The 72,089-nt window shown below is 36.8% G+C and overlaps 2 protein-coding genes and 1 long non-coding RNA gene across 3 annotated transcripts in view; 2 read left to right on the top strand and 1 right to left on the bottom strand.

The window, feature by feature from the left end:
- The first annotated feature begins 13,688 nt into the window (after positions 1 to 13,688).
- On the top strand, positions 13,689 to 44,054 carry tmtopsb (teleost multiple tissue opsin b). Its single transcript, XM_052595462.1, has 4 exons — positions 13,689 to 14,249; positions 17,127 to 17,455; positions 29,949 to 30,182; positions 42,499 to 44,054. The coding sequence occupies exons 1-4, from the start codon at positions 13,886 to 13,888 to the stop codon at positions 42,772 to 42,774; spliced, it is 1,203 nt and encodes a 400-aa protein (XP_052451422.1). The 5' UTR covers positions 13,689 to 13,885; the 3' UTR covers positions 42,775 to 44,054.
- On the bottom strand, positions 38,500 to 41,431 carry LOC128012886 (uncharacterized). Its single transcript, XR_008183203.1, has 5 exons — positions 41,199 to 41,431; positions 41,005 to 41,077; positions 40,070 to 40,139; positions 39,065 to 39,239; positions 38,500 to 38,968 (listed from the first exon to the last, which is right to left on the bottom strand). It is a non-coding gene; the product is annotated as an uncharacterized LOC128012886 (long non-coding RNA).
- A 26,161-nt stretch (positions 44,055 to 70,215) lies between the features above and the next one.
- The window catches only part of adipoqa (adiponectin, C1Q and collagen domain containing, a), a 2,743-nt gene continuing 869 nt past the window's right edge, over positions 70,216 to 72,089 (top strand). Inside the window, exons 1-3 of the mRNA XM_052595562.1 lie at positions 70,216 to 70,618; positions 70,701 to 70,935; positions 72,021 to 72,089. The exon at positions 72,021 to 72,089 is cut by the window's right edge and continues 869 nt beyond it. Of these exons, the coding sequence (XP_052451522.1) occupies positions 70,493 to 70,618; positions 70,701 to 70,935; positions 72,021 to 72,089 (430 nt within the window). The 5' untranslated portion in view covers positions 70,216 to 70,492. The remainder of the gene's footprint in view (positions 70,619 to 70,700; positions 70,936 to 72,020) is intronic.

Genomic DNA, 72,089 nt, shown 5'->3' with positions numbered 1-72,089 from the left:
TTATTACCAAGAGATCTGAAAGTGCTGTCTGCAGTGGTTGTTTGTCCATACAGGCAAGGGAAGAGGACATATTCCCAGCTTTATTGTCTTGTCTTTACTGGAGCTTTAAAAGCTGTGTCAGAGACCTAAAATTTCTGTGACTCACTGTCAGACTTGAGTATATTGGTCCCATCAAACCTGATCCCATGGCAATTCATACAAATTTTATGAGGTGGCTAATTCTTACGAATTACTACGATTTTTGCCAAATAGTATGTATTTTACGAGTTGCACAATTCGTATGAATTTTGTACGAATGACCTATACCTAAACCGGCACCTAAACCTAACCAACACAGGGGTTTAGACAAATCATATAAATTTGTATGAGTGAGGTCATACAAATTCATATGAATTAGCCACCTCGTAAAATACGTATGATTTGGTCGTGAGATAGCGTTAGTCCCATCACACTCTTCCCTGAGCACCAGAAAGGTTCATTTAAAGGTGTTAAACCCAACGGCTACAACTAGGGCTTAGCGATAACGCTAATTATTGCAACATAATTTCCCTCTATATAAAAAAAAATAACAAGAGTTGGATAAATGTGTGTTATAATGTTTTCGCACCAAAAGCTGAATGAGACTGCGCTAACGGCACCACAAAAACCATTTATCCACTAGGCTTGAAGTTTCAAAAGCTCATCAGAACAGTTGCGTTTACTTGCTGATAAATCTAAATGGTTAAAATGGTTTCTAAACATACAAAAATTGGGGGGATTTTAGGGGATTTAAAATGTGATTAGCTTAGTATAATTTTTTTTCTTTCTTGCTGCTCTTTCTAACATTGTTCATTTGTATCCATCTATCTATCTATCTATCTACTGTATCGATCACTATGTTCTTTGTACCTTGACAGGCTAAATAGCTAATTTTATTGAATCCCTCCTGAAGGTGAAACGTTATTCTTACTTAACAGAATTACTTTTTTAATAACACTCTTGCCATTGGTTAGCCAAACAGATAGCCCCACCCCAAAATAACTCCACTGGTTGAGCCTGTTGCTATCTTAGGCTGGTCAGAATGTTCAAACAAACAGGACAAAGTTTGGTAACACTTTAGAATAAGGTTCCATTAGTTAATGTTAGTTAACTACTTTCGTTAACATGAACTAAGCAAGAACAATCCTTCTACAGCATTTATAAGTCTTAGTTCATGTTAATTTCAACATTTACTAATGCATTATTTAAATCAAAAGTTGTGCTTGTTATCATTAGTTAATGCACTGTGAATAACCATGAACTAACAATGAATAACTGTATTTTCATTAACTAACATTAACGAAGATGAATAAATACAGTAATGTATTATTCATTGTTTGTTCATGTTAATTAATACATTAACTAACATTAACTAATGGAACCTTATTCTAAAGTGTTACCCAAAGTTTTGATAGTGCCAGTGTAGAGACTGGCAACACTTTTCGGTGAAGTCGAACAATTTACTTCTCTGGAATATAGGAAAGTATTTTATCTGGAAACTGAAATAGGGGAATGTATTTTTATCTTTTTTAATCAAAAACATTCAGATCACCAAAATGTAAAAGTTGTGGAATCCTAATATGTTGTGTACTAATAAACGGCATGAGTCATGCAGTCTAGCCATTTTATGGATTTATGATGTAACATTTCTTGTGAAGCAAGAAAAAAGCTATTTTTTTCTGTTTGTATTGTGAAAGGCCTGAGGGGTAGACAGAGAGCATTGAGTGACATTTTCTTTGCACTTTAATGTCTGACGGTCAGACTTCAGATATTAACATTTGGGGGGAGGGACACAAATGTGAGGGTGCAGGTGGCTCGTCTTAAGATAAGACCATGGCTGTAGTTCAAACAGCTTTACACCTATCAATTCCCAAACTGTCATTTTCATAGCAACAGATAACTGTGGGTCACCAAACACACGCCCCTCTTTCTTACTGCTTCTCTGCTCCCCTCCCACCTTGATGAAAAGCCGACAGCAAATTAATTTACACCTTGATGACAAACAGATACAAATGCACCCATCAAAGTTTCTGATTATCTCTAAAATGTGTGACGTAATGCATGTTTATCATTCAGTCTGCCTCTCTCACTTAGTCATCGTCTTCTCCTGTTTCACCTCTCATTAAGCAGAAGCCTTTGGCCAGAGCGTTGACTTTTGGTTGAACGTGTTTGTTTTCTTCATTCTGTGCTATGTGATGTGAAATTTTAAGTACTTTTTTTCACCTCTGCTCATTCACGTCCACTGGGCTTTTTCAAAATTTATGTCATAATAATTAGGTTCTGTTTCTCGAGGTGTGATTCTGTGCATCACCAGTGTGAAAATGGCTTTATGTTGTCCTGATGCTGTATTTTCAGTATTCTTTTTATTAAGGTTAATAAAACATCGCCATATAAGATACATTTTTCTTAGACATCTTTGTGTTTTACCTGTTAGACTAGCCAGAAAAACAAATTTATGAACATGCAAAATAATGTCTTAACGTTCTGTTGAAATTCTATAAATTTAGGTGATGAAAATGTCATTAGCTTGATATAAAATTTCTTGTTTGCTTGCTTGATTTTTCTTTCTGTCTTTCTAGCATTTCTGTCCATTTTGTCTGTCTGTCTATGCACTTTTTTTTTTTTCTTGCTTGCTTGCTTCTCTTGCTGTCTTTCTAACACTGTTCATTTTATTTCTGTCTGTCTGTGTATATTCATCTATTCTTTTGTCATTTCCATGTTTCTTGTGTTCTGTCCATCTGTCTTAAAATTTTCTTTGAATTTTAGTTCATTAATTTTTCTTCATACCATCCAAATATGAATTGTTATTCTGTGTCCATTTGAGTTTAATTTTAGTTCTAAATGACAAAATTCAGTTTTGAATTACCAAAATTTGAGGTTTCTGGTCATGCGGTGTTTAATAAGCACAATGAATATCTTAATGAAAATATAAAAATGCAGAAAGGTTTCTATAAGTGATAATGGACAAAAAAAATATGATCAGCTCCATCTAAAACAATAGAAGTCAACAGAAAGTCTCCTCTTGTTGTCTCTCTATGGGTATTCTTAGCATCCCGGTGTTTAATGAAGACCGATGCCTGTAATGGGCTGTGGAAATGGACACAGATGCATCACTAAACAAAGTTGCACATCAGCGACTGAGATGGTCATTAAAAAAGCACAGAGGGACTTCTTTAAACATGAATAATGGCTGCTGAGCACCCCCATCTCTTTCTGACCTCCAGTTTCTGTATTACCTTTGAAGACAGACTGAAAACAGTACATCCACCTTATTCTTTGTCTCCCTACTTAGTCATTATTAGTCATTACAGTTCTTGATAGGTGACTAAGCAAGTGTACAGGGAATTTGCGGTAAGGGTGGGTTTTTTTGCGGGGAGACTCCAGGCTCAGGGTGAATTAATGATTCATGGTACAGTGACTTACATTGACCCCGCCTAGGCTAAATGCTATGTTGTTGATTTTACCGTATTACCATACGCCCTGCTCCAGTTTCACGCTGCTCAGCTGCACATGAGAGCAACTTAATGCCCCATCAACTAGAAATGATGATCGGCACATTCTACCTATGGATTTTCTGTCACTTAAATTTGAGCTGTAAAATAATGTGCAATGTATCTGAATATCAGATTCTTAAAGGGGTAGCACACTCAGAAATCAAATTTGTTTGTATAAACCAAAATAATGAAGATATTTTGAAAAGGAAGCTTGACAGTCTATGATCGCTATATATTTTTACTGAATTCTTTTTTTTTTTTGGTGAACTATCCCTTTAAGTTCAATTCGTCAGACTGGGAACGATTTTCACCACATTATCAGTCGCAAGAGAGGAATTTGAAGTATATCAAACTTATGTGTTTTGTGACTCATACTTTTGTGAGTCTGTGTCACCTCACCTTGCCCGCCTCTTTCCCGACCCTACTCATAATGGTGATTTATGTATGCACTTTCTCTTTTCTCCTGCAGTAATTGACAATGTGATGAATGGCTTTGGAAAAGAAGGCAAGGTGCTCTAGCAGAACGGTAGTTTGTTCTTCTTGACTAGGAAGCAGACTCCGATGTCCTTTAAAAAGTGAGTGTTGCATTAATTTGCAGATAGCTGTGTGGAATGAACAATCATTAGCTGACAGCGAAGCTGATTTCTCTTTAGTTAGTTCAAAATTTGAAAGGCAGGAATCTAGTTAAATTTATCTGTTGGAATACAGCACACTTAAACTGATGACTTAAATCATGAAACCTAATTAAAAGGAAAAAGCCTGTTGAGATACTTTTAGTCTTTATTACTGAAAAACTGACGTGCAACATTTTAACACTTTTCTTTAAATGAACTAACTTTTCAGAATTATTCCTAGGAGGTTCAGGCCCAAAGAAAATTAGTAAGAAGTTTAATAATGTATAACCTTTTTCCCCAAAGGAGACTTTAATGCTTTTAAATGTAGCTTCTCTGTGTCTATTGAACCTTATATGTGAAGGATAGCTCAGCGCTATCACTTTTGATCATTATTGAATTTCCTTCAAGGCTGGGACTGTCATTATTGGAAAATCTTTCCAGTATATTGTTTAATTTTGTCTGCAGAGATGGGAACAAAAATATATCAGTCACTTTGAATAAAAATGTCTGCTAAATGTCAATGACAAGTATGTGTACGTGAGCAGAGATTCCATGCCTGATGTATTTGAGATAGTCTCAGGGCACATATCCTTCCACGTTCACACACACACACACTCCCATACACCATCTGTCTTGCCAGATATGTAGCAGTATCACTAGACATAACATATTCAGTGTCATATTAATGTCGTCATACATCAGAATGGCAGAATGGGCCACTATGCAATACCTTGATATCAAATAAACCTAATTCATGCAGATATCTCAATGGCTTTCAAGGTGCAATAAATGGACCTTTTAAACATTTGTTGGTATGCTAACTTTAATGCTTTTTAAACTTAAAATATGAAAAAAAAAATGTAATCCAGTTTAACCATATTTACAGAAATAATGGTTATGCCAGCTTTAGCTCAAGCTCAATAAACAGCATTTTTGGCATAATGTTGATCACAGAAAAATAATTTTGAATCTTTGAATTTAACTGAATCTGGAATTTCCTTTAAATTGCCATTGCCTTTCTTTTTGAGCACACATTTTTGTTGTAGACATGCTGAACACACTGTAGAGAACAGAGAAGTGTTTATCCATTGTATGGCAGAATGTCTGCCGACTGCTCTGTTGTTCAAGTTAAAGTTTTCATGGCAGCACATGTTAATGTCAAGGACTAGTTCTGTCTTTCATCATGTCTTTTCAATGGCTTGTGAATTGTCAGAAATGATTGTCTGAACATCTAAAGAGAGTTTGTTGTATGAGCCGCACCTGGTATAGAGAAGCTTTTTTTTCCCCTCAAACCTGAATTCAGGTGAGAACAACTCAAAGTAATAACAATGTAATCGAAAGGTTTAGTTCACCCCAAAATCAAAATTCTGTCATTTACTCACCCTCGTGTCATTTCAGAACCATAAGACCTTCGTTCTTCTTCAGGTAAACAAATTAAGATATTTTTTATTAAATCTGAGATTTCTGACCGTGAATAGACAGCAATGCAACTGACAGGTTCAAAGCATAGAAAAGTAGTACGGACCTTGTTAAAATAGTCCGTGTGACATCAGTAGTTCAACTGTACTTTTATGAAGCTACGAGAATTCTTTTTGTTGTCAAAGAAAACTGAAATAAAGACTTTATTCAATGATTTATTGTCTTCCAGGTCAGTCCGCCACCATTCACCAGAGTACCATGATTTATGCATTAATATATCTTAATATATATTTTCTCATTGCCTTATATATAGTGCTATATATTCAGCACTGCATACTTTTCTAATATGTGATTTTAGCTGTTTATTTCTTTTAATTTTGATGATTTATAACTGACAACTAAGGAAAATCCCAAATTCAGTATCTCAGAAAATGTGAATATTGCGAAAAGGTTCAATATTGAAGACATCTGGTGCCACACTCCAATCAGCTAATTAACTCAGAACACCTACATAGGCATTTAAATGGTCTCCCAGTCTAGTTCTGTAGGCTACACAATCATGGGGAAGGCTGCTGATTTGACAGTTGTCCAAAAGATGACCATTGACACCTTGCACAAGGAGGGCAAGACACAAAAGATCACTGCAAAAGAGGCTCGCTGTTCACTGAGCTCTGGGTCCGAGCACATTGATAGAGAGGTGAAGGGAAGGAAAAGATGAGGTAGAAAATAAGTTTACAAGCAATAGGGATGACCGCACCCTGGAGAGGATAGTGAAACAAAACCCATTCAAAAATGTGGGGGAGATTCACAAAGAGTGGACTGCAGCTGGAGTCAGTGCTTCAAGAACCACTACGCACAGATGTATTCAAGACATGCTTTTCAGTTGTCGCATTCCTTGTGTCAAGCCACTCTTAAACAACAGACAGCGTCAGAAGCATCTCGCTTCAAAAAGGACTGGACTGCTGCTGAGTGGTCCACAGTTATGTTCTCTGATGAAATTAAATTTTGCATTTCCTTTGGAAATCAGGGTCCCAAAGTCTTTGAGTAAAGGTCCAGAGTAAAGTCAGTGATGGTTTGGGGTGCCATGTCATCTGCTGGTGTTAGTCCACTGTGTTTTCTGAGGTCCAAAGTCAATGCAACCATATACCAGGAAGTTTTAGAGCACTTCATGCTTCCTGTTGCTGGAGATGCAGATTTCATTTTCCAACAGGACTTGGCACCTGCACACAGTGCCAAAGTTAAAAGTACCTTGTTTAAGGACCATAGTTTCCTTGTTCTTAATTGGACTGACCGACTCCATACCATGCCGCATTGCTGCAGTTATTCAGGCAAATGGAGCCCCAACTAAGTATTGAGTGCTGAAAACATGCTCATAGTTTTCATGTTCATACTTTTTCAGTTGGCCAAGATTTCGAAAAATCCTTTCTTTCATTGGTCTTAACTAATATTCTATTTTTCTCCTTAGTTGTGAGTTATAATCATCAAAATTAAAATAAATAAACATTTGAAATATATCAGTCTGTGTATAATGAATGAATATAATATAAAAGTTCACTTTTTGAAATGAAATTTGTCAAATAAATCAACTTTTTGATGATTATTCTAATTATAGACCAGCACCTGTATATTACCATGCATACATTACATGTACATTTCTGGACAAATGCCTGCTACACTTTATGAAGAGAAATGAATGTGAATGAATCCGCTGTGGTGCGGTTCTGTGATTGGTTCCCAGTGGCTTTGGAGAAGAGTGGCACCGCCAGCATAGCTAACATAGCTCAGAAGAACATGATTAATGGTGGAAATGGCATCCTTTTGACCTCTCAAGCTCCTCTTTACTGTTATTCCCCTAATCATATCTCCACCCGTTCCCAAGGGGAACCAGGGAGAGTGGGAGCAGACGACTCCCTACGCTGTGCTGTAGGTTTGGGCCTGAAAGTGATTTCCTGTGTCTGGATGGAAGAGATAAGTATGTTGTTATCTATACCATGGCATTAGATCTGGGGCCTATGGAAAGTGAAGTTTGTCCTCTGAAGATCAGTCAACTGAATTTGCTGTCACTATGGAAAGGTGTTTTTTTATTATTGCTGTCAAACAATTAATCACCTCCAAAATAAACTTTTTTTTTTTACATAATATGTGTGTGTTGTGTAGATTTATTATTCAACACATGCATGTACAGTATATATTTTGGAAAAAAAAAAGTTTATATATGAAATATATTAATTCATAATAAAATTATATGAATATATAGACTTAAATATATACTGTATGTGTGTATTCATACATAACAAATTATCATAGAACACACATTATGCAAACAAAAACATAATTTGAATGTGAATAATTGTTTGACAGCACTTTTTTTATATTATTTGTTTTCATGACCTCACATTTCTGATTTATTCTGATTTCAGAAGTGAATTATATTGTGAACTCTGGCAGTATTGATTAAGACTTCGAATAGGAGTGGCAACCATATTTAGCTTCAATGTGTACTAGGACCTTATCTGAGGTGCCTAGGTTCTTGGCCTCCTGAATATCACGTATTGAACCTCTTTTTTTTTTTTTTCTCTATGTCTATATGTTTCCAGTTTTGAGTGTTTTAAAATACTTTATTTTCTTTTTTTCTTAATTAAATTTGCTTATTTTCTGTAACCCTTTACCTTTCCATTTCTTTAATCGATGGAAGTTTGTTTATGTGTGATGGTGAATACAAAGCTGGCATGATGCTTACATGTTGTCCGTGGATGTTTTTGGTGTAATGAGAGTTTGAAGAAGCTAATCAAGACTATATAAGACAAATTTCTCCTCCCCTCACTCATGTCCACCCATATGATCTAATCAGACCTCATTATTATGACCTTGGCCAGCACACCCCACTCTGAGGAAACTCAATATACAGCAGGCTCCCAGCTGATAGCACACTGGATGGATTTCATATCATGTTAGACAGAACACTCCCGGCGTGATGAGAAATTGAGATGTTTTGGTGAAAATCATGCAGTGTAAGGAGGGAACATGTCCCTCTGTTCTTATTTGACATAAACGGTTAGTTTCGCTTCTCTTATTCAGCATTTCTCTTGGGCTCTGTCTCAAATAGCAAAGAGGTCCGTGGAAAATTTCAGAACTGAGAGGAAAAATCTCACTGCAGAACCATGACAAGCAATATGACATTTGTTGACTTTTAGTTTGTTGACATTTGAAGTGCTGTTGTTACTCATTTTCATATATTCACCATTACTTTAGTCTTCATTGTCACATGATCCTTCAGAAATCATTCTCATATGCTGGTGCTAAATGTCTTATTATTAATGTTGGAAATAGTTGTGCTTTGTATTTTGTGGAAACCATGATATATTTTATGATGAATAGTTTACAAGAACAGCACTTTTTGTAACGTTGTAAAATTCTTTGATCATGGCATTCATGAATGCTCAAAGAATATAATCAATAATTGTATTAAAATGTATTAGTTGTGAACTGATGGGCATGTGAGTGGTATCTCTATGATGTGGTTTGGGGGAGGGGTTTGGTGATGTGAATGTGACGTAATATTCAGCTTGGTGACCCATACTCAGAATTCGTGCTCTGCATTTAACCCATCCAAAGTGCACACACACAGAGCAGTGAACACACACACACACACACACTGTGAACATACACCCAGAGCAGTGGGCAGCCATTTATGCTGCGGCGCCTAGGGAGCAGTTGGGGGTTCGATGCGTTGCTCAAGGGCACCTAAGTCATGGTATTGTCAGCCCGAGATTCGAACCCACAACCCTAGGGTTAGGAGTCACACACTCTAACCATTTTGATTTCATGCTGAAAATCCCAAAATTATGTCTTTGTTTGTCCTCATCAGATTTTCAATTGTGAACAGAGATTTGGTCGGAGCATGACAGTTATAGCTTGTGGAGTAAAGCTTCAATGTTAATTGAACTGTTGAACTGTCAACTGATTAATTGACTGTTCATTGAAGTTGTTCAAGTGTTCTCTGACTTCACTAAACTTTATTGCTTTGGGCTTTTGTGCAATCATGGATACGCCTTTGGTGTTATCATCGTCAACACTGATGGTTTTGGTGAATTATCTAGTTGAAACCCTAACCTAACTAAATCCAATCTACTCCTGTTGGATTTCTTATGGGTAATCTCTTCGGATGGTTTCTGTCTTCTCTTTTTCTCCTTTCTCATGGCCGTGCTGTAAGGTATCCTGCTTTCCAGAATAATGCAGCTTTTTTTCTGCCCTGTTATTCGGAGCCTGTGCATGCAAAGGGACATTTTAGTGTATTTTGTAACCCTGTCACGATTCACTGTGGGACTATTTGAAGAGACCATCTTGAGGCATAAGGCAACGTTGATGGAAATCTGTTGCGACAGTCACTATTCACACATACGGTACACTTTAAAAAGAGAGCTGTGGCTTGTTGGTTTGTTGCAAAGACCCATGGGATGATTGGCATACTGAAACATAGTTTAGAAAGATGGGGTTTAGGCTTGTCATTGACTTAGGCTTTGGAAGCAACATTCTTGATCTTCTCAAGGTTGTGGACAAGCTGTACCAGCCAGGATCCACTTTGAAAGCAATGGAAAACATTTAAATTGTTGTATGAAACCTAGATATTCAATTGTAGGTTATAGATTACATTTAGATTACATTTAACTGTCACATGATCCTTCTGAAAGTATTCTACTATGCTGATTTGGGGGTCAAGAAATATTTCTTAGCTGTGTGTTAAACAAGAGTTTTGTGGAAATCATGATGCTTGTTTAAGATTTGATGAATAGGATGTTTGAAGTGAATCATGTTTGTTGTTGTTTTTCAAGTAAATTAAGTATGTAATATTGGGGAAATAACCAATGGTAGAAATATGTTGTGCACTTCTAGCAGTGCTGAGACCTTATGGAGAAATTTCAGTTTTTTTAGTTCAGTCCCCATCTGTAGGTGTTTGGATAGTGTTTTATTGTTGTCTCAAACTTGTATCACTCTCATTTTCAGGCTCTCAATTTCTGCAAGAAAACCTAGAACACCTACAGTGTGATGGTGTATACAATCTGATGGAATCTGTGAAGCTCGTGTGGATGTGATTTGTGTTTGAATTAATGTATGTTCATGCGTGTGGTTAATGTGTAAGAGAAGAAGCTAAACAACACAAACCAAATCCCACTCTATACTGAGGCCTCTTCACCTCACTCATGTCCACCCATATGAAATAATCAGACTTTATAATTATCACCTTGAGCAGCGCACCGCACACCGAGCAAATTCAATAATCTGCAGCCACCCAGCTGAAAGCACACTGGAGGGATGGATTTCTTTTGTAATGGTGTTGCTGTCCCAACATTATGAAAAAAAATGTTTTGTCTAGGAGGTTTCTTTGCAGAGATGATGGTTATGAACAAAAGATTAAAAATATGCATATAATCAATGAGTACTTCACCTGGTTTTCATGCCTACTGTGTCATTGGTTCAGTCAAACTCACTTTCTGCTTATGATCAGTTGTATGTTAGATCAGACTTGGATATTTAGTGGTAATGCTGAAATGTTTTTTGAAAATGAATTTTAATACCTTTTCACAACCTTTCAAAAAATTGTATGCTAAGTTTTTTGGGTTTTTTTTTTTTAAATGTTTTTGCATCTCTTATGTTTTCTGTTTTGATATGTTTTAAAATGTAATTCATTTTTTAGCACCATCACTCCAGTCTTCAGTGGCACATGATTCTTCAGAAATCATTGTACTATCCTGACTTGGTGATCGAGTAACATTTACCAATGTTGAAAACAGATGTGTTGCTTTTTTTTGTGGAAATCATAATCATTGTGGAAGATCTTTTGAATGACCCATAATTACTTTAAACAAACTGTACAAGATGATTCCAGGTTGGGATAAAAGTTAAACCAATGCTAATTTTAGACAGTTGGAAGTAGTTAATATGAGGAGTCATAGTCTTAATGAAAATCTAAATTTTGCTGATCAGCACTATGAAATGCTGCGCACCACAAGAAATCTGTCCCTTAGGAAACTATAAAAAGAAAAGCAGGGAAAAGGCGACACCCCCTCTGTGCAGCTTCATGGGCTGTTTTGAGCCCTGAACATTTCTCTTAAAGTGGTCATATATTATGATTTTTCAATTTTTCCTTTTCTCTTTGGAGTGTTACAAGCTTAGAAGTTGCAAAGACTGAAGTCTCAAATTGAAAGAGAGATTCTTTATAAAAGTAAAAAAAAGTCTTATTCTAACATGCCCCCACATCTATTTCACGATGTGGGAAGTTTACCATAACATCAACCAAATGTTCACACAAAGAAAGAAGGCATAACTTTTATTCTCGCTGTTGCTGCCACTGCCATGTTGTGGAGGGGCTGTTTCTTTGTGAAAGTGAAACTGCTTTGTTTGGCCTACCAAAAGAGGACACGACTAGAAATCAGTGGATAAGGTGTATTTAAAACACCGTTCCAGAACAGTTCAACCCAAATGTACAGATGTGTGCAGCGCATTTTATGGAGGATGAGGACTGTTGAACCAGCAGCCTACAATGCTTCTGTGCTCAAAGGCTGTTTCTATAAAGTGGGGCAGTTACGACTTTGCAAGGACAGTCTGACGCTTCTGACTCGGTCTGGAAGTACGTTTTTTTTATATTTAAAGAATTTGATACGCAACACGTAAAAAGACCGTATAAGTCATTATAATCCGTAATTATGTCCCGATTGGATGCAACAAATGCCTTGTTTGTAATATTTTATTGGTTTTGTCTCATCCTGCTGGGAGATGGCACCACAGGCGTAAAATTTCCGTCACACGCTTGAGGAATTCGGCCAATCACAATGCACTGGATAACTGTTCAATCAGCGTATACCTCGCTTTTTTAGAACAATGAGCTTTGTAAAAATTTATGTGTTTCAGAAAGGCGGGGCATAGAGGAGCAACAATAATGTGCATTATATGGAAAATAATGCAGTTTTTTTCTTCTTTTTTACCTTAAACTGCATAAACACATTGCATTACACAAAATAATGTTCTTTTTAGTAATGTAATATGACCCCTTTAATCAAACATTTTTTTTTATCTTCCACCAGTGGAGCTAGAGATCTGGAATTTTACATTGGCAAGGAACCTGACTTTGCTCAAATCCTTTTTTAGGATTCAGTTCAGAGCTTCAAAGGGGTTGATGATGCATTAGACATCAGTAATTAAAGCAGGATCCAGAGAGCATACCCCTTTTGTGAAGCACAGTCCATAAGTTCTTCAACTTTTCTTGAAAACATCCCTGATAAATTTGGCCCTCATAACTACAAGACACAATGAAATCCCACATCAATAGAATTGATTGTGGAGCAATCACAACCCTTGTGGAAAATTGTGGATAAATAGTGGAGAAAATTGCTTTCCTGACCCCTCACCTGTCAAAAAGAATTCATGTGAAGAGGTAAATATGCTTCCAAAGGAAATGATTGATCAAAGCAGACGAAGAATCAGAAATCACTCATCAGTGTGTTTTCATGAACTCTTTATATGTTAAATGAGGACAAAACTTTGTTTTATTTTTTGGAAAGTAAGACCACAAAATACATTTTCTTTAACCCTCATTGGCCAAATCTCTCTCTTTTGATTTTTGGTCTCAAATGTTCAGCAAAGACAAAACAGATTATTTGAAGTCAAATATATTGCCTGTGTGTAATTAAATATACATTTTATTTTTGAGATGACTGATGAAGCTCTCCTGCTAATTAGAAGTAATTTTTTCTTTTTTTTTTTATTCCATTCCATGGTATAAAAAATCTTTCAGGTAACCAGAATAATACACATGTGGCTGTTTTTATTCAAACTATAAATATTAGTATGACTTCACTGAGCACTTTTAAGGTTATACATCAAGTACAAATACCTACTTATTTCCACATTTGTACTTTTTACTGTGTAGATTCCAGCCTAGACCTACTAATAGAATTAACCCTTAATTGGCATATCTACATTTTGATGAATTAGCAAGGAATCATTGTAAGGGTGTAAAACGAACTAGGAAAGAGTGCTGTTGGAATATTAAGATCGGTGGCTTGAGACGTAGACGTCAGCTAGGCGGGGGGTAATAAAAACTCCCATTCATCCCGAGGAGGGGCATAATTGGCTTGACCACATCTTGAAACTATCTAGAGAAAGCTATATGAGGCAATCATGTGCTTCTGCGTTTAGCGTTTGGTGAACTCTAGTCCCACTGAAATAATGGGTTAGAAAACTCTACAGACTTGATGGATTACACTGACTTTACAAAGCACAGACTCTCGTTTCAAAACAAAACTGATTAAATACTTCACATAAGCCATAATTAATGGTGTAATGATTGAGTCCAACGTGAGTCTGAGTTGCGCGTGGTGCGCTGGAGGAGGTGACGGGACCAGAGCGCACTTGGATGAGAGTCACTCAGAACACAGTCTGAGTCCGACTGGACACTTGGTCGTCGCGGTGTGCCTTGGATTCATCGGAACTTTTGGGTTTCTCAACAACACGCTCGTTCTCATCCTGTTCTGTCGCTACAAGGTGCTTCGCTCGCCCATGAACTGTCTTCTGCTGAGCATCTCAGTGAGTGATCTGCTGGTGTGCGTCCTCGGCACTCCGTTCAGCTTCGCCGCCAGTACGCAGGGACGGTGGCTCATCGGTCGCGCGGGATGCGTGTGGTACGGCTTCATCAATACATTCCTGGGTGAGTCCGTATGTTACAAGCGATGTTGATGAACAATTACTGTAGTCTTCGGATGCACCTGTACAGGTTGGTACTTTTGAATCGCACCTCGCAGGCTTAGCTACATTGTACAACATTATTTTTAAATCGTTAAAGTGCTACGATGCCATCTGTGTGTAGGGTATAGACAGATGATGAATATGTATTAGAAATGTAGCCTACTTGCAGCACGTTCCCTTTGGGTGTTTTAGGAACCTCTACGTCCGTTATTATTACGCGGTCTATAAATGTTTTGCCTTTTTTAAAGTAAAAAGCTACCAGTAACTTAAAACCGCGTGAAGACGAAAGAGAGAGCTAGATATCAAACTTGACACTAGTGTCTCTTTATATTTCCTCATACCAACTTGACATTAACTTAATTGAATTCAGAACCGAAATAACGTTAGTAGGCTAAAGTTAGTAATCTTTTTTTCTTGGGTAGCCTAAATGTTAACACAACAGCTATCGTGTGCTATCTTTATAGGTTTATAGACGTTATCGATATAATTGGTTGTGAGGTAAAAGGTATTCAGGAGCTTCCTGTCATACTCCTGTGCGCGCTGTTCTAGTCGGTTTTGGAAAATGCTGCTAACACTAATCAAGTCTGTCAGCCTCTCCAAAAGTTGCAGTAAGCTATTATGAATATTACAGTTTATTTGAGTAAACGTTTGACAGTTATTATAAATTGCCCAAATTACCTTTTAAGTTGGAATTGCAGTATTTTAATAAACTTTTTTAAAAACCTTAAAACCTAAAAAAAGAAAAATTATTAAATTGTAGTTCACCTTGCGCTATAAACATCCAAGTTGCTTAATCCAACATATAGGTTATGTTTACATATAATATGAAGGCAGGATAGTCTACCTCCCCCTGCCTATAGATGGCAATCCGTCAAATGGATGTTGTCTTGTTGACATTTTAAACACCTAGTTCTGGATAATCTATATAAGTTTTAGTTAGTGTTGTCTTTCTGGAAATGTAATCGTCAAATTATGGTGTTCTTTGTATTGTAATGTCATCACACAGTAAAAAAATTTTTTGTAGGGGTGTTAAATTTGCTCAGAAGTGCACAGAAAAAGTCCAATCCTCTAAAAAACTAACCAAAATTCAGTGTGCTTTTTCAGACACTTGAAATGTATTTACGCATGACAAAAATAAAATGTGAACTTTTTAATGGGTTGGAAATTCATTAAATAATTAGAAATTGCAAATTATTGCATTATTGCATAATTGTTTTGTTTTTTTAACAGTTTACAATTGAAAAGAATAATAAGTCTCCATAATTGGGAAAAAGTTAAAAATCACCAGGAAGGCAGAGATATATTCTTCTTCTGATTAGGGTTTAGCACTCGACCTGGAGGTAAGGAGAGCTGTATTTATAGAAATAAGATGTGTGCTGTCCTGTACTTGACCCATAACACAGTCTCTCAGAGCCTAGTGTAGTGTTTCCATGGAGTAGAACAGCTGTTATGCAGTTAATTAACAGGTCACTTTTCTGGTGCCAGCAGACCTTAAGATCAATTAAGTCTGTGTGATTATATGACAATAGATTTTGACATCAATGTTTAAGAGCTCTATATGACCTACTTGGTAATGTAGAATGTTAATGATGCAATGTAATTGTCAAAACCTGAACGACCGCTCAGGGTCCTATGCTGATTAAAGCTGGACGAATCATCACTGGTTCAATAAAACTATGCCTATGGGAGAACTAAGTGTGCTTTTATGGAGAAAACCTCTTTAATTGGTTCCATTACTTGAAAGCCTGATGGCAACTGCCTCTCATTGCTTTGAAAGGGCTCATTACTTGCTTTCCTGATTAGCTGTCATCAGGAACCATCATGCATATGATATAACATGCTTCTTTACTCATTCACAACGTGTAATGCCATTATGATGTTAATTGTAAGCAGTGGACTATACACGTGTATCACAGATTATTATCTCCCTTGAATATATTATATTGATAAAGTGCTGACAATTCTGATACTTGCAAGGAAAAAAGATTTGAGGCTTTATTCTTTAAACCATCAGTACAGCAAATACATCATCAGGCTCATGGAGATACAGCTTTACCCAGACACGGAAACACATTGTCAGTGCAGATTTTATATACACACTCACATCAGGCAGAGAAAAATGACCGTATTAAGGTTCAAAATGTTCTTGAGACTTTCTTTTTCAAGCTTATACAGTAGTTTAAATACTCAAGCTTACAGGCTCTTTGAACAACATTAGGTCTTTCTAAGCAGCTTTTTTTCTGATTAGGATGGCAGGATTTTTTTTCTGAGCTGATCTTTAAAACAGTGTGAATGTTAGACTGAAAACACAAGGACATGTGAAGAATTTTTGACTTTCTCTGCGTTTTCTCTCCAAAAATATGATCTTTTGGATTTATATACCAAAAAAAAAAAAAGTAAAATAATAAATTGAAAATTGATTTATCTCTTGGCCAAACAGAAAGAACCTACTTAAAAACAGTGTGGTTTGCAGTGTTGCGTATACTCTGAATTTAACTGCTCAAAGCCAAGTGTTATTGCATTACTGGTATATTTCAAATAAAAATTAATTAAACATGAAATCTTGAAAGAAAAGTCTCAAATAGTATTTTCTTGTAAAACAAATAATCTTTAGTCACAGTGTCAGAATGTATCAAAATTCTTTTTTTTCATTGTTAAGCAAGGTTAACCCACAGCACTGAATATGATGTATATTGCACCCAATAAAGCTGCAGATTTGGCCTTTTACTCAACATAAACAACCCTTCAAAGGTAATAATGATATGTAAGTAACTCAGAACCTCTGTTACTCATAACAGTGTGTTGTGTTGTCTATGTATCTTTCTTTCTGTTTGTACAGGTGTTGTGTCTCTAATCTCCCTGGCGGTGCTCTCTTACGAGCGCTACAACACCATGATGGGGGCCACGCAGGCCGACTCTACCAATTATAGAAAGGTGGCCATGGGTATTGCTTTCTCCTGGATATATTCCATGGTTTGGACTGTTCCGCCACTGTTTGGATGGAGCTGCTACGGCCCGGAGGGTCCCGGCACCACCTGCAGCGTCAACTGGGCCGCCCGGACAGCCAACAACGTGTCTTACATCATCTGTCTGTTTATCTTCTGCCTTATTCTCCCTTTTGTGGTGATTGTCTACAGCTATGGCAGACTCCTTCAGGCTATCACACAGGTAGGTGTCACAACCATTACTGTCTACTACAGCTGACGAGTTATTGATTTCAGAAAAGCTTTATGCCTCATATTGCAGACCATTGTGCTTGATTTGTAGAGACTGGGATTCATTTCGTAAGTTACTGGTTGCACAATACATTTGTCCAGTCTCTGTAAAGTATAATGATAAATAAATAAGTGCTTTTCTTTGATCAAGTTCAATAAAAGTTCCACCTAAAGGGATCGTTCACCCAAAAAAGAAAACTCTGCCATCATTTATTCACCGTGTTCCAAACCTGCGTTGAACACAAAAGAAAATATTCTGAAGAATGTTGGTAACTTTCACAGTATTTTCTGGGCATATAACAGTCAATGGTTACCGTCAACCATAATTAATAATTGCAATTATTTTTTACACTTCTTTATTATACACATTTGGCTTATTATATATTGTGCCTAATTTTTTTAAATAGTGCCCTTTTTTATTTGTGAAATATTCCAGATCAATTCTTTCTTAGTGATTTTCCCATCTACAAACAACAAAAGGGTAGATCAAGGCATCTTCTTTCACATTTTATCATGAAGTATAATCATTGTGTTGTATTAAAATGTGTGTAATGCAATATCAGGAAAAACTGTCCTTGACTCCTTCACATTACATTGCAGCTCATTATTGTGACAGAAAATGCAGCAAATGATATACGCAACCTTCCACAAGAGAAACAATTACCTGGACTTCAACTTCAACTTTAATTAGCGTAATATTCACCAATTATTATGAGTTTTCTCGAATGACCTTTTTTCACCATTAATTAACAAAACCACTCGGCATGTGGTTCAAATTAAAAACCGTTTGAATATTTCGCTCCCGGCAGTATCCTATTCTGTTTCTCAATCATTTCCAATTTACCAGAGGAAGCCAGATTAATTCTTTTTCGACCGCTTGTCCCTGCACTGTCCGGTGATCAACACCAGCTGTCTGCAACAAATTACAATTATTCTCAATGTTTCGCACGACACATATTGAATGCAAATTAAGCACTATATAATGCCTGAAAGGAACCAAATATTGTCTGAATTTGCATGGAGATGGAAGAAAACATTTCAATTGAGAAGTAGTTGTTATTTGATGTCCCCAGAGTGGCCCATTTTTTCTGGAGTAAACAAAACAAAAATGCTCTCAAAGCTCCCACAATTCCTTTCCTTCCTCCCGTCCTTCACAGTATGGGTGAGCTAACAGAGGCCATCAGCTGTTTACAATAAATGCACTGACACAACAAAACACTTTGATTTGCAACCGAATTACTTTCAGTAGCAACAATGAATGAGAAATCTGCTTGCAAGCTCCATCTTCTCTGCGTCTTAACAGACTACAATGTATGAAATAGATGTTTCAGCACTTTTAATAGACACTGATGTTCAGGGGGAGTTCGGAAACATTCATGTTTATGTAAATTAGCCCTGCCTAAAATGGGCTATTAATGCTTTCAGAACTGAGAGATTCACCTTTTCGTTTCACTTCATTCAGCAGATACTCATCGCCCAGCCTGTGTCATAGCATTAACATAAGCACTTTCTTCATAAAGGTGTGCAAGAGCTCTGCTGAATCTCATTTTGGTCTGAAGGTCGTCTATAGATTTCTGCACAATGTCATCCGCAGTGAACTGTATTTGAAGCTGCGGTTTTAATGCATCACAGTACTGTATGTAGGTCAATATTTAGTGCTAGACATCAATGGTGTGATCTAACCTCCGTGGTGAAAATACCCTGCTTCTGATAGATACATGCTTGTGCAAGCAGATAACTTTAAGCCTGGGCTAGTGTTCATAGAAGCAGGAACAAAGGGAGGTCTTCTTAAACCTTGGCAAAAATAATTTCCAATGAAAGAGTTATCACAAGGGCGGAGAAATGTAAACAAACTTTTACAATAGACACCTCACAGGGATAATAATCTTGCAGTCACCTTTTATTTAGTATTTCTCAGGAATCTTTATCACTTAAGTATATATATATATATATATATATATATATATATATATATATATATATACAACTTTAACGGAAGTTAAGTGAAGTGAATGGGGTGTTCTGTAGATGAACAAAGACCTTACAGGAGTGATTAATGGCAGAATTTTTATTTTGGGGTGAACTATCCCTTTAAGTGTTCAAGATTTCTCAAACTTTAAGTCAAAATCTCCCAGTCATCTCAAATAGATGATTAGAAACCTTATTGTCACTGTTATGCTTGATACGATTCATATGGTTGCTTACAGAGTCGGATTATGACACCTCACACAAAATCATTTGCAAAATGTCCTGAAGATGATAAAATCATGCATTTGATCAAAGGCATTTTCCTAATCCGCTGCCTTCAATTTATTTGGATGTAATTTAATGCAAACCAGTTATAGGCCAATCACAGCATGAGATCAGATAACTACAGCATCGCGTCCACTGTATAAGAGTGATTGTAGCTCCTCTCCATTGGTATTGAACCATGGGCACAGAGATGGTATGCCGATAAGCTCTGAGTCTTTTAGACAATTAGCACCCTGTGTGTTTATATGAGATGCAACTCTGACCGTTCGATGCGGAGAACTCCTGGGGGGACAGGTGCCAGATATATTCACTATCCACTCGGGTAAATCTCAAAGGTGGTGATAAAAATGCCACATGATGTTATATTACAGAGTAACCAGCTCTTCAATTAAGCTGAAGGCTCTTTTTAATTGCATCTATCACAAGCAATCAATTAGATAATGATTCACGCACATTTATGATCAATAAACTCCTTCTCGGGCTCTAATTCAGCACATGCTTACTGTGCTTACTGTGACAGTTTGAATGTCACCTACAGTAAGCAGACCTACAGGTTTTCTCCCTTTGTCCCCCAGAAAGTGTCTGTGTTATATAAGTTTGAATGAAGATTTGACAGTTGTGTATCCACAGTGCATAGAGCACATAGAGTTGCCCTCCCAGCTCTTGTCACTCCACTCAGCCGTTGACTAACCCATCCAAAATGTCACCCAGCAGGGGGTCGACCACCTTCCCAAAGAACAGCCTCATTTGATCGGACACGGCCTGTCTCTTTCTGTAAACTCACACTGCGGGTGGAACGGAGTGCACTGGGAAAACGTAGGGAGAAAAACCCAGTGGATTTGCCACACTAGTTTTCACGATCCTTTGAGACAGAACCGTGTTTTGCACAGAGACCGGCTGGTTAGACATAATGATAGAGAGAAACAAAGTTTACATCTGCTGCACGTTATGTTGCCAGCTTTGAAAAGTGTTGACCTTTTAGCGTTTCAAGGAAGAAATTTTTCAAATTAATCTTTAGACTTTAGAATTTGATAGATTTGGATTGGGAAAATACAATCCAGTTTTCCCTAGGGTTAGGGGAAAATGGCTTGGATGGTTTCTGTCAGGGTTTATGACCTGCTGTCATTTCTTTCTAAAGGCTGGAATACACTACACAACTTGAAGGTATAGTTCACTCCAGAATTAAAATTTCCTGACAAAAGAAATTAAGATTCTCCTTCAGGAATGAGACACTTTGGGAACACGCTATGGGAATGCGTTCAGTGTGACCACACTCTGAATCACGTAATCAGTCCAATGGATGGAACGAAACGTCATGGGTGGGGTGACATAGTGACCAGGACACCTAAAAGCATGTGCGGTGGATACAGCGGCAGCTTTCTGTCATTCAGCAAATGCTCTGTGTGTGTGTGTCAGTCTTATTTATTGTTGTCTGTCCCAGTTGCACAAGTATATTATGTCAAATGCTTCTTAAGGGTTAGAGCAAGCAGCATTTTAGACTGTTTGTTCCTCCCTGCCCGCATTGCATTATGGGTGGGGATACACACAGTTTATGTGTTGTTTGTGTGGGAGCAGAGCAGGCACAGTCAGCTCTCGAGGGGGGCTGATTGTGCTTCTGCCCGCTGCAGATGCTCTGCTCCCGCCGGCCATGCTTCGAGGAGTGTCTCTGTGCTTGTGATCTTGCATTTCGAGTCACGCTGCTGCTGAGGCATAGCGGCGATTGAGATCGCAAGGATCGCATATGGATCTAGCGGACGGTTTGGAGAGAGGCTAGCCTTTTCTCCGCCTGCACTTCATAGATCTAGTGCTTTCTTTCTCTGGGTTTGGAAGCCCCCGCTGTGGTCTCTTCCCCCTTTGAGTTAGAGTTCGCTGCTGCAGTTGTCTTTCTCAGAGTAGATTTATATTGTTTGCATATAAGCAGACTGCTTTTTGATTGCTCGTTCTCCCTGCCCTCGCAAGCGATTTATGTTTAGTCTGTTTTGGAGCAGAGCAAGCACAGTCAGCTCTCGAGGGGGCTGGATGTGTTCTTTCTGTAAATGGATGCTTAGCTCCACTCCCTCTGATGTTCCTTCTCGAGAGAAGAATGTCTCATGTATATAGAACTGTGTGGCTCGCACATTGCCGAGGAGTCAGAGTGGTGCCCCCGGGACAAAGGCTTCTAGCAGAAGGCGGATCTGCAGACCGTCATTCCCGCTGGATTCTCTTCAGCTAAAATGTCCTGACACCTATGGCCCAGGACTTCTGAGGGACGGCCGACTCTCGGGAAGAGCAGTTTACACCTCATTATACAGTACCTGTCTCTCCTCAGTGCCCTCAGGAGATCGGAATGTCTACCGGTTCTGGGGGGCTCGCTACCTCGAAGAAGGTCTCTAGAACAGCTATTTCGGTTGTCCTCTGCCAGTCTTCCGCTTAAGGGCACTGAGCTGGCCGCTCTAAGTACACCAGAGGCCAGTCTTGAGAGACTGGTCCCCTTAGTAGGTCACCTGGCAGTGTGGGAGCCCCGTGTCAAATGTGTCTCATTGGGTCCTGCCCTGAGGAAGCTCTGGTTCTATCAGTTTAAGTCTTCATAGGAGATGACAGGCCTGAGGACCATCATTTTCAATAGAAGATTTCAGCCAAAGGAAAGTCCTGATGCCCATGGTTCAGGACTTCTGAGGGCAGGCCCCTCTGAGGAAGGATGTACACCTCATTATATGGTGCATGTCTCTACTCATCTGCCAACCATGCCACACACGGTGCTTCAGGGTGCAGCAGTGTCCGGCAAGCACTTCTCTCATTCTCCACCCAGAAACATAGTGGTACTGAGAGGCTTGCTACCTCCTTGGAGGTCTCTAGTGCAGCTAGTTCGGCCATCCCCTGCACGTCCACCACTTCAGGGCAGCAAGCTAGCCACTCTGATTACACCAGAGGTCACTCTTGAAAAAGCTGATTTCCTTTGTAGACTACTTGGCAGTGTGGAAACTTCTGCCAAATGTGTCTCACTGTGGAGAGAGGCTACAGAATCCATTTCAATGGGGTCATTCCCACTTTGTGGGCCTCCGGGCAGGCTCTGGTAATGGAACAAGAAATAAACACTCTCTTGAGGAAGGAGGCTATCGAGGTGGTCTCTCCTCTCTGCAGAGAGTCCGGGTTCTACAGCTGGTACTTCATCATTCCAAAGAAGTTCAGGATGCTCGAAATCAAAGTCTTGTCTCAGGGCACGAAGACTGGTTTGTCACGATCGATCTAAAAGATGCATCCTTCCCCAACACAGGAAGTTCCTGAGGTTTGCTTTTGAGGGGAAAAGTTTACCAATATCAGGTTCTTCCGTTTAGCCTTGCACTGTCATCCCGCACTTTTACACAGTGTGTCGATGCTGCTTAGGATCCTCTGTGACTCCAGGGCATCCGCATACTAAATTCTATCAATGATTGTTTGATAGTAGCTCAATCAGAGCAGTTGGTGGTTGGGCATTGAGATGTTGTTCTCGCTCATGTGAAAGGGCTTAAGACTAAATGCTAAGAAAATTCGACCATGATGCAGGCATGTCTGTCTCCTGCTCAGATCGAGTCGATCCTCACTGCAGTCTGATCTCCCCTCTTCTTTTGGGGGTCAAGCCTCACTCCTCCAGGAGTTGGCCTTCGGAACGCTGCAGGATGTCCAGACTGACTACTTTGTCAGGTTCCTACTTGCATTCTGCGCCACTCCTAGCTTCTTTTTATCTTGCCTTAGCTGTGCTCTTCCACACTAGGCAGGGATTTGTAAGCTTGACAGAATCGGCATACTCATTACCATAGAGTTTTGATGCAGCTCGAGTTCCTGAAGGGGAATGTCTCGATGTTATGTATGTAACCATGGTTCACCAAGAGAATGAGATGCTCCATCTCATTTCCATACTATACTTTTTGAGGAAAAATTAACATGATTTTCTCCATATACTATAATGGACTACAATGGTCCAAATAATTCATCAATAATTTTTTTTTTTTTTTATAAAAAAATAGAAAAGTATAATTTTTATCCACAAATGCTCATCTTGCACTAGCTCTTTGATGCATGTCCACAACTCCACCCATTACATAATCACATTGGAAAGGTCACGTTTTTTCCTAGTGGAAGAAATCTTTTAGGTTTCAAAAGATCCAGAATACGCATATGAATGGACCATTTTTAACAATAAACTGTTTTATGGATATCATGCTAGCTGCTGTCTCTGTTTTCTTTGTTTTCAAATTGAGCCTAATGACTTACAACTTAATTAGTCTTTAATTAGCAGTGTAATCCCTCTTAATTAGGGGCTTTCATATGCCATTGGCAATGATGTCTAAGTCTTTTTGCAGAATTGGTATTCCAGGTTAAGTGCCCAGATGTTGTGAAAGCTACTTTGGAACACATAAACTTCAAGACAAGTGATAGCTTAATACTGTCAGCACTTGCTGGTAGTTCTTAACCAGGGGTGTTCAGTTCTGTTCCTGGAAGGCCACAATCCCGGAGAGTTAGCTTCATTCCTAATTAATCACTTCTGAACCATAATGTTTTCAGGATTGCTGGTGTGTTGGGGCAGATTGAAACTAAACTCTGCAGGACATAGAATCTCCAGATCAGGATTAGACACCCATCTCTCTCCCGGTCTTTTCTCATCCCCTGTTATATTTCAACAGAACAGACAGCCCTCTGGAAATCAGAAAATTCAACAAAACTCTGTTGTCACATGTCCTTATTACAACCACTGCTGAAATACTACTCTACACTAATGAAAGAGAAAGTTACAAGGCCAATTTTGAAAATGTGCTGCATTGTCATTTTATCTAGCGCTATTTAGAGCAGTTTTTGGTGGTGTTGTGGTGAATGTTGCAGCAGTTCTTAAAGGGATAGTTTACAGCTAAATTTTAATTAGTCCAAGATTTACTCACCCTCAGGGCATCCTCGGCGTGTCTGACATTATTATTTCAGACAAACACATTTAGTGTTATATTCCACATTGTCCTGTTTGTTCCAATCTGTAAAATTGCAGTGAATGATGCCCCTGTTTCTTAATCCCCCAAAAAAGTATCCATCCATCATTAAACTACTCCACATGGCTTCAGGGTGTTAATAAAGGCCTTCTGCAGTGAAACGATGCGTTAGTTTAAGAAAAATATAGTTTCTTAAAACTTTATGAACTGTAATGTCCTGCTTTTGGTCACTCAAGCAGGCATGTTCACAACAAGGCGGTCGGCCGCATGACAGGCGTAATGAAGGGCGAAATTTAAGATCTGGGGAGAGAGTGGTGAACACGGATGCACAGAGGAGAAAGCAAAACAAACATGTCAAAATTATTTGACTTTCCTAAACTATTAAAAGTTTATACGATTTTTCTAGGTGGTCTGGGATTCAGCACCAGATGATTAAAGATACTCCCTGTAAATAATGTAATAATCCGCTTGCACCGTTCAATGCTGTTCATCTATCCTGCACAGACTGTTTCCTTGTGTAATTTATATCATTGGCATTTGATTGGGTTTATTAAGTCTATAGCAGTGGACACTAAATTTGATTAAAATACTATGACAAATAGAGGGATATAATTACACACAGAAAATGAGATTAATGGTGTAAGGAGTGTTTGTATTACTGAACACAACCTCAGTGCCGGTTTACACGAGGGCAGAGAATAAAGTGCAGACATGAAAGTGCTGAACTCATTTTGCCAGACTGTTTACTTAAAGCCATTGATTTATGCATGCTGTACAAGCAACTGTAGCTGCTTAAAGTATAGAGGAAGTCCAGGAGCAATAAAGAACGAGAGGCACAGAGCAACACTCTCTCCTGGGAACTTTTTATGCAGCTGTACTCATAACTGTTCTGCCCACCTGTCAGAGAGGAGATTTAATGATCTACTCCACTGTATTTGTGTAGTGCAGTTGACGACAGATCAGGTTATGCCCCAAATCAATCACAAGCCAATCGTCAGGGCTTATTTTACTGAAATGGGTTGGTTTTATCTCTTCTCTTTTCTGTCACTCTGCTCCTACCATCCATGTACTGTACCATCCCCTTTTTTTCTCTCTCTGGCTGCCACTTTCTTTAAGTCTGTTTTTGACTTTGCTCTGTGCTTCTCAACTGTTCTGTCTGTCACCCCAGCCATCCAGCTTTCAACTATCAACTCTCTTTCGCTACTTACTTACTTGTCTCTCATGTGCGTGTCAGAGAGAGAAAAAGAGAAGGATTTTTACCGACAGTTCCTCCTATTACTTTACCTTTTATTTAAAGTCTGAGACCACATTTCAAATCAGGAAAAATCTGAATTAATGTTTTATTTATTTATTTTATTTTTTGAAACGTGTATTTAGAACTTCTATCTAAAAATCTAAATATAAGCATTTTCACTAGTAGTCTCACTTTTGTACTGTACCAACCACTGTATAAACAAATGTTTCCTAAATTAAAAGTATTTAAAAAAAAAAACACTTTAGAACTTGCACTTCTCTATTCTTAAGTAAAATGTTGGGCAGAGGTTCTTAAAGAGGGTCCTGTGGGGATGTAGAGGAAAATAGCGTCTTTGTAATGCCGATGTCACAAATGTCAAAGTTTTATTGACAAATAAAATTTCCCATTATAGGCTTTAGTGATTAACAGGCCCAGAGGGGATCTGGGGATTATTTTCTGAGTTGATTTATGGGGAAATATGCAGAATGGATTTAAGCATGGTAAAATGTGCTAATCGGTGTACTACTCTATAATTGGTAGCTGAAAACATAATCAAGTTAGCCCAAATATGTAATAATCGAGCGTGAAAGGGTTGGAGGATGTGTAAAACTTTGAGAATGAAGGGTGTTCCAGTTCTGTGAATCTCCTGTGGATGTAGATGTGTGTGGGCCCGCTTTTCAGTTGCCAAATTATTGCTATTTTTAATTAATGACTACATTTCTATCATCAAACAGATGCATCTGTTTTCATAATTGATGTGAGGTTACTGTAATTTGCCAACTATACCATGCTCAGAGAAATTATTTGATGATAACAAAACTGTGCATGAACTTCATGCAAACAGACTTACAATATCTTTATATTACTGTTCAACTATTGTTTTTTAGACTGGTACAGTAGCAATTAATGGCTTTATGTATGAAATTAATAATATTGTATATGTGTAGAAAGGATTCATGAGCATTTCTAAGGCTAATATTGATTAAGATTGCAAAAAGGTTGATTCCAGTAGCCTTGTGGGTAGCATTGTTGTGCTTTGGGCATCCTGAGTTCGATTCTTGACTCGTGGACCTTTTTGTACCCCTCTCTCTCCCAATTCGATCCCTGTCTGAATACTGTCCAATCGTAATAATTTATAAAATCTGAAACTTTACAGAAATTCTTTTTTTGAAAATTTCCCACCCCTTTGCAACCCTACTTGTTTGTTTTTGCATGCAGCTCAACTTGATAGAAAGACATTTCTTACCATTTTCTGGAACCGTTTCATCACATTCAACACTGACCGCGAACTGATGTTCACAACTCTCTTACAGTAACTCTAAAGACACAGCAGCCCAGAAAAAAACTTTTAAGGACCGTCACCATTTCGCTTAAGTATTTAGAATTAAACCCTTCACCATATCAGCAGAATATCAGGTTCACCAGAGAACTGAAAGATTTACCCACGTTGCACTTGACTGCTGACAGACTGATTTCTTTTTCTAATGGGGACTGTTGTTTTTCCGGTATCAGAGAAGACCAGACTGAGATCTCCAGAAACAAAGTTAAGTTTAAAGGTCTCAGCTGTGATCGCAGCCAAACGGCTTTCAGAATCTTTCTAGCCACATGATGTTTCACATTCACCTACCCACATACAGGATCCTCCTTGACCAAACACTCTCTGGCATCCACAAGAGCTGCCACGCGCATTAGCATCTCCTTCACAGCGCTCCATCCTGCTGGGTTTGCCACCTTATGACTGCAGGGCTCACATGCACCCAGAGGGGAGAATCTCATTACCACAACACCAGCAGAAAACGCATGGATTTACATGCACTCGCCTGCTCTAATGATGCAACCTATGTGGACTCTTGCAGTTTGTGACTCTCCAGGCGCATTTTAGAAGTTTGACAGTTCTGGATGTCATCAGATTTCGGTGCATTTTAGTTGTTAATCTATTCAATCTGGTTTCTCGGAGGGGGAAAAAATGGTTTATTTATGCTAATAATGTTTTGAACGCTGATTGAGCATATGCTTTCACACTCTGTGCGATTATTATAATGTTCCCAAAGCTTATTTTCTGTCCTATTTCACAGTTTATTTGTTTAATCCATTTAGCATCTCTGCACTTTTAAATAGCTGCTTGTAATTGCTATTCCCTAGCAATAATGGTTCATCAGGAGTTGTGCTGTAATTACTGGAATTCATTTGAGGATTATGGAAAGCGGAAACACACCTACACACACTCTCTCCTATTGTGATTCACATCTGAGGTTGTCCATCTTCAGTCATCTCTACACGGTATCCTGTTTTTAATGTGACCGTGAAGTTTCCACCTGTCAGTCAAACTTAAATTGTGTGGAAGTTGTGGATGTCTTGCGGGGTTATAAACTGCCCTTTTTTGTCCACCCACCTCAGCGTTGCATCTCAAACAGCCGTCACATCTTCTCACTTTTAATTGGAAGTGTGTCCACAGATGTGCCGCTGGCCGTGGCCTCGGGTGATGTCTGCCGCCACGACTTTACTCCCCCACAGGCCTTCACACCTTGCAGACCATTTTATTCACAGCCTGCACCCCTGAGTGTTGCCCTTCTCTGCATATAGGACTTATTTTTAATGTGGCCACTAAAAAAAGACCCAGAATACTGTGGCGCAACTCAATGGGGAGCCTATTAGCAACTTGACATTGATCTGACATTCTGCTAAGTAATAATTTGTCAAGTTGTGGCTTCTCCTCAAGGTGGACGGTGGAAACGAGGGTGTCTTGCGAGGACCACCTGTGAGTAAAGTGCCACACTTGTTCCACTCCATTGCTCTTAATTAGCTTTTAGTCAAAGCACAGTTTTGATCCTCTGGGTGCAGGGCTTCAGCCATTACACACTTGAAGTACAGACCCATGAGGAAGACATGTTCATGTTCTAATTTGAAGTATAGGATATAATTCAAAGCACTGTATGACTCTGATCATTAAGTTATATGAGAGAAAATGTGGCTTAAAGTAGAGGTGAATTATTCCCAATTTAATGGGGCTACTTTCCATTCCATACTTTCTCTCCTTTCCATCCATCTTCATTAATTTCACTTGTATAGACACTTATTTAGGTGTGACAACACGGAACGGTCACTGGCTCTTGCTGTGAGTGTCTTCAGAATGGTAGTCACATACATGTGAGAACTAGTGGTGTTTTGACATTAATGATGTTGCGTTGACAAGTTATTGAATGCAGGAAGAATGTGATTTGAGTATTTTGCCTAGATACATGTACTTGTTTAAAGCTCATACGTTCAAGATATTATTACATATTTAGAATTAAATGTGCATTCCTGCACTCCATTTTCTAACAAAATATAGTGAATTTACACCATTTACTCCTAAAACAAAAAAAAATATTTGTTAGGTAATTTCTGATGTGGGACCAAATGGTGTGTTAAATGTCATTCGTAGACTAAAAAAACTTTTTGAAAATCATTTTTTAAATACATTTTTTTTTAAATCCCCAAACTTTTGCACCGTGGTATATACGTTTGTTATTCCATAGAAATTCTGAAAGAGATGATAAAGAAAATGACTTTTTGAGGTGAGTTTATTCCACATACACATTGAAGTCTCAGAGGAGGTTACACTGCAGAAGACCACTGCACCAAACTTCAGGGACTAAAGTTCAACCAAAGTAGCAACTCTCAGCTCTTGGGTGCCTGCAAAAGAGCACTTAGCGGCTGTCAGACAAAGTGTTACAATACTGAGAAAATGGTGCATCATGCTCAGTAAGCAATTCTACATCGTCTAATGGCTCTTCTGTTCACCCATTGTTGTGTTTAAGGGTCTATTACAGACCAGAGCGATCGATTTCATGGCTGTATCCATTTCTGCCAGACTGGCTTGAAGCTATATGCTAAACGCTCAATGAGGCATTTAATCTGTGAATGTCTGCATGTACAGTTTTATTACTTTGGATAAAGTGACGTAGCTGTCCAGTATGATGCCATGTTTCTCAGATCTTATTTATTTTTCTTTCCTCTCCTTTTCCCCCATCAAAATCACAAAGATGAGCAGGATCAATACAGCGGTGAGTCGAAAACGGGAGCAGCGTGTTCTCTTCATGGTGGTCACCATGGTGGTGTGTTACCTGCTGTGCTGGCTGCCCTATGGGGTTATGGCCCTGCTGGCGACATTCGGGCGTCCCGGCCTAGTCACGGCAGCGGCCAGCATCGTTCCTTCTCTGTTAGCCAAGAGCAGCACTGTCATAAACCCCATCATCTACATCTTCATGAACAAACAGGTGGGTGCCAACAGAAAAAAATCAGTTTTAACTGCTATTCAATCAGTGTGTAAAGATGCTTGTTTGTCCTTCAGTGAACATAGGGTGACTATACGTCTTCTTTTTCCTGAATATGTCCTAGTAGTTTGGACAATAGCCTGCACGAAATTGGTCAAACTACATTTCAGTCAGTATCTTCAGCAACCATGAAAACTTGAGGTAAATCAGCCAAAACCTGGCCATTTAATCCCATTTTTATATTCCAGCTTTGACGTGTCTGGGAAAAAGATGACATATGATCAACCTGTAGTGGATGGCTATGATATGAATATTATATTACATGTGATTTTTGTTAGGGATGCACCGAAATGAAAATTCTTGGCCGAAACCGAAAACCGAAAAAGAGAAAACCAAGGCCGAAAACCGAAACCGAAACACCGAAAGAAATTATGCCAATTATTAGTACCATTGCATTTATTGCTGTGACCGTGTACTAACTTTACTAAAATTAAGACATTGCAATTGCATAAATTAATATTAAAGTTTCAAAGATAATTACAATTACATAACTTATTAAAAAAAAAAAAACATAAAAATACATAATTACAAATGATGTAAATATTTATTAAGCACATTGCAACAATGCACAGTAGAAAATAAAATTCAAACTAAAAATGTATCCCACTCATGTGTATATTTAATAATAATATACAGGCCTACTGGCCTGCAGAAAGGTTTTAAAATGAACAGTTCTCTCATAAAAACATAGTGCATTTAGGTGAAGTGCATTTGAAATTTTTCTATGTAGGACTAGAAAGTGCATTACTTCTCCAGTTGGCAAGACTGTTATCACTTCTGGGGATGGGGACTTCAGACAGATAACCATCTAGCTGTTGAGCAGTTGAGCTTGTCATCTGTCTGACATTTGAGAAATATTTGAGAGAGTGTATTTAAATAGGGCCAGGGCATAAATAAACATTTTTATCAAATTAAAGCAGAAATCAAGCATAAGTATGGCTACAATCTGATATTATGTATGTATGTTTGTGTGTGTGTGTGTGTGTGTGTGTGTGTGTATATATAGTAGCCTAAGAACAAAATAGCCAACGTATTATTATTTGAGGCACTTTCTTGCAGAATTCCACTGAACATATCAGACAACGATGGTGCATGCCCCTCATCTGGTGCAGAGACCAGTCTTTTTTTCTGCGCTCTGATCTGTCTCCTGCACTTGGCGCTTCTCCGTCTCCACGAGGGTTCTCCGCATCCAGCGCGGCCTGGATCATTTCTCGTGCGCGCTGCCTTAATTCCGCATCCAAGTAATGGTCTTTATAACGCGGATCAAGCACATTCGCGATGAAGTGCAGAGGATCCGAAAAGATCTCAATGAGACGTGTGCTAACAGACTCTATAAGACTGTACTTTTCTTTGTTTTTACTTCGTGGTCCGTCTTAATCTCTTTGTTAGGAGACGCTTTAGTGCTGCGAATAAAGGAATACGAAGAGAGAGAAAGTTCTCACTGGTGTTAAGTGAATGTCGCGTGGAGCTCGTGGTCTGCACTATGCAGGTGCACATGCAGGTCGCGGTTTCTGTTTGCGTCATCACAACATTTCGGCCGTGTTGTTTCGGTGATAAAAGTCTATCGGGTCTTTTCGGCCGAAAATTTTCGGTGGCCGAAATTTTGGTGCATCCCTAATTTTTGTGTTTATTTGCATCAAATGCAGCACATGCTTTTTTATACATTTGAACATGGTTAAGTCACTTAAAAATGAATTTAATTGGAAGAAAATGCTTACCTTTTTTGCTAAAAATTACCTTCAGAGTCACAAGTGGTTGGGGAAAAGACAGAAAATGTCAGTTTTGAGAAAGGTTAAACGTAGTTTAATCCTGCTTAGGTGCTGTAATTATACTTTTGTTGCTACTGTATTTTTATAATGAGCTCATTCAGTTCATTGCTATATTTAGTCTTTAACAAAAATAATCTAATGTTTTTTTTAATAAGAAGTGGACACACTGACTGCAGTATTGCTTGAGTTCTCTCATATTTAGCAAGGTTTTCAGTTGGGGTGTCATTCCCAAAAGTACATTATCAACACCTTATTTTAAAATGTATTTAACAGCACAGATCACACAAACTAATTAGTTAAAGTATGTATAAAGAATGTGAAATATAAGGACTGTGTTGAACTTGGGGAACAAAACCGGGGCTGAAACAAATGAGAAGGAAAAATCGTATAAATAAATAAGATTCTATCAAGGTCACTCAACTCATTAATTCAGGCCATTATATATTAAATTATAAGCTTTTAATGGGTTATGCAATGAAAAATTACAAGGCTGACATCCGCAGAACATATTATTTAAACTACCATTTGAAATTTTCATTGAGATGTAATATTCAAATCAGGTTCTCAGCTTCAGTTTTTCATTGGGGAGAGGACCTGAACAAGGATTTGCATTTCTCTATCACTGGTTTTGAATCGGTTTTGAATTGTACTCTGCTGATAAGCTTCAACCTCCCTTCGGCTCATATGTTTCCTTTCATAATGAAAAAATAATTAACTGAAGGCAAAAACTGAAGGCAACATTTCCTAATTAAATTCATCTATTTTTTATGCAAATTTACTGATTTAACTTTAAAATGTCAAGATGCCACAAATTGAAACTAAACTTTACCCTTGACCACAAAATCAGTCACAAGCATACATTTTTTAAAACGAATAAAAAACTGTATGAATAAGTTTTCCATTGATGTACTGTATGGGTATTTGGCTTGAGATACAACTATTTGAATATCTGGAATTTGAGGGTAAGAAAAAAGAAAATCAAAATATTGAAAAAATTGCCTTTAAAGCTGTACAAATGAAGTCCTTAGACATGCATATTACTATAATCAAAAATTAAGTTTTGATATATTTACATTAGGAATTTTACAAAATATCTTCATGAAACATGATATTTACTTAATATGCTATTATGATTTTTGACATGGTAGAAAAAATGAATAATTTTGAGCCATGCAATGTATTGTTGGCTATTGCTACAAGTATGCCAGTGTGACTTGAAGTAATTAAAGTTTCTTAAAAGAATAGTTCAACCATAAAATGAAAATTCTGTCATTATTTACTGAACCTCGTGTCATTCCAAACATTTATGACCTTTTTTCTTCTGTAGAACATTAAATATCTCTTTTTGTCCATATATTGGAATTATGATTGGTTACCATTTGGTTATCATCGCACAGAAAAAAAAAGTCAATGAGACAGGTTTGGAAATACATAAAGGTGTGTAAATGATGAGAGTTTTCATTTTTGGGTGATCTATCCCTCGTGGATTGAAATGTGTTCCATGTACACTTTTAGTTTTAAATTGTTCTTTTTTATGTTCTATATGGAATGTACATTTTGTGGAGAGTAAATTATTGAAAACCGCATAAGAACACTCATGACGTGGACAAACATGAAAGCCATACACCTTGATCATATTAAGTTGATGGAAAATCAGCTTCAATGATGTGAATTAAACTGGCAAATGGCCAAATAATGCAACCATATTGATTACTCAAGCTTCAGTGCATGCTGGGAAGAGGGAAAATGGGACTGAATTTCAAAACCATTTTTCCATCCTATTTGAGGTAAAAATGCATATTAATTCAACTAACCTCCTAAATTTGTCAGTTTGACTTTAAAAATCTGAAAATAATGTAATAATTAAAATGGCTGTTCAACTCCATCCCGTGCAGCTTTGATGGCTGATTTGAATTCCAGCAGTTTATGGCTGGACAAAACAATCAAATAGTTATGCATGCAATTATGTTCAAGTGTTTGGAAGAATGCACAAACCATTTGAGAAAATATAATCGTTCAATGCTGTAGTTTTTGTGTTTGTTCAAGGACTGTGAAAAAAGTAGTAGTTTCAAAGAAACTTTTCCTTCAAAGAAGCACCTCTTATATGATCAACCTGATACAAGATGCACATTTTATTATTATTTCTGAACTTGTGTACATGTGAACAAGCTGTGTTTGTAATATCTGTGCACTTCTCTTCTGTATGGGTTTAAGCTTCTGTCCCAAACAATTGCTTGTGATAAGAGCGGAGATGAAGACTTGGAGAAACTAGTTTTGCCTGTCGGAGGAGACACCAGTCACCTGTATGTCATTTTCAGTCTTCAATTCCTCCCAGCCCGTAACCATGGAAACTGTGAGTTGAGGCGAGTTGAAGACTTAAAGTGCTGTACAGATTCAAGTATCTACTCGGCATGTGTCGATATGACCGGTGGAGATTGAAAGACAGAAAAATGGAAGAGTCCCGGAAAAAGTAAGTGAGTTTTGGAATGTGAGAGAGCTGCGAAGTTCCTGAGCCCGTGAGTAAATAACAGTACTATTATACCACCGGGGTTCAGGAGCTGTCATGCTATGTGGTAATTACATTTACGATGCTTCCTCTTTCCCTTTTTTGGGATGCAAGGAATTTTCTAGCACATTTCGCATTTTCTCCCTTATTAAGAGCACAATGTATAGGCCTACTTGGAGGAATCATCATTATGCTGAAAACCTCCCTTGTTCATTAGCAAGCATGTGTCAGTTGCACCACAAAAATATTTTCACAATTTTTTTCTCAGTTTCCAGTAGAAACATCCTTAAAGCATTCTTAAAACAGTATATACATTTTAATATAAGTAAAGCTGTGTGTTTTATTTAGTTGAAATATCATGAATTAGTTTTTTTTATTATTTTATTTGACTGTTTTTATTTTATTCCTGTTCATATTTTATTTAATTAATTAGTATAATTTAGTGAGGCTTATACTTAAAACAAGAAGCCCAACTGGCAGACTGAAAAATTAATACAAGAGATTTTTTGAAAACAAAAAAAATCTATGGAAGCTTGTGTCTGCCACAGGATAAAAAAAAAAAAAAGTTTCAATTCTGACTTTTATTCTCACAATTCAGAGTTTATAGCATGAAATTCTGAGAAAAAGATTTGCAGTTCATAAACTCTTTTTTTGTCTTCTTTTTTTTCTTTTTTCTCACAATTGCAAGTATACATATCTCAATTCTTCATAGAATTATGAGTTAATATCTCACAATTATTAGAATTGTGAGAAAAACTGTCTAAATTATGAGATACAAAATTATCTTTTATCTTTTTTTTCCTTGCCATAAACAAGATTCAGTACAAGTCTGATTATCTTACACCATTTTAATTTTTAATTAAGACTATCTATTTTAGGATAATTCAATGTTTTATTGCAAAGCAAGCCAAATATATTCATTTTGAATTATCCCTCCTTGAATTGCTCTGTTTATTATTATTATTTTGTGAAAGGTTACTGCAAATAGACACATTATCGCACACTGTGTAAGAAACAATAAGACCCACAGTGCCAGCTTCAGAATTAAGAGCTTTCCAGAGAGACAGGCAGTTCTTCCAAGCAGTGGGATCAGTTATTCCGGACCACCTGTGAACAGGTGTAGCGTAATTGGCGAGGATGTTCTGTCCTGCTCTTCCAAGCTTTTCAGTGCCCCACAGAGAGTTAATCATCTCCATTCCAGACCATCATCCGCTTGAAAGTCTGCTACCCAGCAATCCTCTCAGATCTGGACTGCAGTCGGCCAACTAAACATTCACTGATCCAGCATGAGTACACACTGAAATTATTGCTCATTATCTGCCAGAGGTGAAAATGATTCCCTGAACCCCGACTGCTCAAGATTGCAAAGATATTTTTGATTTGAATTTTCTCACTTGGAGATATCAGATGTTCTCATCATGGGGAACATGCAACTAAGTGTAAATGTGGAAGGGTTTTTGCAGGCCCACACAGATTCTGCGCTCTCCTGGTTTCTGTAAAATTGTTAGGTCGGTTGTTCACAAAAGTTCTACTTGTCCTCCATCCCTGGCTTGTTTAACAAATAAAGCAAATTTGATGAATGCGTTAAAATAAATATGAGTACTGCTCTCACATTTTTTCTAGACTTGTTTCCTTAAAGGAGTTTTTTATAGTGTTTTGCATACAAGTTAAATAGACAGTTTACCTAAAAGTTAAAATCTTTGTTGTTCCAAACCTGTCTGACTTTGTCTTAAAGTATATGCAACTTAAAATAAGAAATTTGGAAGAAAATAGGTAACCCTAAAAATGTATATGGACAAAAATACTATGGAAGTATATGGTTAACAATATTCTGTAAAATATGTTTGTTCATCACACAGAAGATGTCATAAAAGTTTGGAAGCACATTAGGGTCAGCAAAAAAAATTGCATTTACTCACATTATATTCAAAATATCTAAAGAAATATGTAGAAGAAAGAAAGACATACAAGTTTTGAACAACATGACGGGGAGTAAATTATGCCAGAGTTTAAATTTTTGAGTGAACTATTTTTACCTAGACTAATTTTATGATTAACGCACTTACAATTAATGTAAAGATGCCATCTTCCTTTAAATGTCAAAATTAAATTAGCATCTTGTATTTCTGTCATTTAATTTACATGAATTCATCCATAAGAAATGTTTATTAATCAGTGAAGCTGTTAAAATCCTTTTTGGTGAGACATGAACTGAATATTTACAGACATTATTGCTGTTGGTGTCACATCAGCAGAAATCTTTTCTAGTGTCATGAAAATTAAGTTTAAATCTGTCAACATAGGCTATCATATAAATGTTTAAGAAGTTGGGTGCCTGTGGCTATATTAATACAGTAAATGTGGATATAAACTGTGCACATTTCAATATTTACCCTGTGCACTTCCATTGTAGCTGTCTTATTGTAACTATGGCATGAGTCAAACGTTTTTCCTGTGGTAACAAACATTTTGCCACAAATACTGGCACTAGAGCTTAATTTGCTTTTGACCAGAAGCATTGATTTACCCATGAACAGATTACACATACTAATCATCAAAAATAATATCATATAATCCAAGTAAATTCAGTTAGTGAACGTGCTAAATCAAAGTGCCACATGTGCTGAATCTGATTGGATCAAACGCCCAGGCAGATAGTTGTGTTAACTGTCCTACAGCATGTCCACATGCACAGCCACCTTCTGTGCCACCTTCGTCATCTCTGCGGGGTTCGCCAGACCTCCTGCCAGCCCCTGTAATGAGTGTGTGGATCTGAATCCATTTACAGACTCATTCCTCCCACCTTAACCGGATCACATTCCTCACCTGTCCTCTGTACCAAAAAAGTGCAGTGCACACCTGTGATTGCTGACAACGATGAGACAGATTTTAAGATTCAAACAGTTTGATTACGTTACAGGTCATCCATGTCAGTACAAACATAAGGAGATGTTTGGTAGGACAAGTGGATTCATGGAGAGATTTTGTGAGGACATGGTCATGCATGATTGCGTCCCATCAGCGCTAGCAGAACACAGAATGGCCATTAATAGGCTGAGTGAAGCCGATTGTCTTGGGAAAAGTGTGTATTTGCAGTCAACCATTAACCGTGAACTCCTGACCCCAATCTAAACCCTTTCAGTCGTCTGTCTCTTTCTGACTCTCAGTTTTCTGGCTCTGATAATTGAGTATCAAAAAAAGCATTTATCTTTTAATACAGCAATATTTCTTGTATATGATATACAAAGAAGCTGACCTGAAAAAACACGATCCTGCGGCTCTTGGCATCTTCTGAGGAAATGTAGTAGACTATAAGTATACAGTGAACATGGACGTATACTAAGTATACTACGTTTTCTCAAGGGGTGAAATCTTCCTCTGTGTTTTGTAGATTTAAGTTTTTTTAAATGATGTTTTGTGTGTGTATATATATATATATATATATATATATATATATATATATATATATATTACTGTTTTAATTGAATATAAATACATTTGAATTAAATTGAATTATCATTTTTAATGACCTACACTCTTAAAAATTGTCCCGTTAAAAAACAGTAAGTAACTGGCAGCACAGTTGCCAGCAAGTTACTGTTAAATTAACAGTGTCTTGCTGTTGTTGAAATTTACAGTTTGTTACTGTTTTTGGAAATACAGCATAAAGCTGTTATTTTATAAATTAACAATAAATTACTGTCAAAAGCATTAACAGTTAGTTGATGTTTTTTTTTCTTTTAACTGTAAACTACAAACTACACACTGCTAAGAAAAAAAGGTGGAATTGTTTTTCTAGATATTTCTTTAATTAATGAATTAACCCTTTGAAGTCTTGCTATAAAACCATGTTTTAATACAACATACAGATATAGCCTTTGAAACATTAAAAATGCAACACAAAGTGTAACTTCAAATTTGTTTTATTAAAACTTGAAAAAAAAGCCACTTTAAATCACAAAATATTCTCAAAATTAGTGGCTGATGCAAGTGGAATAACTAAAACTTAAGCCTCAGAGTAAAATTTCGTTTAACAGAATAAACAAATAATTTACATAACATTAGAAAAAACTAAATGTGTGACTTTAGCGAACTGCTGAGAGAATAAGAATTACTAAATTATTAGTGAATAAGAGTTACTGAATGAAGAAATAATTCAATGATGAATGAAGTCAAAATGTAGGTATTCAAGAATGAACACCTGAAAAAATTGTGCGACTAACACTAAAAACATGTTTTTATCATGTGTGAAGAGTATGTGTACGGTGTGTGTGGTATGTCAGTGGATGAGTGAGTTCAGTTATATGAAGTCCCACTCAAAGTCCATTAGCTTCTTAAGTAGACTGGCAACCCGAGTGTTGACTGATTTCTTTTTGTGGCTGACCTTCCCTGTCCGCTTTGATAGGACTTGTCCACCCTTGGTGCCTTTTTCAGGATTTATTCCAATGAAGCACCTGAAAAACAAATGCATACATTCAGAATTAGTGTGGGTAAAATTTTACATAACGAGAATGTGAATAGAAATTATCATATGATTCTAAGCATCTAACCTCTGAATAAATTCCAACGTCGATGCAGCCTCAGCTTGGTACTCCACATTGAAATTGTAGAAAGTTGAAAACACAGCAGCAAGTCCAGACAGAAAACTTGGCTGGATGCCCTCACAGATTATTTGCCCCTCAAAACTAATCATCCATTTATGAATGCAGCTTCCTGGTTTTTCACCTAAAACATTTCAAAGAAAAAACAATGTCAGACAGTCATATAACACTAATTTTCTACTGCCAGATTGCAAACAAATGCAAGGGAAACTGAAATGATTTTACCTAGTCACAAAGCCCTGTTCTTTTAACATAACATATGCATTTCAAAATGCTGATTGTGGACTGGTCTGGACAGACACTGAAGTCAACATGTGCATTATACTGTGTATTGTGAAATAGTTGCTGCAATTTTTATGATTTATTTAACTCAATATCTTTGCTCAGTACAGTTGAAGGGTTAAAAAAAAGTAATTAATTAGTCCCCCTCACTTTCAAAGAGTTTTCATTTTCAAAACACAAATGAAACTATTTTTAATATTCTTTCATCATTTCTGTTCATTAAAAGTCCAGTCAAATCCAGGTTAAATGGAAACTCAAACGCGCTAGCCTGACAGACCAGAACAAACCTCATGTCAAGCAAGCATGTTTGAGCTTATTTGCTGTATGCTCAATGATGAATGTTTATACACGAATAAACAAATAAAATTCATACATTTACAAAAATTTATGAAACATTTTGAAGCATCAAAGTTTTTTTTTTTTCAGTTGATTAACAAAAATGCTGAAAGAATTGTATTAATATATTCATTTGTTTTCCAAAGATGAATAAAAGTCTTAAGGGCTTGGAATGACATGAGTGTGGGTAAAAGATAGCAGAATATTTATTTTGTGTGACCTGTCCCTTTCAGTGTTGTACAGAAGCATTTACCATGTTTTTTGAAATACAGAAAAAACATTCTTAATGGCTTATGTAATAAAATAGACTATACATTCATATAGTTCTATACATACCAAAGAGTATCAGTCGAGGAGTTGAAGGTAGTTCAAGTGTCCTTTCTACATCAGCTGCAGTGGAAGATGCCTAAGAAACAGTAACAATGATGAGGACACAGAGACAAAATACACTAACAATATTTTTGATGAAAAATATTTAAGGAATTATCTGCATATAGTGGACTTCAATGGTGCAATGATGTGGACTTTAAGATGGGAATAAAACTGAGTTAGTGTATCACATTTGTCATTGTGTTGTCTGTAAAGATGTGATTTTAAAGCTGCTAATTTAGCAAATTTCCTGTTAAAGTCCTGGATGCAACAATGAAGAAACAAGTTAGGGGTATTGCTGTGAATCCTCATGTGCTTCACATAGACCATTGGAGTACTGCATTGCTGCCCGCATAACTGACACCCAAACATGCTGACAAGTCAAAATGGACTGTCTTTGGGAACGAAAAAACGTAACTCAAACAATCTCAACAATAACAAAAGAAAATCTCCACAAAAATAAAACTGCCATTGGCCTACTGTACTGGGTAAAGTAACATTGCAATACAAACCAACAACGCAAAATAAATCAACATGAATTATTCTTACTGATTATTATATCGCGTAACTTATTCTATCAAGCCAACTTGGATCGAAGCAATCCAAAATACAGCCAACAATAAAGTAACAAAACGACAACACTATTAAGAAAAACTTCCCTCGGAATACAGTTATGTACAAATTAGAAGAACAAGCTTACCCAAATTCGCAAGCACAACGTTATTGAAATCAACGTTTTGTCTAATATACACTATTAGGCATTAAATTAAAAGATAGCAAGCTAAAATTAGCAAACGAGAAGACGATAATTTCAGTGTGTTACAGATACATCAATATTACTTCGTTGCTATTGTGTTAAAGGCTTACTTTGCAGAATTTATATCATGTTTAATTAAACTCACCTTGTAATCGGGGGATATCTGAATCTATCCAGCTCCAATCTATGATGCCGTTGGAACGTTGACGATTTTAGCACTGAAATGGACATATTAAACAGTTACAGCCTCAGCATCCACTTATCAAAGTTATTTGCACAGTTATTTGCAATTGCAGACGTGTATTTTGTGTGAAAGGAGCAAGGCAAAGGTGCACTCACCGGTTAAATCACAATATAAAGACGGATGAAAATCCCCATGTGCTCGCTGCAGCTTTCTGTTCCCAAAATACTGTTAAGTACTGTTTTCTTTCCTTCGAGCAATAAATACGGTAAAATAACGTTACATTTTATCTAGGTCATTTCACCGAACGTAAATAAACAGGTAAGCACTGCTTTTTAAAATAACAGGTTTATACTGTTAAAATTTTGACGTAAATTAACAGCAATTTTTAACAGTGTACAAATGACATCTTTCTTGTTGATTTTATGTCATAATGCTTCTGTGTTTGCCCTAAACTAACCTAAAGCCCTAAACTTTATTTCCAGATCGAAATACATTTTTAAAATCTGTTTTCAATGTTGTGTCAGAGAGGATTTTGAAGGGTGTATTAGTTACACTCCTCTTCTGAGGGAACAATTCATGACTAGCCATTCATTTACTCAACACTTGCATGAAATCGTGTTCCAATCTGATGGTGCTATTGAGCCAAGGCCACACAAACATTTTCTTATTTCATTCTGCTGTAAATGGTTTTGCTTGGAGCAAAATATATTGCTTGGTCATTGTTAAGGTTAAAATAAGAGTATCTGTTACAGAAATTGAGTTTCTGAACTTTTAGGACAAACACTTGCACCTTCCAGTATTCATAAAACACTCTTCAAAGTTTAGGCAGGCTGGATCTGTCAGAACATTTTATGGTGAAGGTGGTTTTGTCTGTCTGTCTATCTATCTATCTATCTATCCTAAATGAAGATATTAAGGTATAAACTTTCTTATTTTTGCCTAGTTTTTCTGAATAAATATCTAAATGTTCTTAATTTAGGATACATTTGAGAAGCAAAATGGCATGATATGTGTTGTCTTCAAACATCTCCCAGTGAGGTCAGAAATTGGTTTGTTTTACTCTTTACAATTTTTTCACGAAGAAGAACCTCATGTTTTTCCAAACCTGAATGACTGACTTTTTTCTGTGGAAAACAAAAGAAGATATATATATATATATATATATATATATATATATATATATATATATATATATATATATATATATATACAGTAAAAAAAAACACACATGAGATGTTTTGTCCATACACTTAAAGTCACTGGAGTCCAAAACAACTTTACAGTAAGAAATGTTTCAAAATATCATCTTTTGTGTTCCCACAGAAGAAAGTCATTCAGGTTTGGAACTACATAAGCGTGAGTAAATTCTAACAGAATGTTCATTTGTGCGTCAGCTATCCCTTTTAAGCATTAGAAATGTAACCCCAGCTCTTTCAATCTGTCTTTGTGGGTCAGTTTTGCAGATGTTTCCATGCGCTCATCATGTGCACCACCCTAGAGAGAGGATCCAGCTTCAAAAACTCCTCCAAAGTCACCAGAACTCTCAGGACAGTGCGACGTGCCAACGGCCAGAATGTGACCTTTGCTGTGGCCACAGCTGGCCATCCTAATATCTTTGCTCCTAACAGCGGAGGGCAGAAAACTTCCTCAGAGGGAGAGAATCCATCTCCTGCTGCGGGCCAGGGCAACAGCAGACCTGTTGTCTCTCTTGTGGCCTACTACAATGGTTGAGCTCATACAGTCAAGCCAAACTGATAATAATACAGTGGAATTAGAAGTGACTGAGGTCACGGAATGCATAAAGAGGAAAAATAATTGATAAGTGGGTGTGTCTTGCAAAGGAATGTGGAACTAGGACACGTCCCTCACTGACAGTTGTGTGCATTTTAGCCAGATGCAACTCTTTGAAGTTAAAAACATCTTGATAATGGATGTTGGTTTTTGCTAGATGACCAAGCGATGAACTGGAGTTTGGACTCTCATTCTGACGGCACCCATTCACTGCAGAGGATCTAGTGGAGAGCAAGTACTGTATGTAATGCTACATTTCTCCAAATCTGTTCAGATGAAGAAACAAACTCATCTACATCTTGGGGGGTGGGGGCTTGAGAATGTCAATTTTCAGATAATTTTCTTTTTTGTGTGAATTATTCCATTATGGGATATATGTTGCTTAAATTTAAAGGCGTTATATCATTTGAAATACAGAAATTTAATAACTTGCTCATCAATCTTAAAAGAGAATCTGTGGAGTCTTGAACATAAGACTCAAAATACATTTAACTTGTCAGCATTTATACAGCAGTAATTCTTTTTCATTGTCAACTAATTCTCCAAGTAGAGTGAGATATGAAGAATATCCACCGAACGTCGTGCTTGGTAATGTGTTTTAATACTTTATTTTTATCAAGGACCCTGATCACATCAACAAGTTTGTGCAGCTCATTTCAGCTGGACTTGTTTTATGACAACCCTTAAAATGTTTGAGGATATAAAACCTGTTTTGAGCTGTAAGAAAACTTGACTAACATTAATTGACCTCAGGAAAAAAATGTGAAATGTATGACCCCTTTAATAACAATTGCAATGCAAAAGTCTTTGAAAAACAATTTACAAGTATTTATATGTAAGCTCTATTTTAGCTTTCTGTCTATTTTAACAGATGTTGTATAACATTTAAAACTGCTTAGCAAATGAAAACAATCCTGGAATAGCTCTCCATATCCTTGCAAATGTATTTCCAAGTAAATAAGCAAATCATTGATTTGAAATACATAATTTCCTTGGCACGTTATCCAAAATCTGCTGGAGGCACCCATCCCATTAAAACCGGTTTATCATACTGTTTACACACACACACACAGGAAATAATCATTAAAAGCCAAAAAGATTTCATAAACTATAACGTACAGTATCATAAAGCAATGACGCCTTGGAGCCAAAACCTGCAACAGAATCTGTTGACAATGGAATTCATTTCAGTTTAATAAATTATAGTGTTTGTTTCTGTGTTTTCGATTTGTTTTGTTTTGATTCTGGTGTTTTGTAATCAATATTTCAATTTGTATGGCATCAGAAGGACAGGCTTCTCAGCAACGAGCAGACTGTTGACTCCTCAAGACTTGAATAATGTGGGATTGGCCCCGGGGTCCGTAACGGGGCTGTGACTGTACCTATCAGAGGATCCGTGTTTACTACTGCAGCAACTTTCACAATCAAACACCAAAAAAGGATTTATTTCTGTTATAACCTAGTGAATCACATAAACTGACTCTGAAAAAGATTTGAAAGACGTAGACTATATTTTCTGACTTATCAAAAGCATTTCTTATTGTAAGTGTTTTAGTGTCATATTTTTGCTGATCAATTTTAATTTCCATTTTTGTGCATATCTTTCTTTAGTACCGTCTTGTTGAGGTAAACCAAAAATAATCATTCAGTGTCAAAAACCCAGTTTTATAATATTAATCAAATGCTTAGGGGCAGTAGTTTTTTTTTTTTTTTTTTTCACATAAATTAATTCATCAACAATTCTGGAAAGTTGGCACGGTTTCCACAAAAATATTAACTGTTATGTTTGCAACATTGAAATGATTCTTGGACATCAAATCAGCATATTAAATTGATTTCTGAAGGATCATGTGATACTGAAGACTAGAGTAATGATGAAAATTTGCTTTGCCACCACAGGGATAAATTATATTTAAAAACATATTAAAATATTTATTTTAAATTGTAAATTTGCTGTTTTTACATTTCTTCTTCTTCTTCTTCTTATTATTATTATTATTATTATTAAATAGAAACAGCCTTGGTAAGCATAAGACTCCTTTTTGTCAAAGACATTTAAACATTTCACAGTGAATGGTATATTGTATTTATTTTATTAGTATTTTTTATAAAATTCTCATATGGCTCATATACTCTAGTAATGGAGAATTACCCAGAAATCCCATAATCTACATAAGCAAACATTTGGATTAGAGCCAAAGATCTGTTTTAATGAAGTATTTTTACAAGAGTTGGATTTGTGAGAACAAACTGACATTTATATGAAAGTTTGATTACAAGTACAGTGTTTATTTTTAGGGTTATTTGTATAAAATAAAATAAAAAATTGTGATTTATTCGTGAGAACATTAGTGAGTATATTTATGAGGCCATATCTAGATGAAGGGGTGTGACCCATTTTTAAAAGTTGCCATAGTGCAAAGCTGACGTTGTGCAAAACTTCTGTACATGAAGTGAGAACACTATATACATATGGAAATGCTAGATAACAGCACTTTGAAATGCATAAATATGCAAATGAACAGCAGTGAATGCAATTTTTGGACCGCAATGAATAACTACATTTGTTACAGTCCAGTTGTAAGAATCAAGGTGTTTTTTTTTTGTTTTTTTTTTAGCTTATTTTATTCTAGTTCGCTTTGTACATTCTAAATAAGATTAAAATTGCTACTTTCTTTCTGATTTATTTTTCTGGCATGCTCCAAATGATGCTATACATCATAGTGGTCTCCAATTCAGAGCTTTTGTTTTATAGTTTTGTTGTGTTTGCATGTTTAAAAGCACTGGACTGTTTGACAGACGATCACTAATTCGTTTATACATCTGTTTGTGCAAGTGTGTGTGCTAGCATACATCTGTATTACCAAAGCTTCTCTCTCTCTCTCTCTCTCTCTCTCTCTCTATCTCTCTGTTAATGCTAATAATAAAAATATCTGGATATAAAAAATTTGTGGTTACTGCTTTTGTTTGATTGATGTCCACAATGCCTTTTATACAATTTGTACAACAGAGAAAAGCATATTTCTAGTTTGTGCTCTATTGAAATTTCCAGAATGCTTTGCCAAAATCATTGGCAATCTAAGCTGTCAAACAGTTTCTCAGATATCCTCTTTTCTGCAAAATGAGTAATGTTTCCTATTCTTTCAGACCAAAATGCAAAGGGTAAAGCATCCACGTCATCTGTCTTTGTGACAAAGTTTTCCGTGTGTCTGCTTTCTTAGTTTCTGTCATAACAGTGTGATGTAGTGGGATCTGATTTGAGACTTGAAAATGGGAAAGTCACACCATAGTATGATAAATCTCTCTCTGAACTGGATGAATCAATAGTCAGGGTGATGGAGAGACGGAGAGGGAGAGAGAAATACTGAAAGACAGAAACAGTTCTTGGAAAAAGTAGTTGTTGATGGGTCATCAGATGCAGCAAATGCATTTGGAAGAAGAAATGTGCAGAATTAATGTGGAGGGAATATAAGTAGTTTCATTTCTAGGTGCATACTCCATATTTCCAGACAAGTGTGCTAAACAGAGATTTCACACAATGCATTCATATATATATATATATATATATATATATATATATATATATATATATATAGGCGATGTTTAGAAAATTGTGTGAATATATATGTGTGTGTGTGTGTGTGGTGTTTATGTCAGTCAGAGTCTGTACAACTGTTGAGTTGTGTCTCCAGTCTTTACCCTGTAAGATTGAGCTGTTGACAGTCCTGTCACTTATTTTTAACTTCACACATAACAGTCACACAATTTTACACTCACCTTGGCCTCTGTGTATGGTAGTATGTGCACATTGGTATTTGTGTGGAAGATTTATAAAACAACATTTATGTTTTTGATGAAAAAAAAAAAAATATGTATATATATATGTGTGTGTGTGTGTGTGTGTGTGTGTGTGTGTGTGTATATATATATATATATATATATATATTTATTTATTTATTTATATATGTACAGTATATGTGTGTGTATATATATATATATTTTTTTTTTCAGACTTCTGGAGGGGATGCAGATTCATAGTAGTGAGTGGAAATAGAGGGGTGCTGACTCTGTGGCTGTTCTATATGCAAGCATCACTGTCTTGAACTTGATGTGAGCAGCAATTGGTAGCCAGTCCAAGGAAATAAAGAGAGGTGTAACATGGGCTCTTCTGGGTTAGTTGAAGACCAGTCTGCCGCTGCATTCTGAATCATTTGTAGAGGTATGATTGTGACCAGCCAGAAGTGCATTTCAGTAGTCCAGCCTAGAAATGACAAGGGCCTGGACAAGAAGTTGTGCAGCATGCTCCGTTAGGAAGGGCCTGATCTTTCTGATGTTGGACAATACAAACCTGATCGAGCAGTCTTTAAAATGTGGTCTTTGGAGGTCAGCTGATCATCAAAGGTTGCACCAAGTTTTCTGACTGAATTTGATGGGGTAATTGTAAAAGAACTTAGCTGGACGGAGACATCATACTGAAGAGTTGGAGTGGAAGAGAATACAAGAAGCTCAGTCTTCTTTCATCCATGCCGAGGTGTCCTCCAGGCATCTGAGATCCGTGCTGCTACTACTGGATCATCTGGCTGAAATGAGAGATAGAGCTGTGTGCCATTAGCATAGCAATGGTAGGAGAAGCCATGTGCTCATTTGATGGGACACAGTGATGTCGTGTACTGTATATGAAGAAGAGGAGGGGTCCGAGAACTGATCCCTGAGGAACCCCAGTGACAAGTTGATGTGCTTTGGATACCTCCCAAAGCCACACTGTGAAAGAGCTACCAGTGAGATAGGATTGAAACCAGCGAAGTGGAATCCCTGTGATGCCCAGTGATGAGAGGGCAGACAGGAGGACCTGATGATTGACATTGTCAAAAGCAGCAGATAGATCCAACAGAATAAGGACTGATGATTTCAGTCAATCATATTTTGCAATCCACAGGGCTTCCGTGACTGACAGTAGCGCAGTCTCAGTTGAATGGCTGCTCTTGAAACCTGACTGGCTAACGTCAAGTTTGTAATTCTGTGAAAGAAACAGTGATATCTGGCTGAAAACAAATCTTTCGAGGTTTTACGTTATGATTGGAAGGAGAGAGACAGGTCTGTTATTGAAGTGTTTAATGTAGGTGCCTTTTTAGATACTAAAACTGGTGTGTGTGAGTGTGCATGTGTGTATATAATTATATATTTTTATTTTTACACTATTTTTTAGACACTGTAACTGCTTAGTGTACATATGTATACACACACACAGACACACACACATATATATATATATATATATATATATATGTGTGTGTGTGTGTGTGTGTGTGTGTGTATTACGAGTACACATATATTATAAGAGTATACATTTCTTTCACCCACCAATTAGATAATTCCATCATCATTACTCACCTTTCATTTTGCAGATATTTTTATACTAATGGCCAAAATGCGTCACAGCATGTTTGACGTCAATTACCTCAAGTACTATTGATTTTTTTTTTTAAAGGAGAGTGAATGCATTTGTGTGAAGCACCTTACTATGAGGTCACAAGACTGATTTAAAAGGATTAGAAAGGAAGATAAAGTGAACAGTACAGGACACGTGCTGTGACATGTCATGTGAACTGCTGTCGTGTTTGTGTTTATGTATTTGTGTTATATTTCTTTGGCTCAGTGGTAGCGCATTGCATTAGCAGCGCAAAAGGTCATGTATTCAATTCCCAGGGAACAAACATACTGATAAAAAAAAAATTATAATGTATAGCCTGAATTCACTGTAAGTCATGCTGGATAAAGCGCCTGCTAAATGCATACATGTGAATATTTAAATACAGATTATGTATTTAAAAAGGAACAGATTATATTAGATAGCCATAGAACAAAATAGAGCAACACATATCTGCTAAATCAAACAAAAACCTCTCTCCTTTTAAGCTATAGTAATCAATCTCCCACAGAGACAGACAAATGTTCAGCTATACACATGTATCCTTCTGTTCAGTAAAGGATTTGCTTACTGTGAACAATCGTGAAGCCCTCAGGCCCAATCATTCTCTGTCACTTTGGCAGACTGTTAGTGTCACAGAGACTTCTGTGAGGGATCTCCGTTTATCATTTCATTCATTCATATTTTAAGTGGATATGTTCCTGTAATGCAGGAGCGTGTCTCCTAAAATGTGTTTGGCCACTCCGGGTACCACTTCAAAATTCTAAATAGCGATTGGTTAGAGTTAAGGCAAGTTCATTACATGATGATGATTGTAACTATAAAGTTTTTCTTATTTATTAAATAATAGGGAAGTCCATACAACTAAAATGATAAAGACAGATGAACGATATCGATATCGGTTATCATTGCCATATAAATTTTTTATATTTCCATATACATGTCTTTTTTGTCTTTGTTTTTATTTGTGACAAAATACGCCCACCATCTCTCTCTCTCTCTCTCTCTCTCTCTCTCTCTCTCTCTCTCTCTCTCTCTCTCTCTCTCTCTCTCTCGTTCTGTTATTGCCAGTTCATAGAGAGAGCCATCTGCTGATGTGCTTCTCTGTGGCAGGAGCCAGATGCCCTCAGTGACAGATTAGACGCCAGTGACCCGCAGTGACTGGCTCCAGTCAGACGTACAGGAGGGAGCAGCATTGGCATACTGGGCCGTCCGCTGTGTCACACTGGCACCCTACCACCCCACAGCTCTGTAAGCCCACCACAACTCACCGCTTATCTCCACCGAGCCACAGCATACAAAAACACTTGCACCCAAAAGAACATTTATCCAAGTACAAATGCCACATGAAAGCGAGATATACAGTAGGGAAACATTCTGTCCTGATTCTATGCGCACTATTTATCAAAAGCACTGGAGGCTGCACACACTACTGTGGTTATCCAAAAGAAATATGTTATTTCAATAGTTTCATGAACAGAAATGCAGCTCCCTGGTACAGTTCAACAGAGAAAGAAGTCAGATGAAGTCAAAATTTTACTTTTATAAAAGACGTTCCAATTCTTATCATGAATGATTTATCACTAAACGTTCACTAAAGCAAAAAATATATATAATCTTCATATTGCTCTGACATTATTTTTCAGATGTTCAAGAAAGTTCTCATATATATATATATATATATATATATTAGGGGTGTAACGGTTCACAAAATTCACGGTTCGGTTCGATACGATACACTGATGTCACGGTTCGGTTCGGTTCGGTTCGGTTCGATACGTTTTAGATACAGCAAAATGTAAAAACATCTCAACTTTTCAGAATGCCGCAAGCGCACCGCGGGTCATGTGACAAGAACTAACCAATCAGCTTCATCCTTTCCCGTAACAACGTTGAGAGCTCAGCCAAGATGAAGGATCAGCTGATCATAGTTGTATATGGATTGCAATTTTGAAATAAATTTAGTAGCAGAGCTACTGCAAGCGATTTTTAGAGCTGCAAATCCATTTATCCTTCGCTGAAATTTCCGCGTCTCATGGAGAGAGCACGTCATTGTTGCTTAGCAAAGACAGACGCCTCATGAGCGCTTCTGCCCGAGCGCTTTGGAAAGGAGGAGAAAGACGCGCTTAGCGTTTTCCATGCGTTTTTAGGCACGATATGTGAACGGCCCCTAAGGCGCTCGCTCACTCAGCACGCGCTGAAGGCTCGTTGCAAAATGTCGAATGCCTTTAACAGACCAGAAATATAAGATCCTAAAATAACCAACAGGTCTGGTGTTTGGGTTGGATTCCCTGTAAGCTATAGTTTCTAAATGCTGCAGGGATAGTTTGCTGCGTGCATGTTTCTCCTTTTTTTCGTCTTTTCCCAGATAGTACTGACGCATATATCCCAGATATTCCCGCTGGTGTTTTTTGTTTTTGTTTTTTTATTCCCGCTGGTGTACCCTGTCATGTTGCAGATGCGACATACCGTTGTTTTTTTATCCACCACTCTCTTGCCATCACCATTATAGCTTAAAGGGAATCCAAAGTGCACCCAAACACCAGACCTGTTGGTTATTGGAGGATCTTCTCATTTCTAGTCTGTTAAACGCATTGGCTATTTTGCAACGAGCCTTCAGCGCGTACTGAGTGAGCGAGCGCCTGCTGAGTAGCCTAACATAAACATATAAGATGGTGTTTTTTTCTTCTTCGGGAGTGTCAGGGGCGTTGCCTGTTACGTTGTTTGGGTTATTGGGCTACCTTGTTGAACGCATATCATTATATTTCTCTCTCTCTCTTTTTTTTTTTTTTTCAAATATAATTAATTACTCCAACGAACCGTTCGGTATACATAATGCGTACCGCGTACCGAACCGAAAGCGTCGTACCGAACGGTTCAATACGAATACGCGTATCGTTACACCCCTAATGTATATATATATATATATATATATATATATATATATATATATATAATATATATATATGTATGTATGTATATATATATATATATATATATATATATATATATATATATATATATATATATATATATATATATATATATATATATATATATATATATATATATGAGCATATGCTCTATATGTACCGACATATGCGCCGACTAGTCAACTTCAATGCTCTGCCATGACGCTTTAAAGGGATACTCCAACCCAAAATGAAAATTTTGTCATTAATCAATTGCCCCATGTCAATCCAAACCCGTAAAAGCTTTGTATTGCAGTTTTGGAGAATATGAGCTAAAAGCAGGCAGCATATGCTCTTCTGTGTCAGCAAACATTTTTTAAATTGTACGTTATAATTAATTTCTCATTTCTCATTTTCCCAATTTTCCCATTTACATGTTTTTGCTGTAATTTAATGCTCATTTAAAAACACTAATATTTTTTGTAACACTGTTAAATACCATCTAACAATAATAATCTTTTTCATAGTGTACAATATATTTAATTGTGAAATTCTAATGTTCCATATTTTTATGCTAAAAAGAACAGTTATAAATAATGCTTAGTTAAAAGCACTAATAATTTAACATCACTTGTAATGTGATCTAAAAATTGTTTTTACAGTAATTATATTTAATTGTGCACTTCTAATTAACTCTCTCTCTCTCTCTCTCTCTCTCTCTCTCTCTCTCTCTCTCTATATATATATATATATATATATATATATATATATATATATATATATATATATATATATATATATTTAAAAGGGGTGTTTTTATTTTTATTTACTTGGGGTGTATCCCTTTTTTCACCATCCAGTCACCACCCATCCATTGCCTATGGATAAACTCATCTCTTGCCTAATGATTATATTTCATTGAATATCTTGTTTTACTCAAAAATATATAATATTGAGGTGAATGATTATTAAACAGTGTGTCATATTTATATGCTTAAAGGGTTAGTTCATCCAAAAATGAAAATTATGTCATTAATAACTCACCCTTATTCAGTCAGTATACTGTTTGAGTGCATGCAACCCTTTAAATGTTTATCCACATTCATAAGAACCAAAAAGTAGCTTTCTGCCCAGATTTGTACATTCAAGCTTGTGTCTTCAGTGCCCTTTGGTGCCCTTTTCCAGGCCATTTCCAAAGCAGACTCCCAGAGCGCATCGCTCTCGTAAAAGATTTCTGTCATCGAATGCCTCTTCTGTGCATCAGAGCACAACCTCTTCAGAGATTTCCCAATGAACAGTCAAAACTGCTCCTAAATGGCTCTATTATGTCTGACCTCAGGTTCCTCAGTTGAAAAGGTTTGAATTGTTGTGAGTCAAACTGGGTCAGCACACCATTTCTCTTCAGCAGCTGTTCTTTTATAGTGCCTAAATGTCATGTGTGAGAATGTGTGCTAGGCTCTGGGATATGAAAAAGTTCAATTACATTAATCGCACAAACAGTGATTAAAATACATCTGTGAAGAATTCAGGGGCTGGGAATAGGAAAATGATTAGAAGATTATTGTGATGCTAATTTGTTCCTCAGAGGGATTTTTCTGTTTACTGTTATTTGTGAAATATTAGCTAAATTGAAAATCACCACAGTTCAGTAACTGCAGGTTTTTTATTTTTATAAATAACCATGGTAGTTTAAATATAAATGTATGTTATTTTTTTCACTTTGATAAAGTTTACTTTTTATGTGTATGTTATGAAGCAAATTCTATAGAAGTAATGCCATTTTAAGCCTTTTTAGATGTTGTTTTCAGGATTCAGAGAAAAGATGTAGGTCTTTTTATTTATGCTCTTATTACATTACTTAGTTGTAATTGTATTTTAAATATTCATACCCTAATTTTGTACATGCAGGAACCTAATTTGGCACTCAGAGATGCTTCATTGTAATATTAAATAAAGGCGAAATGACAACACTGTTCTCATTTAATCCCCTGATGCATGAATTTTTACATTACAAAGAAGGAAAGATCAATGTTTTACTTTTCTTAAAAACAAGAACATAATCATTTTCAGATTTCTCTCTCACACTTTGTTCCAAAAAGTGTGTTTATTGCTCATTCAGATTAATTTGTATAATTTGTATATATGATCACTAACATGTTGACCATGCAAGTCTAATTGTTACCAATTCATACGAAATCATCACCTGATAAAATTTTCTCATGAGATCAGGTTGATGACATCAGGCATGTGAGCACGCAGCAACCAAAACAAATCTGAAATGTAAAATATATACAGCACATAAAAGTTGTTCAGTCAAGCATGGCCAGAAAAGGCCGTGAAATGCTCCGCCGTGTGATTAAAGAACAGAGACGCCGTCTGATGAATGTCCAGGTGGGAGAAGAAATTGAAGCATGCAGAGATGAAGGTGCACATCAAACCCTGTGCAACAGTCTGATAATTTAAAATCCGTGAATGCGTACTCCAGCCCAAACCAATGATTTATTCATACAGACAGCAAGCGGGGAGCAGGAAATGGTAATGGTAGGAGCTGACTGTTGAGCGGCTCTCAAGGACGCTGTTGTCTAGTGCAGATCCAGAGACAAGGCTTGGCCCTCTCTGTATGCGTGATCTCGCTGTCGGCCTCTCATTAATTCACACACAGCTCTTCCTTCATGCACCACGTTCACACTACAAATGGCCGTCTGGCCCTCAGGGACCCCGGCAAAAACACTGTGGCTTTTGAAGAGTTTTTTCGGCTTACTTTGTGTCCTCAAAGGTGGGGTAGATTAAACAGACTTCTGAATGCAGAAAAGCAGGGGGGGAGAACCTCTCCAAGGTCCTCTATCGTTCACACACCGACTCAATCTGTGTGATTACTGACTGTCAAACGGGTTTGATTTGTCAAGATAATGGATCCATGCCAAGCTCGCAGCATAGCTTGACTGTTGTTTGCAAGCTGGCATGTGTTCTGGTGTAGAGAAAGCCAGGAAAACAATGAAGCAATGGCAATTCCCCTGTCGCTGCCCTTGATAATCAAAAGTTTTGCAGACAAAATCTTCTCTTTGTGGTTGTGAAGATGAGAAATACATGTCTTTGCTCATGAGATGCCCCCTTTACAAAGCACTGTTAGACACGTCAGATATTTTGCTAATATTACAGACGCGTGATACTCAAATGCCTTATGGCAAAAATGCCACTAAATTGGACAAAAATGCCCCTGCACAAACAAATTAAGTCTATTGCTAACAAAGTGAAAATTAATAGAAAGTGTCGAGTGCGGCATTAGATTAAGATCTGATAATGTTGCACCGTATTTCATTTTAGGCGTTTTTACAGTTTTGCACATTATAACCAATCCCACACTATTCTGCTGAGTTTAGGAATGCAATGGCCAATCAGATGCATTCAGATGAGTCATCGCTGAAACTCATTCGTTTTGTTCACTGACTAAAAACCAGACACTTGCGAATTCTTCCGTCGTAAACAACAAAATGCAGATGTACATACTAAGTAATATGAGATTCATTTTGCAGGGTTGACAGCTTAAGTGATTATAAGGACAGACAATTTAGTTTTTTGAGAGTGCTTAAACTCGCGATAGATCATAGTGATATAATGCCACTTTCTGTGGGCTATGTAATTTATTCGCCGTTTGAATTTATTAACCGCGAAAAGGAAACGTTATATAATAATCGATTTCTAATGTTTTAAATAAATTGTAATCCTGTTAAATACAAATTCAGTCCTATTAAACATATTGTATTATCCTACATGACACCAACGGCTGGTTCTTGCCTAAAAATATATGATGTTTGTATTTAATAGTTCTGACTGCTTTTAGCCTTACCCTGGAGTTGCTTCACCCTCCATCTACGCTCAAAAGTGAAAAAACAAAGGTGAAGTGCAGCTTTGAGACAGGTCTCTGCAGACATATTATTAGTGGATGAGCCACCAGTGTGCCCAGCATATAAAGGTATTTTTGTCTTTTGTCTCAAAATCCAAATTTAACCTTGGTATTTTCAAGAAAAGAAAATATAATTCACAGGACACTGAACTTAGTCTTGTTGTTGGATTTATCTATGATGAAATTATTAAACAAAACATTCATTTTATTTCTTAATGTTTGTTTTATTTAAAATGTAAGTAGTTTGATCAACAGCTTTCTTCAGAATATCTTCTTTCCTGTTCCACACGTGAAAGAAACTCATATAGGTTTGGAATAGCATGAAGGTTGAAATGCTGACAAAAGTTTCATTTATGAATGAACTATCCCTAAGCGTTTGTTCTAAATACCCTCAGCCTAAAACAAAGTTTCTTTCCTTCATGCTAAAAAAAATGTTTAGCCACAGCTGAGACTCTGGCCAAGTGAAGAAGTCACTTTGCAGACTACATTTGAGAATGTGGGGTCTTTTTCCAGACTTCAAACAGCAGAGGTGGTAAGTGTTGGACAGATATTAATTCCTCCCTTCTGGGTATTTCTGCATTAGAAAAGAAACCTATTTAATGCATATCCTTTTCCCCCTCTTCTATTTATTTTTACTAACTTTTTATACAGTCTAGGCTACTCCATCTTCATGATAAAAATACCTACAGTATTTAAAGACCGAAGGGTCTAATGTTCCACTCAGACAGGATAGAGTTTAAATAACTTAGAGCCCAGTCTGACATAATTATTAATTAACGAATTCACAAATTAATAATTCAAAAAAAGAGAAAAGAATCAGTTCAAATTAATAAGTCACTCGCTAATCGAACAGCAGGCAATCGTGTCTTTTAACAGTTTCCAGACATGTAGTGGAGTAAAACTCTGATAGTATAGTTATAGAGTGAAACACTTTAATAGTGCCCACCACTGCAAAATACGTGTGTAGGAGTTAATTCTCACAAGAGATGTAGCCTTTGCAGCTCAGTATAAACATTACAAATACTGTTGTTCACCCCATGTCAACAAGCATAATTTGGTGGAGGAATTTGAGTAATAAAGTCCCATTGCTGTATGAAAACAGTGAAACCCTCAGTGTTCAGTTCACTCCATGTGTGAAATTGAATTCTCTCTTGTATGAATTTACATATACTGAGACAACGAGTTTCCTTTCCGAGATGTAATGACGTATCATGTGGCATTTGATCATTTACGGCAGCCTGATGTGAAATGCAGGTGGTGTTGTGAGATTGGTGTGGGCTGTGGGTGCACTGCTGCTTTCCTATTAAACTGAGTGTCCATCTCTGTGAGGCAGTCGTACTGCTAACACAGAGGAATGGCAGAATATGATTAATAATTCTGCTTTGATAAATACATTTTACATAGGCCTACATTTTTTGTCAGTCATGTTCCTGTTTTTTAAGGCGAGAAGATTGTGTATTGAATAGGTAGACTACACGCAGTGATGCCATCGGTCCTGTGGTCATGGGATTTATTGAGTGAGAAGTTACTGTAAAGGTGAGTGTGTTCAATGAAATGGTTTTAGATGATGACCCCCTGTGAGTGCTGGAGGGCACAAACAAACAGATCGATCAACCTCCTGTTACCTTTGAGCAAGTTGTCTGAAAGGCTGTGAGGCCCGATATCTTTATGAACTATCACAATGTGTGATTTTATCACTAGTCACCAGGTCGCTGTTCTTTCAGATGTTCTTACTGCAAATCGTTATCAGTGAGAACCGCCCCACAACTGCGCCTACCGATATAGCCCTTCACTTTTTCTATTAGTTTGAGATTGCCTTTAGATTTTGCAAATGGAGTCAAACTTTGTTATCTGATATCTAGCAAACTAATTGGAGGACGAACACCAACACAAAATTGAAGAAAGATTTCAAAGGTAATTGATATACTCTTTTGTTTTACATTTACTCTTTGCAGAACCTTCTCCATTACCAAGTCTGTATACACACACATAGAATCAGATTATTGACAGTAGTCTAAGTGCAATAGAAGCTATATAAATTTGACTTTTTCTAAATCTTAGTTCATTCTAATACTAGGTAAACACAATGTTTGGGTGCTGAAGGTGTTTACCAGGGGTTGCTAATGTGCTCAGAGTGTTGCTAGGGTATGTTGACATCCCTAATCCAAAGTATGAGCAATAGTAATAGTATGATACAGTTGCCATGTGCTGACATACTGTTGAAACTAACACGGATTCATTCAAACTTTGGTGTCTGATATTGTCGTCAATTATACATTATTATGCACAAGAAACTGCAGAAGTATTGAAATTATCTTTTTCTGACTTGAGACTGCTGTCTTTGCTGATAACTCTATATTTGCAAATGTAAAAGTTAATTCCCTATATGCAACCTCTTTAGAAAAAACAGCATTCTCTAGGACTGCTTGTTGTCAGTTGTTCGCAATAATTGCTGTGTTTTATCATTATGGGGGTGTGTGTAGGAAAACATAGCTACTTGTTTGTGCGTATGCTTTAATACTGTTTGAATGGCTGTAGGATTTAATGCTCTGCGGTCACAGAAAGACCAAAGCTTGCTGTGTCCTTTCCCTCCAGCTAGATCTGCCGTCCAGTAATAATGAGCCCAGTTGAAGCTAGTACAGGCTGCGTGGTCATCTGGGACAAGACCTGCTGCTCCGTAAGACACTCCAACTCTTAGCCTGATATGACCCGGCTGGACTTCTTAGACTAAACTCAGCACAATTTTTGCAGATCCAACAGACTTTACACTCCCTGTTACTGTTTCTGTGTTAATTGATCCAGCACAGTCAATAAGAGGGAACACAGGGGAGTGTGACAAAAAGACACAGATGCTGAGGTATATGTTTTAGTTTCAATTGAAGAAGCAAAAAAGATTGTACCCCTGCAGTCAGAGTTCTTTGTAACATGATTAATTTGTAATATGTTACTGAAACATAATCTTGAAAAACAGTTTTGGACATTTCGGTTTTCCCCGATTTAAATATGAGAAGCCTTCATAGAAAATAGCCTCCCAGGGGCGTTTTCAAGATAGCTGCCAAGTGAACTCTAAAGAACTCTTAAGTAAGGTAAGGGTTTTATTTATTTTGCATGTGCATTTATAGCAGCACACACTGGTGATTCAAAGTGATGCATAGAATTGAAAAGTGAAAGAAATAATAAGAGTCCATTTTAAAAGAATTAATAAAAGATATATACAAGTATATATTGTTATAAATCATTAAAAAATCCTAAGACATTTTTAGTAATTAAATTAAATTATATCATTATATATTGCATATCATTAGTTAAATGCTAAATTGTAAAAGTGACATAAATTATACATTAATATATATAAAATAAATATAACATTAATCAAACTAACTTAACTTTAAAGAGTTTTTGATGCAGGGTTATTATAGTTCATGAAAACTAAAATTAAAACTATGGAAAAATGTATAGAAAAATTTAAAAGAAATAATCCCACCCATAAATGACCCATAAAAATAAAAATCTTTGGTTGGGCACTTTACATTTTGTCTAGACAGGTCTCTGCCTCTCTAAGTGAGTGGTTATGTCTAGAATATGATGCAGTCTGTGAACCAGACTTTAAAAAGTGTGACTGCAAGACTACGAAGGAAATGGAGATGGAGAGGGAAGTTGAGAGGATTTAGCCAGACTTATGGATGTAGAGACTTTTCCTTCATTCCTCTTTTTCTTGTCTTTCTATCAAGTGACCTTCAGTTCGTGTTGAGCATGAGTGTAGTGAGCAGCAGATCATCTGGGGAATCCGCCCCTGGGCTCTTCATTAAAAAGTTTCTCAGGCAGAGAATACAGCAGCTGTGTCTCAGTGGTCCAACATCTGGGGTCTGTTGGGGAAGGAGGGGGGCAATGATGGGTTGTGAGAAGAGAAAATATAAATAATTAGAGTCATTAAGCAATTAGCACAACAGTATGCAAGGAGAAAAGGGTAAATGAGATTTCTAGATGTACAAATGAGGCAGGGAGGCTGTTTCTGGATGTCAGAACCTGCCATGCTAACATCCAGTTAATAAACTCTTAGTGGTTGGTAGCGTGTCGGTGGTCTGCTGAGACCTTCTAAATGACTATTGACAACAGAGATGGAGCAATGTCAATGGAAATTTTTAATAACTTTAATTCTGGGTGAAATAAAAAAAATTACAAAAAGTTCCTGACACAGTTTGGGCTCTTGAGAAACCTTGTTGGATTGCATCATCTAAAATTCACATCATCTTCAAATATGTAAATCAGAAAGAGAGCTCATTCTCATAATAACTCAATAACTTATACACAACGTTGCATCTCTGAAGACATTATTATCCTGATATGCGTGAGGAGTCATCAACATATTTATTTGTTCAGCCTTCATACCACATATGAATGTAAACTAGCTTCCCGCTAGCAAACGATACCCATGACTCTCCTTTTTCTGCTAGAGTTGCTTTTGCTGAACTCTCATGGCACAGTCGGTCGTTTCTCATTTAATGAACCTCTGCACCTATTGCCATGATGTATTATTATTATTATTTATGATTGTTTTCCTATGATATTCATTCACATCTTTGCATAATTCAGTGAATCCTCATGACGCTTGCATGGAAATGTGACCTAACCCCAGGGCCTCCAACTTATCTCAGATTTTGCATGATTTCATCCCGAAAAAAGCAGAGAAACTCACCCAGCTGCTAGACTTAGTTGAAATCGATATGACCGGACTGCAGTTCCTGGCTCTCCATCTCTCCTGCACTAAATATTTATGCAGTCCAGAGAGTGAAGCGGTGGCCAGGGACCATGGATGTCCTGCCTATATATAGGCCTAGATATTCTCCATGCAGTTCGGTCAAGTTCTCACGGTGGAGCGCTAACATGCAAAAGTATTAAAAAGTGATAAAAACAGGTATACCTGTGCAAACCATTCTACGGCTCAATATTTCACTAGATTCCTCCCGATAACAATTTCAGTTGCCATAAGAGGGCAATGGCTCTAGGGAAATGGACCCTGTATAAGTGAAATGGTGTCTACTTTCCTAAAACAGCCCCGGGGCAGAGAGAGAGAAATATGGAGAGCGAGGGAAAGGTTAGAACGCATACCAAATAGACAAGCTAACACCTCATTATGCCAGCTGTCACTAACTGAAGAAATGACATAACCAGGTCTCTATTCTGTTCGTTGGCAATTTACAAAATGCCTTTTTCTCATTTTTTCAAGTTGTCAATGCCTTGGTTGCATGCCTTGGCCTTTATAGAGTATTTTAAGCAGTTTATAAAGTCATCTATATTTTATAACAGAACATCTACACTGACAATCATAGGCTGTCTGCTAGCTGTTTGAGCAAGTGTTTGGTCAGCTGCAGCACAGTGCTGAACAATTAGTTGGTGTAATGTCTCTCAGGATCATGATATTTCAATGCAAAAACCCACAATTTAGGTTAACCAGGCGCTTAAATCATTAAAATGCTTAGCCGTGAGTATCTAAATTAAGTCATTATTTGTTTTCTAAATGACATATGCACCATCTGGTGTATGTATGCACTTTTTTTCTTGGAATATTTACACTACTCTCACTATTTATGTTAGAAAATGGAATAGAGAAGTGCAAATGTATGCAAATTGGGATACACCTATTGTCATTCTTTTCAGTGCAAACACAGCAGTGTAGCTGCTGTTTTAATATAATAATTTAATATGCATATGAGGTTTGAGGTTAGTCAAGAAATGTCTTTAAATAAATTCATACTTTTAGTCAGCAAGGATGTATTAACCACAAAGGATGCATTAAAGACTTTTGTAATGTTAGAAAAGATCTGTTTTAAATGAATGCTGTTCTTTGGGAAAGGAAAGTATTTCGTTTTTCTACAAACAGCAGTTTTCAACATTAATAATATATAGAAATCTCAGGAATAATTACATATAAAAATATTTTGATCAAATACATCAAGTCTGAGGAAGCATAAGAGACATCTTTCAAAAACGTTATTATTATTTATTTATTATTTTTAAGTCATACTGACCTCAGACTTTTGAATGGTAGTTTATACTGAACTGGTTCAGTATGGATAGCATCAGTTTGGTTCCCTGACCTACATTAAGGTCTAGATGGTGTGCCTCCTTATTTAGCTGTTTGAAATCTCAAATTATTATATCTGGTGAAGACTAACTCTCTGACATACTTTTATGTCTGAGGGTTATTTCTACCTAGCTTCTTAAAGTCTCAAGATGTAGTTAGAGAAAAATGCTGCAGTTTTAGGTAATGTTTATAAGACTCCCAAGTATCTATGGAAATAGATTTCATTGGATTCCATTAGTAAGGAGAAAAAAAAGACTACTACACAGAACCCACCAAATTGCTGAATAGCTCTATTGATCACTGTATTCCTGGTCTATTATACATATGTTCATGTATGAGGTTCAGCATGGGAGCTCTTTTTCTGCAAGGGAGCCACAAATCCCATTAAAGGAAGGAAATGAGAGAGAGATGAAGGTGGTGGGAATGATCATAAAAAGCCGAGGTCTACTGGGACGCATGGCCTCCCTGTGTTCATTAACACAGGCCATAGAGTTAGAATGAATTACCTGTCCTGCATGATTCATTACATTTGCCCTTTACTTATCGCTCATCTCATTTTATTTTACTCGGGCCAGATATGTCGAAAACCATGTCCCTTGGCTATCACCTGTTGTTTAATGGTGTAAATGGTATTGGTCCCAAAACATATTAGAGCTTGATTACAAAGACTAAACCATGGTTGCTTTGTGCACCTGCTGCTGTGAGCTCTGGGGCCTGATATATAGTTATCTGTAATCAGAATCTAGAGTCATACACTATATTCAGATTGCTGTTGTCAGGCCACTGGAGTGGGGCTTATATTCTGGTCAAGCTTTTAAAGGTATAGTTAACCTAAAAATTAAAATTCCCATGTCATTCCAAAACTTTTTTTTTTTAATTCAAGTTTTACAGTTATAGTGGCCATGGCTACCAAAAAGACAGAGTGAAAGTGAACAATGCATTTACATGTATGCATTTAGCAGACGCTTTTATCCAAAGCGACTTACAGTGCATTCAGACTAAAATTTTTTACCTAACATGTGTTCCCTGGCAATCGAACCCACAACCTTTCCCACTGCTAACACAATGCTCTACCACTGATTTTTTAAATGTGCACAAGCCAGCATTTTACAAAGAGCATTTTTTTTACATTTTGCAAAGAAAAAAAAAAAAATATATATATATATGGTTATATATAAAAACAACTGAAAAGCAGTTGGCCGTGAAAAACGTGTTCTGTGTGAACAGCCCCTTGCTATTCAAAAATGTTCAGTTACAACTATTGTGTCATATTGATTTAATACATTAAATACGTTAATATTGAGGAACTTCCATTTTAGCCACAATATTGCCGGTCATTTTGTCTGTTTTTACAATGCCATTGGAAATAGCGGCAGCAAAGCGTTGGTGTTTTGTCTTGTTTTTATAAATAATAAAATGATGCTGTCACATAGAAAGTCACTTGTTAATTCCTAAATGAATTCGCTTTTTTGAACAAATCGGTTGAGTGAATGATTCAGTGACTCGCTGAAATGGCTGATCATGAATGAGTCAGCCTTTTTGAACAAATCTTTTGACTGATTTAATCGACTTGCTCATAAAAACAGACACTTGTCGCCACCTACTGGTGTATTGACATAACATGCAGAAAGAGTCCCCCACTAATCACCTTGAAAAGACCTGGTGGTTTTGGACTTTAATGTTGTTCGCATTTTTCAGAGGAAATAGGGATGTGGAGCAAAATGCTGTTTAGTAAATAGTGACAGAATTTCATTTTCAGATGAAGCTATCCCTTTAAATTAAACTTTAAAACCACTGAGTTGTTTGACTTGTAATCTCAGGCTTCTGGTCTTGTGTCCAGTGCTAATTGGCAGCTGGGAAAAATGTGTTTATTCTGGGCTTCTACTTTATTTATATTTCATCACTGACACATCAGCCCTGGCAGTGTCTGCCACATATGCAGTCAGACATGGCAGACATTGCCCGAAGGGAGCAGCTGGGAGCCCGTCCGCCTGGACGCCCTGTTTCTGGCATAAATAAGGGTTTATATTATCATCAATCCACATTGTATCTGTAAATCCACAGATGTGTTTGAAGAGATTTCCTTTCAAAAACTAATTGAGCTGCTATCTTTGTTTCAGTACAGAGGCTGTCAGACAAATTGGGTTTACTAAAAGTGTTTTCTTCCCAGCACTGACTGTCATGTCTTTTTACAGCAGAAAGTCACAGTTGATAAAACGTTTTTTTTTTTAGCATTCAGGCAAACAGAAGATTTGCTTATACCTTCAGTATCCTAAATCCACTGTCCCCTAGATGGCATAGATAGATCACAGCATCTGCTAAAAGCTTGACAGCCTCATTTTTTTGTCATCGCTTCTTTATCCATTCATCACAATCAGCCGACTGCCCTTGCTGTAGGGATGGTCATGAAGATGGAGATAAGGGAGGATCTCGTTCATCCATTCTGAGCAGTGTTATCCTCTCATTCTTATATATATTTTTAAAGGTAAATCCCTGCAGTGCTGTTTGGTTGCTATTCACACAGCAGGCCGTGGCTCCACGATAGACCTGTCAGGTCCCGCAATGCCAGCAACTTCATCTGATAAATAGCCAGATGTAGGACTGCACAAGTAATCGAAAACATAATCAATATTATGATTGCAGCAGCTGCGATTAACTAATTGTTAGAAGTGCGGATTAAAGCATTCTGTCATCGCAGTGGTCATTGTAACTAATCTAGGGTTGTGCTTCATTCAAAATTGAATTAAGAATGCATTTTAAGTTCCTGAATTTGAATTTTATTCGTGCTAAAGTAGTAAACAGAATTTAGAATTTCAATTTGAATGTAAAAAAAGTATCATTGAAATCAACTGAATTGTATATAACTATTTTTTTAACTAGAGAAGCTGTTTTTCATGACCATGATTTCATATAGATTTTGTACTGTTAGCAGTAACAACACTGATTATATACAGTAATTCTGTGTATTTAAGATACATAAAATGTTAGCTATTGAAAAATGTGATTTCCAAAATACTATATCATTTTGATCACAAAATTATTAAGATGTGCTGTAAATATTCAACAATTCTTGTTTTTGTCATAATAAGAACTGCAGAACTTCACATGCTCTATGGTATAATAATACTTGTATTTACCCTGCAGTTTATTTCCACTAGGAGATCATCTGATCATGATGAATCAGCTAACAGTATTGCACACAGATGTTCACGTTATCAAGGGAGGTTGCCCAATGAAAGATACTTCGCATTTGTTGTGTTATGTCACGCTCTCAGACGCTTCACTTTAAGTCTGCGATTTCTAAGCGGCTTCAGGCATCAAACTCATCTGTTGTCTGTTGCCAAAATATTTAATTTGAAAGTTTACTTTGTAACTGAATAGTATCACAAAATAAAATCAGCAATAAGAACCGTTTAAGCGCTTCCTTCCCTTGGCACACACTACTGAAGAAACTAATTGAAGTGACGGGACTCCTGGGATATGAGTGAAACTGTGCTCCTGAAGGCATCTCAATCTCAATCTCTTGAGTTTTAGCTGTAAGAAAGTGCAGTTTCACAGCCGTTTACCTCAGGCAAAGATCATCACAGTGCACTGATGCATTCCAGGGCCTTGGAGACAGTCAGCAAGCTTCTTGCATTCTCCAGAAAAACAGATAAGGGAAAGTAAACTCTCATGGGTGTTCAAAGGAGAACAGAGGTAGAATGACACATGGGCTGAGTGTGTGTCAAAGGTCAAGAAACTGATGGCATCAAGTGAAGAGAGTGTGCACCTAATTTCACCAGTTTTGCCAAGTTCGTGTTTTTATTCTGCTGAATTGGGCTACTTTTATTCTGATGCTGTGGGTTGTTTTTTAGTACACAGGTAGAAACAAAACCTCCCTTCCCACCCTGGATCATGATTTCAACCTAGGTAGAACCCCCTGGAAGGAGTAATGCAATCTTAAAGCGATTTTGATTGCCAATTTCCCCCAGAACACGTTTGGGATAGTTTTGAGTACCAAGTGGGCTGTTTTTGTTTTGAATTTCACTCACGTTTCTTGAAATCCAAACAAATATCAATCAGATGTTTAATTCTCTCTGGATTCTAGAATGAATGTTCTCTAGTGTTAACCAGAAATCTAATTATAGAATAAAATCAATATTTATTTTGTGAAATAAAAAAATATATATAAGCTATATACTGTATGTGTGTGTGTGTGTGTGTGTGTGTGTGTGTACTTGTGTTAGTACTTTGTGTATTATACATTGTTATTTATGTGACCCTGAACCACAAAACTAGTCATAAGGCAACATTTTATGAAACTGAGATTTAGACATCATCTGAAAGTTTAATAACTAAGCTTTCCATTGATATATGGTTTGTATTTAGCTGAGATGCAACTATTTGAAAATCTGGAATCTGAGTGTGCAAAAAAATCGCCTTTAAAATTGTTCAAATGGAGTCCTTAGAAATGCATATTACTAATCAAAAATCAAGTTTCGATATATTTATGGTTGGAAATTTACCAAATATATTCACGGAACATGAACTTTACTTAATATCCTAATGATTTTTGGCAAAAAAAAAAAAAAAAATTTGATAATTTTTACCCAAATAATATATTGTTGGGAATTGCTAAAAATATACCCCTGCTACTTATGACCAGGGTCACATATTCTCTCTCTCTCACACTCTCTCTCTCTCATATATATATATATATATATATATATATATATATATATATATATATATATACATACACACACAGTGAAATGAGTTATAAAGTTATAAATATATTATATTTTAGAATAGAATAATATTTAAGAATATTTTTATAGTTTCCAATCAAGCTATAATTTTGACAAATAATGTGAAAATATTATTTAAATGTATTTAGTATGCCTTAAACTCTACCTATGTGAAATTACTCTTAACAAAACAAAGAATCTGGACATTAGATTCAAAACATTTAGAAATGTGATTTCCACCACAAAATAATTATTTAAAATGAATATTTTTAATTCTATATCATTAAACATTTATTAATAATAAATAAAAAAAGTCCAAAAGTCGAAGCTGTGTGGCCTGAACATTGAAATTACTATGGGTGAAATTAAATAGTGAAAATATTAAAATACTTTTTTATACTACAAATTGATTACAAAATTATTTAATCAGAAACCCTTTTAAAGTTAAATACAAATTATTATTAAATGATACATGTGGTAAAATCTCCTCTGCCTTGACTGGCTTAGATAAATGACAGTGTATCTGGAGAAGCTAATAAGATAAACACCAGAATAGTTCAAGGCTGACAGCAAAATAAAAGCCATCCATCAAGTGAAGGCTGCGTGGACGACTTGCTGTGGCATCAGAGGAGTGCCATGGACTGTCTGTACCTGTCCCATCTGTACACAGCCCAGTGTTACCCATGCTAAATAACATCTACAAACAATACCTTCATGCTATAGTTAAGTTACTTGAGGTATGCCTGGTTGCACAAGTAATTCTATCTGTCTATCGATTTATACTGTATAGATTTTACAGGTGTAGGCGTTGTGGTTGCAGTTTGACAGAAAAGTAAAAGTGTATTTGTAAGATGTTCGTGGGGTATCATAAAAAAAAATCTAATAATTTTCCAGCATGTCAATCAGACTATCCCCAGTTACTCTCCGTTATGATGATTGATGTGCTTTGAGGCCAAAGGAAGATCTGCCCATTGCCTCTCATACCAGCAATAAAATCCTAGCAGTGTATGGCCACATCTATCACAGCGTGTTCATCTGCTGTGTTTGTAAGTCTTGCACTCAAGACACCTCTCACCTAATGAACTGTAATAAAGATCCCCTAAATACAGAGGAACAGCCCAGAGAATTATAGCGTATTCATTTTCTTCGGCTTTCCAGGGTTTGAATGATGTTTCTTCCGAATGATTTTCATAAAAACTTAATATCTGGACTTTGAGAAATTATCTGTCATGCTGCCATAAATCTTCATTAAAAGCCAGCACAGTTGCCATCCTTGTAGTCATATGTTAGGATGGCCAGACATCTTTGTTTTCTGAAGACAGTTCCTATTTTTTGTGGCTGATCTTCAGGTGGAGGTGCCCTTTCTCTGAAGATGTCCCCATTTTTATAGTGTCAAAAGAGAAATAATACATATTATTTAAATAATAAAACACATCATAGCATTAATTATGTCATATTTTAATAATGTGGTTAAGTTTTTTTTTTTTTTTGGTATTATTCATTACAAAAAGTAAGCTATAACAGGAAAAAAATATTGAGGCTAAGCTGTCTATCAAGCTGCTAGCACAAAGTCAAGACAGAACATATTATATAAGGGATGTCAATAAAGGCCTCATAGTTATAATCAAAGTCATATGTTTTTTTAATTCCAAATTTCAATTATATAATAAGCACAGAAGTAGTGATATGCCTGGTTTTTATTTCAGAAATGTGTTCATCTTATCATGTGGTTAAGCCTCTCAGATGTATAAAGTTCAGAGGTAATTGTTAGCAGACTTTCATGAAGCTAATCATAAGCCGTATGGAAGGTGAACTTACTGAACAGGTTATTTAATCAAACATTAAGTTCACTGGCACACAATGAAATTTCCCCTTATTTTCATTATTCCATCCCCATTTGTGATTAAGGGGCTTGGCTAGTGTTTATCCAGCAGCGCGTTCTCTTTGAGCTAACTAGCAGCTTAGCTGAGCCGTCTTCAATTAGAGAAAGTTAAGACTTTGACAGGCTTTGGGAACTTTTCCTCAAACTTCAGCCTGACGACTTTCTACCTCCAATGATATCCATTCAAAAATATGCTTTCAACCCGTTTATTTTTGAACACGGGACGTCATGAAAACTTATTTTCAGCTGTAACTGTATATTTTTCTTTCCCGAACGAAGCTGTCATAATCGCAACAAACCCCTCACCGCATTATTCCCCTATTACCTGTATAATCCAATTCCAGAGGGATCCTATTAGGCTGCAAACAAGCAGTCACGAAATGACTCTAACTGCGCATATTGGAAACCACTGCAGTGCTAAGATAAGCCTATTTGATTTGCCTTATACCATTCAAGCTGTTCACAGGGCTTTTCCTCCTCATATCTTCTGAACCTTGGGGTTGAAACTCAGATTGCTCATTTGTATCCCTGGTAACCAGTGCACACTTGTTTACGTTTTGACACTGATTAATGTAAGTGTGCCCTGAATGATGGCTTTACCTGCAGATGCTTGTTACTTGTGTTTGCAGGAGCTGTCTGGTTCAGTAGAATGAATCTCCTTTAGGTCTCTGAACTAAATATAGTACTTTCTTCTAAAATTGAGGTTAATTACTTGCTGTGTTAGTTAACTTACATTTAGCGCTCCAGTTTTCTCTCCCAAGTTTGATAAAAACAAAACTTTTGTAGCATAAACGGCTCTAAAATGCTCCTCTAAATCTACATTGCTAGTATTTAAATAGCTTTTATAATCATTATGGTTTAAATGTCGATGGTTGATGTATTTAAAATTTGGTTTTCCGAAAAAGTGTGGAAATTTAATGCAATACAGTGATGATTAAGAAATTTACAAATAAATGTTCCTCAAGAATAAATGAATGAATCATATTTGATACATTTTTTATGTGATTTTTCTTTTTAAGTTGCTTTAGTCCAGTAAGTGTTCATCTTGCAATATAAAATGTATTCTTATATTTACTCATAAGCAAAGATTTTACAACATAAAGACTTACTAAAAGGCCTTTTACTTCCTTAAAAAATCTAAATATATATTAACTATTAATGAGATGACATAAAAAATGTAGTAGATTGTGTTTCAACAATCATATTCATAATTTAGGGGCCTTTATAGGATTAATAAACCCTCTGTATATGTATGACTAACCCATTATAAGCAATCATTAATACAATTTTCTTGCTCTTACAACACCCAATGTGTTCATTCTACTGATATCTGCTTAAAAAACACAGTAGATTGATGTTGTTGATTCGAAGGAGAAATAGGAGGATGATTATTCATAGTCATGGCATTTCCGCGAAACAATGTTTAAACAAAATATGTTGGCATTTTATTATCAGTACGAGTAATACAAATAGTCCAGAGAAGTGTCAGGTAGCGCACAGGGAGCTGTGTGAGATGAACACTGACCTTTTACAGCAGAACAGACATGGGAAGAGCAGAGAATGGAGAACTCCTTCATATCTAATGTTTTCATGTTTTAATGAAGCATCTAATTAACTCAGAGAATCCTTATAAGGACCTGGAAAATTGTGTCAGAGTAATAGGTATATAACGACATTATGCATTATTATACTAAAATTGCCATGTCTGTTGTGCTCTGTTGTGCTAATCTTATCAAAACACGAGGTAGCCTTGACAGTGCTTCAAACAACAGAATTGCATTTAATTCTAGTTATAATAAATACAATTCCAAGCCATTCAATCTGTTATTGTTACAGAGAACTGTTTCGTGAATAATGTGGGAATATAGGGGAGAGCGGGGCACAATGTAACACATTTTGACTTTCTCAGTTTGGCCTCGGTTTGTGTGCGAACAGATCGGCTGGTACAAGATTTGATCTGTGAATGCGCCGAACATCAGGACCAATGGAGGTGCATGACAAGATGTTTGCTCCGATTCTTGGGAGGAGGAAATCGGGGCTAAATCGGGCTGAAACTGCTGTAGTGTGAGCCAGGCTTAAGGCAAAACTTTAATATAAAAATAGAGTAAAAGTACTGTGAAATATGATTACAATTTAAAACAACCAATTTACATTTTAATATATTTTAAAATGTAGTGTATTCCTGTGATGACAAAACTGACTAAATAAAATAAAATAAAGCATGCTTTCTAAGTAAAATGATTTTTTGATTAATAGAATGTCAAACAAATAAAAAATAAAGCATGCTTTCTGAATTAAACCCATATATCCATAATTTATTTGTATTCATATCTATCTTAACTTTTCAGTAGGCCTTTGAACACCTGAGGCACAGATTATATCAGCCACAAGGTGGCGCCAAATGATTTTGATATAGTAGTTCCTCCTGTTCTCATGCTAGCAGCTCTTTGTATAAGTAAATGGATCACAGACAAAATGGGTTGTTAGTAGGATACTAGGCAGTAATTTGTTCCTCTACCTTTCTTAAATAAGCATATACCCCTAAAAATATTCAGAAAGCTTCTAAAGTAATCAGATAATAGCTGTTCACACCAAGTGTGGATTAAACTGACTAGCAGGTAGCAGGAATGAACCAACAACAATAAATATACAAAACTCTCACACGGTCTTATCTCAGTGTGATAGTATGTCCGGTTGTTTAATACGAACAGCTGCTTTGCATGTCCACTCAGATATTTTTAGTAGTGACAAGCGCAGAAAAAAACTTGCACACAAGGTCTCAAAAGGACAACAGCCCAGGCTATCACTCCACACAAAAGACTGTATTACACACTGTTGATGACCAGGTAGGACAAAACATGCTTGTTTAATCATAAATTATCCCTTTACTTTTCTAAAAGTTTTTTTGTTTTTGTCTTTTCGCAACAGATTGATCACATGGCTCTCACAATGAAGCCTGCATGGATAGTTGTGCTCTGTGTGCTAATGGCAGCCAGAACGAGTGTCTCTCAGGAGGAGGACACAGAGCTGGCTGAGCAAGACCAGAGGGAACCTTGTGCCCGCTGGATGAGGGGTGTTCCTGGCACTCCAGGGTTCAATGGCATTCCCGGGCGGGACGGACGTGATGGGCGTGAGGGAGAAAAGGGAGATAATGGAGATCCAGGTGACTTATTTACAGACTGTTAATAGTATTAAAGAGATGGTTCAGCCAAAAATGAAAATTCTGTCTCTTTTCTTGAAAAAATTCTCACCCTCATGTCCAAACCCGTAAGACATTTGTACATCATCAGAAAACAAATCCAAGAGCTTTCTGACCCTGCATAGAAAGGTAGTAAGGACATTGTTAAAATAGTCCATGTGACATCAATGGTTTAACCATAATGTTATGAAACTTAATAAAAAATGTATTTTTGTTTTCTTTGCACACATAAAAGTATACTCGTAGCGTCGTAAAATTACAGCTGAACCACTGATGTAACATGGACTATTTTAACGATGTCCTTACTAACTTTCTGGGCCTTGAACATTACAGTTGCATGGCTGTCTATGCAGGGACAGAAAACTCATCAAAAATATCTTAATTTGTGTTCTGAAGATGAATGAAGCTCTTACAGGTTTGGAACAGCATGAGAGTGAGTAATTAATGACAGAATAATTTTTTTTGGCTAAAGTAAACTATCCTTTCAAGTGCTCACAAAAAGTATTTGTACACATAAACCACAATTTAATGTTAATATCTAAATTAACACTAACTGGATTAAGTACAATTAATCCAAAATCACAGTATGAAACATTTTTTAAAAATCAGGTAAAACCTATAAACACGTAAAAGTGGCTGTCAAATACGTAAGTGTAAATACCCTCAGAGGGTAGTTGAAAAATGGACATCAGATCAATCATAAAATATTTCATCTCTGGGTTTTTGCAGCTGCCTATGATCATAAAACATGCAGATTAATTTGACCTGCAAATACCATAATTATGCATTCCACAACACACTGGATTGTTGGCACATTTGCAAGCATCTCCATGACCCTAAATGAGAAAAAGCCAGAAATATTCAAGTAAAACATCATTGGTATTTCCGATAACTAAAAAAAAACTAAATTATGTCACCCCCAGCCTAAACTGGAGTCGAAATCTTAAAAAAAAAACTTTAGTGAATATACCTTTATGGATTATTCTCAGTTAACAATATAAAAGGTTTGACTCTGCAAAAAAATAATCTATTCAGTTATCTTTATCAAGGCCCCAAAGGACCGACTGGAGAGCCAGGTGAAGCAGGGGACGAGGGACCTGCAGGAAAAAGAGGATTTC

This window comes from Carassius gibelio, chromosome B24, assembly GCF_023724105.1.
Source record: "Carassius gibelio isolate Cgi1373 ecotype wild population from Czech Republic chromosome B24, carGib1.2-hapl.c, whole genome shotgun sequence".
Taxonomy (NCBI): Eukaryota; Metazoa; Chordata; class Actinopteri; order Cypriniformes; family Cyprinidae; genus Carassius; species Carassius gibelio.
Note: the sequence above shows the minus strand (reverse complement) of the source record. Positions and strands in the feature narration are given on the sequence as shown.

Bases quoted from the DNA above. Each gene is read 5' to 3' on its own strand.
- tmtopsb (XM_052595462.1), top strand. From the start codon at position 13,886: ATGATTGAGTCCAACGTGAGTCTGAGTTGCGCGTGGTGCGCTGGAGGA. The intron at 17,456-29,948 runs GTAGGTGTCACA...AAAATCACAAAG, and splicing joins TCCTTCAGGCTATCACACAG to ATGAGCAGGATCAATACAGC. The intron at 30,183-42,498 runs GTGGGTGCCAAC...TTTGTGGGTCAG, and splicing joins ACATCTTCATGAACAAACAG to TTTTGCAGATGTTTCCATGC.